At 38.9% G+C, this 72,089-nt stretch overlaps 1 long non-coding RNA gene across 1 annotated transcript; it reads right to left on the bottom strand.

Moving 5' to 3' along the window:
• Positions 1-17,238: 17,238 nt before the first annotated feature.
• On the bottom strand, positions 17,239-22,066 carry LOC132602300 (uncharacterized). The gene is made up of 2 exons (XR_009567719.1): positions 21,884-22,066; positions 17,239-18,000 (listed from the first exon to the last, which is right to left on the bottom strand). It is a non-coding gene; the product is annotated as an uncharacterized LOC132602300 (long non-coding RNA).
• Positions 22,067-72,089: the final 50,023 nt, after the last annotated feature.

Raw genomic sequence — 72,089 nt, 5'->3', positions numbered from 1 at the left:
ATTTGGCAGCTTGGAGTCTTTATCTTAAAATGGCTATAACACTTGATCCCGATACCGTATGAGGGCCCACGACCTATGGTTGGAAAGATCTTTCAATTATCTACAACTTTCATATTTGGCGTGTTTTCAAATTCCAAACTTATAATAGCGTTTTGGCCCCTCCAAGTCAAATCATCTGAAAATGTATCCTTAAATCATCCTTTTGGAGAGCTTATGCACATATTTGGCTTAAGGGTCCTTATTAAGACTTGCTCAACTTCCCATGTACTAATCATATCACTTTTCATATGTTCTTTATAAAACTCCGACATCTGGGCCCCACCTTAACTTACGGTTACGAGGGTTATTCATCAAATAACTGATTTACTCCATACGGTCTCCAAATATCATATATATATGTGTGTGTGTGTGTGTATATATATATATATATATATATTCTTATACTCAGATCATATAATCTTCATCCTTAATCCATGTATAACTTTGCTCTCCCTTGAGTTCATATTAAGCCGTCTACAGTCTTGGTAACGTAAAGTTTTTCGGGGTGTAACAGATAGAGTGAGCGGTTCTGGGAATTTGGTTAGTGTTAAGTAGTGGTGGGGTGTGGCGTGAGGCACCAATGTGCCCTTCAATTGGGGTAAATGGTATAGTGGTCATAACGGACCGGGTGAGAAAATGATCGGGTAATGGCGAATTCTGAGATGGAAAGAACAGCGGAGGCCTTCTTTCTTTAGCAGGGGCCTCTCGGGCAGCATTAGCAGCTTTGTTTCGTGCCACTTCCTCTTGAAGATGGGAGGTTTTCTCAAACATCATTTTCATGACGTCTTCAGTAGGTGACGACTCAGGCAGTTCGCGCAGAGGCGATTCTCTGAGAGCAATGTCGGTAGGGGTAGTTTCATTCTTGGAAGTACCAGTCATTTTTGCTTTTCCTTTATCTTGTTGGGATAAGGATGCTATTGTAGCTTTAGTTCTTGTGAAGTATGCCAGTATGAACACGAATCAACCTCTCTTTCTATAAGTAAAGAATAACTCAAAAGGTAAACAGAGTTAGTTCGTTAGGCACTGGAAAGATAATCCAGATATCACACATAGATGGCAGTAAATAAAACAACACTTAGCATATAAATAATCATATGTTTGATTTAAATGCTCAATTGATCTCTTGTACCGGGTCTTGGGTACTTGGGCTTTGTTGAGTGAAGGGAATATAATATTTATAATATATAGGGACCGAGTCTTACATAGACTACCTATGTATCCCTCCGCGGGAAGTCAGGCCCTTCCGTAGTTCGGTTTACATAAGATAAGACTCTCTACCTTAAAACCTGCCCGTGACTAGGCCCGATAGTGGCTTCCTGCGTATCCCTCCTTGGGACATCAGGTCGGTGCAGTTCCATTTACACAAAATAGGGGGGGGGGGGGGGACAAATCCGTATTAAGTGCAAAAATGGGATCCCCTATAACTACCCAAAAGATGACCTTTCCTTTGTGGTCAACACAAGTTGTTTGTCCGCTCAACTCCTTCTAGCCCTAAAGGCCCCAAATCCTAATACTGAGATGGGAGCACCAACCAAATGATGCCTTTGTGGACCAAATTCTCCACCGCATACTTGAATGCATCGCACTCTTCTATGTCGTGCCCAAAGCTCCAGAATGGCACAAACACATTTTGTGGCAGCCAACTCCTTCAGTTTGAGCCCTTCTGTTTCTGATAGGGCTAATTTTCCCGATGCTGACCAACTTCTGGAAGATCTGGCGTAAGAGTCCTTAAATACTGTAAAGTCATAACACCAAATATAAGTGTTCAGCGTAATCCCTTAAGTCGGGGAGATGTTGTCATGCACCAAACGTGAATGCGGGCCTCACATCTTGGTGATGCTTTTCTTATCTATCAGCTCGATGAGCCTTTTCTTAAAGGCCAACCATTCATTGATGGTGTGCCCCGCTTGATCCCTGTGAAAAGGACATCTCTTGTGCGCGAAGACCGGAGCATATGGTGGCAACCTATCGAAGCAAATGATGATTATCCCCTTGCTTCTAAACTTAATCATCATTTCCTTGATCGTAATGTGCTTAGGCGAGATGTGGTAGAGACAATCCAATGCCTTAAGTGCAGTAGACCACCATTCGGGAAAAGCTAGTCGGACATACTCTACTTATTCCTCGGACTCTCCCCTGGGACTTGATGGCACGACAGAAACTACATCCCTTCTTGGGCTTCATAGCGCAGTAGAAGTTCCCTCCCTTTCCGCGCTAAGTGGTGTAGCGGAGGCAGCTTCCTTTGAGGGCCAAGTAGGCTCCTGCGGGTCTGATTCCATTTCTTCTTCCTCAGAATCCTCCATTATCGGGACGTATTGGGAAGGATACCTTTTCCCTTGTCCAGGACGTTCTCTCCTTGAGCTTCAACAGGTTTCTCGAGCGGACTTTCTGCCGAATCCATTAACTCATCAGCCTCTTTGATCTTAGCCTTGATTGCTAGGATCTGCTTTTCGAGATCTTGAATATTTCAGCGAAGTACATTCCTAGTGTTCATCTGAGAAGGTTTCTAGACTTAGTACGGTTAGTTTTGTTCATTTTTCTTTGGGTAAGTGGGCGGTATTTGAGATCAATTAAGCATTTAAGGGAAAGATACGAAGGCAAGTAAGTCACACAAAGCAGTTTATAGGACTACACTACTCACGCTCCTAAGCATACTAATTGTATGAAACATAAATGCGCTATTTGTATCAAACCATTGCCCCATAATCATTAATAATAATATTCTTAACCCAAGGGGTACAAAAGATAAAATAAAGACAGTGCACAAAATAAATCAGCAAAAGTGTCCTCCGATGGTGGATGATGAAGCCTGATCCTGGTCAGTCTTGGCCTTCTTTGCTTTTCGGAGTGTAAATATGAAGATGGGCCGATGTCAAAGTTGCATCTGTCACACCCTAACAATGGTAAGGCATAACGGGCACCCGACTCTCATCAGAGTCGAGCGAACCCTTAGACATTCGCTCTATCAAAACCTTCAATCAAATAAGTACTTTAAACCAATTGAAATCATCTAAAATACATATTCTTTTAAAATCCACAAATGACTCAACTGACATCACTTTGTCGACATCTCAACAAACATACCACAGGACACTGTCTACAGAAGTCTCTAAGAAGTAAACTGAACATGATGAGTCAGGACAGGGCCCTGACATACCCATAATCATACATATCGATACATGACTCAGCACAACTCCAGAATGAGGTGGAACTTTCCAATCCCAGGTGATGTCCAAGCATCCTAGCTATACACTTAACCTGCCAAACAATCTGGGGCTACGGGCATGAACGCAGTGTCCCCAGGAAAAAGGACGTCAGTACGGACAATGTACTAAGTATGTAAGGTGGTAACAAGTCATAATCATAATTTGACTTAGGAGAGAAGAAATCGCAACCTAACTCAATATCTGCAGCCTTCGCTAGAAGAAACATAAATGTGCACACGAAGTCTCAAAATAATCTTTAAGTTAATAATGCAATCCAACACATATGCCGCTTCCGACATTTTAACAGAATAGTCCCTTCGGACAGCCGCTTCCGGTGATTATCCCATTAGTCCCTTCGTCCGGCCGCTTCCGGCATAATAATGATGGCCCCTTCGGCAACCGCTTCCGGCTTAATAACGATGGCCCCTTTCGGGCAGCCGCTTCCGGCTTAATATCACCATCATATCAACACAAACGCAATCCAAAAATATCAATTTCAATTTATATGATAAGTCACTAATAAATTCATCACAATCCAGTTATTAGCCTTAGTCTTTATAAGAAGTTATCAAATTTGTATCTTACTAGAATTAGGAGGACATACTTCCAGGTTTGAGGGTAGAATTGTTATGAAATTCTTACTACTTATATTCTACTCAATTTCATCTTATTGCCCTACTCAAAGTATAAATGATCATATCAATACAAAGGGATGATACTATGGAATGTAAACATCAATCATAAATGAAATGAAGTAGTAAAATCTCGCACCCCCTTCGAAGTGGTTTTGAAAATCAAACTTTATGTTTCCTTTAGTATAAAACTCATTTCCTCGAAATCATTAGTAAATCCATATACACAACTCAACTTGGCACCTTATGGGTGTTCCCTTTGGAACAGAATAGGAGTACAATATCAATAAGCCATCACAAGAAACATTTAGACCTTACTCGTCTAAGAATGGAATCACATGGAGTACATATAGAATGAATAACAGCGAGAATCATGCCAAAGGAAGAAAGGTTTGCCTTACATACCTTGTCGCTTACGTGATTAGCTTAACTTATGCTTCCAAACACTAGCCAATCCACAATCAAGGTAAAGGAAACCCCGTAGAAAACTTAAAAAAGGTTCATATACTTCTCTAAGCTCGTAATAAACTTCCGTAAATTCGGGCAGCATTTTCCCTGAAATCTTCGCTTCCCTCTAATTCCAATTCAATTTAACAACACAATCAGAAACCAACAACAACCATCTCATATAAGTCTCTTTAAACTCAAAGCATCAACTCCCAAAGATATACACCAAAACAACCCAGTATACGCTTTGTATACGATATCTTCATACACTTTATTCTCCCAAATTCAAGAACATCAACTTATCAACAACACATCAACAATATTATATATCAATATCCAGCTAATTCTATCCATTTAATCATACCAAAACAGCCCCCAAGTCATTTGATATCCAAAAATTATAACCGAACTTTCAACGTCATTTTCTCTATTCTAACCCGTCAAATCTATCAATGATCATGGTAAGAACATCTTAAACATACCTTATATGAGCAGCCACCACGAAACCAACATCCCCCAAGTTCAACTTTTAGCTTAAAACAGCAGCAACAACTTGTAAAAAACTTTATCCTTCACGGGCCTCGGGATTCGGGGCCTCGAACTTGATCGATTCTCCGCTTTCTCTCTCTAACTCTCCTCTCTCTCTATCTAAAATATTTTGGACCTTTGGTATGAAAATTAGGCAGATAAGGCTGAAAATGTCCCTTAAATAGCAAGGGAAGTGGGCCTGACCCAAGTTGGAATTGGGTTGGGCCGAGCCCATTGCCCAGCTTGACCTTTCTGCCTTAAAACGCCCATAACTTTTTATCCCTATGTCACATGCAGGCCCACGACCTATGGTTGGAAGGGTATTTCAATTATCTACAACTTTAGTTTTAGGAGATTTCCCAAATTCCCAAATAATGATAGGGTTATGGCATCCCGAAGTCAGATCACCCGAAAACGTAACTTAAAAACGTCTTTTTAGAGGGCTTACACTTGGATTTGGCTCAAGGGTCCTTCTTGAGTTGTGTTTAACTTCACATATATTATCTAGATAACTTTTCATATGTCCTTTATAAAATCTTGACATGTGGACCCGGCCTCAGCTTACGATTATGAGGGCTATATATCTTTTAACATATCATTCCAATCGTATTGTACGAATTCCAAATATCATACTCATGCTAATACATTGGAATTTCATCCTTTATACTTGGAATATTTGCTCCTCCTTGAGCTCACATTAAGCCGTCTGCAGCCTTAGTAACATGAAATATTCTGGGGCGTAACATCCTTCCCCTCTCAGAAACATTCGTCCTCGAATGTTAAATGATGACTAATACTCGTATCCAATTCCAATGCTTACTAATATCACTCAACCCTTCACAATTCCTAAAGTCCTTTTCAAAATTTATCTTTCCTTTATAAGCTTCAACTTCCCTTAACCTCATTGATGCTTTTATTTATATTGATTTCTATAAGGGACACATTACTCCATTTCCTCAAAAACATATAATCATGTTTCTTTCTCTTCCTTGTTTCATTCTTTACTCGTTTAAGCTTACTCTTTTTTTATACTAACTCACCTCTCGAATGACTCCTTGCTTATCATTGCTTCCCCTCTTAAGTCTTTTCTCATAATCTTATCACATTATTCGAATCACATTAATCTTAGTTCATCAAGCTTACTTCTAATCCCCGAGAGAACTTAACTTAACCCTCGACTCACTTCTATATCCGCGAGTTATTTCAACCTAACTCTCAAACTCATTCTGAACCCATCTCATAACCCTCCTTTCAGCTGATTTACAACTATTATTAATCTTTCATTCTTCAGTTTACACTTGTGTATCTTACTGATCATAGCATACATATATATACTAATCACAATCAATTTTAACAAAATTTTGGCAGAACCTCCTCTGTAATTTGTACTACCCACCTGTATACAGCTAACCAACAAGTCTTACAATCAAAATATATCAACATGCCTCACAGGGCCACAATCATATTACAACACCCTATACATACCTGTACAAATGCTCTTCACAATGGCATTCTCAAATCGATAAGAAGCATATCTTTCTTACTGTAATCCTTAACCTGTAGCACTTACCTTAAATAGCAATCATTAATCATCAGGGAACTTACCTTTCTTACGAGCAATTCCAATTTCGCAATCATAACAGCACTTTACAATCACTTAATCAAAATTCAAATCTTAAAGTTAGCGGCATGGATTCAAGGCCTATGACACAGCACTATACCACAATCTATGATCTGAATGAAGGGAAACCATCCTAGATGCCCTGTAGCCTCCTGTTCATAAGTGTGGTCGACAACACACCCATGAACAAGACCCTACCTGACAAGACTTTGCCGACAACCCCTAGAACGAACTGCTCTGATACCACTTTGTCACACCCTAACAATGGTAGGGCATGACGGGCACCCGACTCTCATCAGAGTCGAGCGAACCCTTAGACATTCGCTCTATCAAAACCTTCAATCAAATAAGTACTTTAAACAAATTGAAATATTGGGTTTAAAGAATATTTCCAAATAATAGAAAAAAAATGTCTTTTGGACCAAAGTTCGAGGTAAGGGTTCTGGTGATCCCCTAGGGAAGGTTTTACGCACCCCAGTATTAAAGATCCGTAGAATACGATTGGCCTATGAGCTTCAATGTGTTATTAATATTGATTTGTTTAAAAGTGTTTAGTTTTCCGCAAAAATGTCATTCCTATTCATATTATAATTTCAAGAAAAAATTTGGCAAAAAGTCCCCTTATAAAAGGGGTTTTGGTTTAGAAAATATGTGTAAGTGTTCAACTCACTTTGTTGCCGAATTAGGACACACTCGGGATTTCTCCCGAGTAGATTCGCTACTATTCTAGGCATAAACAAAATGGGTTTAGTACCTACGGGATTTATTATACGTATATATACAAAAATATGGAGTATATCTCCGCTTTATACATGTATATATATATATATATATATAAACAATACAAATTCTTTAAAATTAGGTCCATTTTAATCGTTGAAGCCCATAAGTCAATAACATTTCAAGATCCAAGTTCATTGCACTGTCACAACCCAATCCAAATAATTTCGGTCGAATTGCAGTCCAAAACAGTTTTATTTCAGTCCAAGTTCAATGTGGGCTTCCAGGCCCAAAGAAGTCCTTAGTTCAACTTTCCAGAATTTATCCAAGTCTAAAATCTGTTTTCCATCTCACAAAATTTGCCCAAGTCTTCCATCTACAAATTTACTTCAAGCCCAGAAAATAGTTCCATTGGTATATAAAAATGCCAATTTTTGAAGTCAAACCCATTTTCCAGCTTTGTTTCCATTTTAAAGTGAACCCGTCAAAAATTTCATCATTTTCATCTCGAGTTTAAAGCCCCAAAACTCATTACTTAACACTCTGAAAATCCTTTTTGCATTGATCCAGTTATAGACTTAATCAAAACTCCATTGTTTTATCACATACTTAGCCGTAGCATTTATATGAACTTTTAACTACAAATCAAACCATGTTTTGATTTTCGCGAAAAGTTGATCATTATTCGAATTTGAAAATGGTTTGACGATTTCGTAAAATACTATGTGTTTTTATTAAGTTCTACCACGTACAAGGGTTTCAATATACTACAGATTTGTTTACATATACAACACAAATATACATATAAATAAAGGGAGATAGAGGAACGAGAATTTTGTTTGGTGGGCCTACTAAAGCCCACCAGTAACCATTTTCACCGCATGTTGGGCCTTCAATATATTTGGTTCCCTTTCTTTGTCATGCGGACTTGATCAAGAATAATGATGTTGGGCCTTAGGCCCAATGAGGTTTTAATGTAAGGAGAGGGGCTCGAGTGGCCCGGGTTGAATTACATGGAACATGAAAAGATAAGGATTAGTAAATGCCTAAGATTCATGTAATTAAGCTAAGATTCATGTAATAAAGCTAAGGCATATATCTAATTTCATACTTAAACAAATCAAATATACAAATCGAGCTAATGTATAACAAAGTTGAGAGTGTAGCATTTTGAGGAGACAGTCAGGCCCAAGTAAATGAATAAGAATTTCAAGCCCAAATAGTGTCACTTAACAGAAACAAACAAAATTGGGCCAACTATGAATCATACTTAGTATATAAGAGGAGGCCTAACAGTTAATATGAAAGAAACTGACCCAAAAACCCCAAACTAGTACAACATCAATTAATGCCAACATGTATATAGGAGTGATACACATCATACATACTGAATATACTAACTTCTATACTCTTGTGAGTGTATAGAATTTGGGTATACTTTGTATATCTTGGTATATCCTTTCATACATCATTGGGAAACAAACAATCATACAAAGCAGATGGTAAGAAAACATGACAGTACTTTAAATGTTAGAGGTTTCAACTGGGCAAAGTTAATCGGAATCAAGGGAAGGAGGAATATGCAAGGCAAACAACAATAGTATACATGATATATACATGATATACACATATTTCTACTCTTTTGAATACTCAGAGGATCCCATGGGATGTAGGTTCATATGGGGGAACCCCAACAGTCTAGAGCAAAGGAGACTAGGCTGAGTTTGACTAGAAACTCAAAGCTTTATCACTCTTACTCTTGACCCTAGGTAATTCACACCCATAATTACTCAACATCAAGTGACAGCCTCTTAACAACTTAATCTTCTCAAATTCATAGTCACATACTTACTATACACTACACTTGAGCCCATTTTCTACAGACAGTTCTTAGTCACACACAGACAGAGAGAAATAGGTATGCAGAGTTATAGACAAAGGCATAGACAGGCAGGACAACATGCCTTAAAGTCATTTTAAACCAAGTAATATCTGATAGTGTTATAGCTGTTTGCAATTAAAGACATATATTATATAGGGCTGATTCATAAGATACTTTGTGAACATGTTCAATAGGATCACATATCATTCTTTCAGCACACCTGACCAACAAAGGACTCTGAACAATCATTGTAAGCCTCACAGATTATGAATACAGATCTAAAGATACTGAAATTGGGTTCAAATACTTAAAACACATTCTAGGGTCTTTAATATGGAACAAATCAATAAACCAAGTGGCTTAAGCCTTATAGCGTAAACATAGTTATCCAAAGGAAGCATGCAAAAGATCTTTGTCTCCCTTAAAACATGTAATTTTAGTCTTAAAAGATGCAGCTTTAGTTCAGCCAAAACCCTAAATAGACTCATTAACAGTTTAAATTTAAATTCTATTGAGAGTGACGTGCAAGCAATTTCAGTTCATGTAAAGCAATAGACAAGTATCATTATCAACTAAGCAAGAGACTCCCAATCTCAAACAAGGTGGAAGGATCAATTAGATTGCCTTTTTTACAGTAATTAAGCTTAAACAAGAACCAAGCATGATATTTCAAAGGATCGGATCAAATAGAGGCTGTCACAAGGTAAGGGTAACAGATTTGGACATGGTTTAACTTACAGGATCAACAATATGGCTCAAATAAGATTTCACATACTTAATATTTTTACAGTGTTACCTACCAAACATAAGACATTAGGCTATAGAACTAAACATACTTAGGCAGATGATACACAGGAACCAAGTTAACACTTAATCTTACAAACAGGTTTAAGCCAATAATATCTGACAAGATTTATGCTTAACTAAGTCAAGATAAGCTATAATAGCACATAACCTGATTAACTAATCAAAATTTTTATTAAAGTAATGCATAAACATTATTTTGCTGTATCAGAATTAACACATAAGGATCATACCTTTAATGTAAGCAGGCTGAATCAAGCTAGTACATGAGGCCTATTTGATTAGGGCTAATCATACCATTAAAACTAAGATTAACATAAATAGCATATTTTAACTATATTTAACTAAACCAAACTGATCTAAACATATTTGATTATCATGCTTAATAACCAGCTAAATTAACTCACAAAACCCTATTTACCTTAACTAAAACCAATCTAAAAAATGTAACTCACATACCTAAACAAACTAGACTAGTCTAACACATATAGACATATTAAACCACGAAATTTAAACAAACAAGATACAAATCATTAAAAAGCAATAAACTAACTAACACAAAACAACTAAAGAACAGAAAATACAGAAAAATTAAAGAAAAAGGGGAATTACCTCCTTTGTGTGCAGTCTTTGTTCGAGGTTTGAACTTTGAAGATTTGCTTCCTCAACCCCAAATTCTCAAACCACACCAACAAGAATAAAGAAAAACGTTTAAAATTTGAACTGAACTCGAAAAATTAAAGTTTCAAAGAAAAGTGTGCCAAAACTTAAGTATTTCGAGTTTTTTAGGTGAATCTCTTAATGTTCGCCTCTCTCTAAGTCTATCAACTTAGGGTCATTTATATAGAACCCCCAAAAAAAATCCTAATCCCTAGTTTTCGATGTGGGATAAATCTCAAAAATGGGATTTCCTCCTCACATATCCATGTTGTAGGGTCAAGATTAAATCAAAAATAAACATCAAAGGTCAGATTTTCATCAACAAAACCCGATCCACAAAGTTCTTCAAGAACCAATCATAGTACGGTGTTCAAAATAGAAAACAAATAAGAGCAATTAAAGAAAACACAGTGTTGACCATTTGATTTGCATAAAACAAAGAAGAGAGTTGACCTTACTGTGGTAAGGTTGCGTTTGGTGAGATTAATGCGAGTTTGGAGTGAAACATTAAATGTTTTACACTTCTCAGCCTTGCAAAGCCTGTACAAAGCTGTCCCATCTGCGAATTTGCGATTTTCAGGCATGGATGACGTAAAAGAGAGGTAGTTCGCCCCATGGCGACACTAGGGTTCGGGGTAAGTGGAAGGGAAAGACGCGGGGTGTGTTTGGTTTGGAAGAAATGAAAAAGGAAAGGGGCCTTTGCCCTTCTTATTATCGCATTGGGCCTGGTCATGCTTTTTTGGGCTAGACCTCTGTCCAATCTTTAAAACATAAGAGGGGCCTAACCGATACACACACACACACACACACACACACACATATATATATATATATATATATATATATATATATATATATATATATATATATATTATATATGTATATATGAATACACGTGATATGAATGTATATCCGTGTATATACGCCGGATTTTGACACTTTTTTTTTAATTAATAATCATAATTAAGAAAATACTAATTAATTTAGACTCTTAGTCACGATTAAAATAGGTTAATTAAGCAACTAAAGACTAACCTTGGAAACAATGGCCTTAATTGGCCTAATTTCAAGACCGGGCTATTTCAATTATGGCCTTATTTTGTTACACACCGTCAGATTCCGTGATATTTTAATTAAGACAAGAAATAATGAGTTAAGAAAGTTCAAGGAAAGTTAATCGAGTTAGTAAGAATATCGTTATATATATATGGTTGCCTTAAGTATCCCGAGGTGACATGGTAACCTAAAGGATTTGAAATCGCGTTATGAGTATGTATATGTGTGTGTATATGTATGTATAGGAGGTTACATGAGGTTGGAAGAGGATTAGAAGTTAAACGAAATGAATCAGAACAACTTCAATAAAATCTCGGACCAGATTTTTAGCCCATATTGTTGGAGGCATATCTCTTTGTATATGAGGAGTTTTAAGGTTTTTCAAAAGCCTAAAATTAAGTTCATCGAGTCTAGTTTGCAACGCAACAAACCGCTCGTCAAAATGATATCGGGATAAGGAGATATGGACGATGTAAGTTGGGCTGAGTGGGGATTAAGACTTAAATATCCACAAATTTATCACTAGTGGCCGTGTGGGCCCCACTACCACATGGCAAAATCTGATTTTTGCCCATGCTTTAGTGGGGGAAACGTTCAAGACCATCTTGGACAGCAAAATGTCCTACTTTGTTGACCAAGGTTGCATGCCACAACTCATTTTCCCAATTCCACAAATTGAACAAGAGAGAGAAGCTCTCATCTTCACCAAATAGAGAAAGAGAGCCACGACCATGGCAGCTCCACCACAAAAAACGGCCAGCCTTCTATGTTCTTTCTTGCCATTAAACCCCTAAAGTGTTCTACACCTTCACCATTATGTTTCAAGTGAAGAAGAAACCATAAACATGCCATTCATGCTCCTATAAGCTCACGGCCAGATTTGAGTTCTCCAAGTTGATTCAAAAAAAATAATCTACAACTGTTTCAACCCTTAGAAAGGTGAATAGCAACGTGAAAGTGGTCATTAGATAACAAGAACAAGTATTAGTTCAAGTCATCAAATTCTAGCCAAGTTGAGAAGTTAGATTGTTAAGGTAAGAATTGATCATCTTTTTACACACTTTTAGTAAGGATTTGGACGTGTTGTAAATGTGCAAATGTAAATTGAATCCATGCAATTAGGTGTGTTGATGTTTGAGCGTGATAGTAGCCATGGAATTATAGGTGTTGATGATGAAGTATGGTTGTAACTTGGTGAACATGAATTGCATGCATGAGATTTCGAATGTTGGTGTTGGAATGTTGTTGAGCCGTAGGGACTGTTTTAGGACGAATTTGGATGTGTTGTGAATATGTAAATGTACATTGCATGTATGAAATTATGAATGTTGGTGTTGAAATATTGTTATAGCCGTAGGGGCTGTTTTGGGGGTGATTTGGGTATGTTTTGCATGTGTAAATGTGAATTACATGTGTGAAATTGTGTGTTGATGTTGAGACATTGTGGAACCCGTAGGGGGACTGTTTGGTGTGGAATAATGGACTGATTTTATTTAATAATTATGGTTGTTGCTATCATAGATTGCATGGTAAAAAGAATGAAAAGAATTGGAAGGTTAAAGGTGAAGTTGTGTTGATATGAACTTGTTATTTGTGGAATTGTGGCCGTGTAGTGGACTGTTTTGTGTGGAAGATAGTGAACTGATTTTACTTGGTATTTTGATGGTTGTTGTCATGAATTTTATGATGAAAGTGAAGCTTAATGATTCAAGTTGAAATTGAAATGGTTTGTGGGCTGTTGTAAGAATAAATATGATGCTCAAACAGTTCCAATAATCGTATAAGTAATGTTGTAAACGTGTTGTTGTCGTTGTAGTTGAAGTTGGAAAACTGCGAATTGAAAATGGTAATGTTGTGCGTGCTGTTTGGCCGTGAATAGGGGACTGTTTTGAATGATGTACGGACTGTCCAAAGTTCCATTAAGTCATGTTTAACCAAGTTCGGATTGATACTTGAAAGTATGATTAGCAATATTAGTTTGTAGTACTAGTTGGTTTGAATACGAACAAAACGTCGTCTAAATGTTAGAAAGGCATTGTAAACGTTAAAATACATATTGAATTCCCTCATAGACTAATCGTAGATCTAGATATCTTGATATAGGATAAGTACCATTGGGCAACAAGTACAAGTTATAATACGACTAAACGCTAAAGGTATGTAACGCCTATTCCTTCTTTTTCTTGGCATGTCCTAGACGTAAGTAAGAAATGATATGAACCTTGGGGTAAATTCTACTCTCTAGTTCCAAGCATAACTTATGATTCTATTCATTCCTTAATGTTATTGTCACGAGCCAACTATATGATTGACTAATAAATGATGTATAGAAGTTCCTACTCTTAAAGAATTGCATAATTAGAGGCATACTTGGCTTTCAAAAGCTACACCATGTTGAATTGATACATGTACATGAAATCTGAAACGTTCCTTGTTATAGTTGTAGTGAATTTAGAAAGAACTTAATATGATCATTATCCTGATACTTGAGAGCTGATTATTTTACTTATCTATTGAGTCTCAAAAGATGATTTGTATGTATGTGGTTGCTTATTACTCTGCTCGTGCTTACCGTTACATCCTTCACTGAGTCCCGGGCCAGGACACGTTTTCGTGCGCATATTTATTACATTATTCACCGAGTCCCTCACTAGAGGGCCGGGACACGTTATATATATATGATGATATGATGATATGATGACATGATGATATGGGGATGGCGGCCAGGAGGGCATATGTTCATTATTCACCGAGTCCCTCACTAAAGGGCCGGGACACGTATATGTACATGTTTATAATGCCATGATTTTAATTACCGAGCCCCTCACTAGAGGGCCGGGACACGTTATGTATGTTATATACAGAATGATTATTCAGCTTTGATTACAAAACTCTATATTGATATGAGAACGATACAGATGAATTATGTTCAAAGGTAAGTTTTATGAATTTCTGTTTGTTGCATTGGGTTCTACACACCTTGTCTCAGTATGAGTCTATTACTATATTTCATGCTTTACATGCTCAGTACATATTTTGTACTGACCCCCTTTCTTCGGGGGGCTGCGTTCATGCCCGCAGGTACAGACGCTCGTTTCGGAGATCCACCAGCCTAGGATATCTATTCAGCTACTTTGGAGTGCTCCTTTGTTCTGGAGCCTAGCTTGTGGTATAACTCCCTTTTGTTATATATGTATGTGTTTATTCGGGGTACGGCGGGGCCCTGTCCCGTCATATGACACTGTCATTCCTCTTAGAGGTCTGTGGACATTTGTGTGGGTCTGTATATAGTTGTTGTTGCGTTGTATGAATACGACTTATGTTTGGGGCGTACCCATTCGTAGTGGCAGCCTTTTTGGCTTGCGTAGCTATATATATGTTGTTGTTGAAGATCGTAACTCCTCAGGAAACAGGTGCCTACGACATACGGAATTGTGACAGCTTTAAAATAACGTCCTGCCTTTTTATACAAATAAGTTCATAATATGCTGGTTATAAAAGATTAGAGTTAACAGGGGATATGAGTGTCCAACTCGGGCACTAGTCACGGCCTACGGGGTTGGGTCGTGACATATTTGGTCCAATTAGCCATCTTAGGGTAACATTTGCAAAATTGACCTTAATTAATCAGACCAATGATTTTGGCCCTTTCATATAAGGTCACAATTAAACTAGATAAAAAATAAAAAGGCTAGTTTAGCAATAATGACCTCAATTCATAGAATTGACTTTCAATTGGGTCATAATTTGGACTATTAATTGATCATTTCAATTGTAGCCATTCAATGGGCAATTTTCAGAATTTCTCACAATTAAATACTCAATTACTTATGGTAAATTTCTAATAAATTGATTAAATGAGAATTGAGGGGTAAAATGATTAATTTATTTAATTAACTAGATTCCTTGCATTAAACAGAGTAAAATACTTGTAAATTGACATTTTAGCAATTTGGACAATTAAGTAAATGATTGTGGTAAATTTATGAAATGTGTAAATTAATTTATAAATGATTTATAATATTTATAGAAATTATCTTGCCAATTACGAATGGTAAAATATTGTGTGAACAATTTTATAAAATCATTCTGGCTTCTAAAAATACATATTTCACTATGTTTGATATGCAAGGACTCTGAGTGATTAAAATAAATTACGGGAGGTCAAAAATTAGGTGTCAACACCCACTTTGAGAAATAGTAAAATATATAAACTTGATCTACAGGACTGCTGCTTTATTATAGCGGAGGGTACTATGGAGTCCATATATCTTTAGTTATGTGTAACTTTCTTTTGGTAGAAATTATGGTGAATTTGATTTTCTTTTGTATTTTAAAAGATATAGACTCATACATTTCTTTGTGGTTGTATATGTGATGGTTCACATTTTTGCGGGCGGGGTTAGTGCTCGGAAAAGCTACTTCGAAATCGTTGGTGCTCTTTCGGACTTTGTTTTAAAAAGTCGCCACCTAATTTTTAGGAAATTAGGACAACTAGTTGTGAAGGGTTTATTCATACGCTGTGAAAAATCTTTCTTAATCCAAAGTTTTAGGAAAAAGTTCTGGTGATCCCCTAGGGAAGGTGTTAGGCACCCTAGTATTAAGGATCCGTACTATACGGTTGACCTTGGAATTCCAATGTGTGAGTATTTGCATGAACTGTTTATTTGGTGTTTACTTCCCGAAAAAAAAGTTTGTTATTTTGCATATCATTTTTGAAAAGAATTGAATGTATTCCCTTTACATACAGGGTATTTAGGTTTGGATTTATAATATTCAGATAAAATTAGTTCCTTTCATATATAAGGATAGTAGTGTTTTCTATAAAGATAGAAAGCTTATTTATTTTTACAGTCTGGGATAAATGGGCTTTGTTCATGCTTGACTCATACATGGACCTGGTTAATTACTTTAATACGTTTTTAGAACGTCTTTATCTACAACTTTATAATTATGGATATATAAAATTTTGACCATTTAGTTTATAAAAGGTGTTTTCATAAATTTAGACATATTGAACTTGTTTCTTTGAAAATGAATTAAGTTTTATAGCAAAAAACAATTTTTATTTGTGAAAGGAGCGTGCCGTTTTTCTGGGTAACGCCCAGATTTATTTAAGAAAATCTAGCTTTGAGCTTCATTTGTTCTATTAAAGGTCTACATCACATGGGTTCTGGCCCAAATAATTCATCCATTTATTTTATAAAAATGTGGGCCTTGGCCCAAAATTCCTTAACCGTTAATTTATATAAAAAGGTTCAAGTGGGCTCTGGCCCAAAACAATTTAACCATTTGATTTTTAAAAGAAAGGCTATATGGCCTCTGGCCCTAGATACTTTGACCATCCATTTTTCTTTAAAACTTATGTGGACTCTGGCCAAAAATACCTTTTACATTTTTGTTAACACAAAATCTAGAAAACGTGTCTATCTTTGAAAAGGAATTTGTCTAATTTACTTTTCCTCTTTAGTTTTGAATGATATATCATGTCATTTTGACATCAAAACCACTTAATCTAGTTAATATTTAATTTATTAAAAAAAAAAAGACGTGGTTTGTTCCCATTTAAGTTAAAAAATCAGTACGTGTTTTCCAAGTTTTCAAAAAGGAATTGTTTTAAGGATCTAGAGTCAACTAAACAACTTATACACCATTTGCCTAAGAGGCCTAATTCGAAACACAAACGATTCCAATAATATTGTGGGTTTTTACAAGTATGAATACAATACAGAAAAATGTTTTAAGAAAATAGGAATGGCATAAATAATATAAGAAGGATAGACTAGGGGTGTACCAAACCCCTAGTAACCATTTTCACCCATTGTTGGGCCTTCGTGTCATTTTCACCCATGACTGGGCCTTCAATATTTATATTAGAGCTTCCCTTTTTCTTTTCTTCATATACTCAACAATTTTGAAGGAAATTTAAGGGGCCTTTGACCCAATAGGGTGGCTGGACCTCAGCCCGAATGGCCATGCAGTGGAGAAGGAAAGAAATAAAGACCCCGGTTAGTTTATATTTTACTGATCTTATCATATGTATAGCTATACACACATACATACACAGTATCCTATTCACTTACAAGTTCTATCATATGCATAAAGGTACACACATACAAACATAGTATCCTATTTATTCACAAGTACATGTAGTATGCATATGCACTTCCATGTCTTTAAACTCATCTGAAAAGACTTGGGTGGTGGGGAGGAAAAGCCATCACCATCCTTGTTCCTGATGCCGCACAAGTTCCAAGGGGTTTTATGAACCTCCGGCATGCCTGGTCCCCAGGGAAAGGTTCCGACCAAGCCCACCGCTCTTTAAACTGCCTCTCCCAACCAACACAGCCACGGAGGACATAGATTTACATATCCACATATAGGCTTGGAATAAATAGGACAGGTCTAATATACACAGTTTTAGAATAACAATAATTAGTAGGAACAAGTGAGGAATATGAAAAGAAGAGATGGATAGTCTCAGCAGACATACTATTCTAATAAATCAAGGCCACGGTAACTAAATATGACTTAGACAAAGGAGGAAGTAACATACATGGACATAATGTGGCCGAAACTAGACTGAATCAAACAATCACAACATAAACAGTCATGTAGAAGTGACATAGTCCCAAGCAGTATTGAATCAAGTAGGTATGGTAAAGCAAGTAAAGGCACATAGGCATAGGGTAAACAAGCCTCAGTACTGGTACAATACAACAGAGATGAGCAACAGATTTGCCATTCACAGAAGGCATATAGAGTTATTCATATGAAGCCTTCAACACGGATAGGTGTCCTATGCACAACCAAAACAAGTGTCCATACAACCTTTTTGGGTCATATTTTAAGTCTGGATGGTTCTCACACATGATGCTAGAAACAAACAGGAGAACAAAGTTTGTAATCCTAATATACATGATATGGACAAACTCAAGCAGGTGAATCAAAGTCCTCTTATTGAAACAATCATTTACCAATATGCATCATACAAGGCAAGCAACTAAACTCTAATTACTATAACATCAACAGAAACATAGCACAGGCATATCTGATTATGCTAAGGAAATATAGTAAGGGTCATGGCTTCGCTAGCTTTAATAAGCATAAGTGGGATGCTGCATTTCCCTCAAGATCATTCAGATAAAGGTTAAGACAAAACAACTAGAATTCTGGCAAGGTCAGCTGTAAGCAATACCAAGAGATTTTAAGTCCCAATGATTCTATGTTAAGTATGTAGTTTTGCAACTGCATTTTTGCACAGACTTTAAGCAAATAGAAACACCAAGAGTCCCAAGGATAAACAGAAGATTCAATATTTTTAAAGTTAAGAGTTTTAAAATCCCTTTTAGACCTTCTCCCCTAACCCTATTCCAATGTAGAAAGAAACAGGTTAATCCCATAAGAAGATGCACATGATTTAAACATATTCATAATTAGTGGCCTGCTCTTAACTTTCTTATTTTTGTTTAGCTAAATAGTATTCATAACTCACCAGGGATCATTTCAAAGTTCACTTGTTTGTTATTATACCTTTGGCTGCTGTTTAATGTTGCACTAAGGGGCAGTACACTTATTCAAACAGGGCCAAGTTCATTTATTATCCTCTAACTGGGTTTGGACTAGCAAGCTCATGGGTACATCTCAAAGTTTAAAGACATGATACATTATCTGGAGTACAATAAATAAAGAGTTAAGTGTATTCCCATGTCATTATGCTGCCAACCTAAATTAATAAAAGCTACTCCTCTTTTACCTGTTTAATATTCTAGTGTTTTTTAAAAGAAAAAAAAAACCATTTTTTCAAACACAGATGAAACCAAAACCAATGCACACAGAACTCCATGTAGGTTTTAACTCTAAACCAAGTCTAACTAGATATTAGAGGGTCCTCACACCTTATTATATTGTCCAAATAAAACATTTTTGACTTATTTTTCAGCAATCAGTAATCATATACCTACTTGAAGTCTTTTCCTCTCTCCAATTTTAAGTAATGCCTGCAATCCTCAAACTATTGTGTACCATCTAGTCCAGTCAACTAATTCCTAAAGCATAATTGACTAGATCAACAAGTTCATTTGAATCTAAACATGAAACATTAAGACCAGGTTTAATGATCTAAGTGAACAACCATTAGTACAAAGGAAGTTCATTCTTTAGGACCCATCTAACTCAACAAAATGGAAAAGAGGCCACCAAGTGTGCAAATATAGCAAGTTGTACCCCATAGACTTGTGGGATATGCCATGCCAATCTTTTATTTTGGAAGAAAGGTACTGTGGATCAAGTGATACGTGACCCTTTCTCAATATTCTCCTAAGATGTCTTTAAAAAGACATCCCCGTTTGTCAAGTGGTTTTAACTTACATATCTACACTCATGGTCCTCTTCTCTTATCCTTGAGTAAATTCTAAAGGGGGGTTGAACAGCTTATATTATCCAACCAATTTCCCCAAAGTTTCAACTACAGTCCTTTTTTACCCTTTTTTTTTTTACTATAACAGGACTTACAGTATCCTATATGTTTATCTTCCTTTTTAGGCCTAATCAATCAGTGTGATCAACAGTTATTATCAGACCATGTTCCTCATCCATGTACAAAGAAAAAATGGGTCTCATGTTTTAAAGGCAAACCTCAATCCCTAAGCTATTCAGGACTTCACAAAACATGACCAAACCTACTTCATTTCACCATTCTCCTACTACTTTAAATTTGTTAAATTGGACACTTAAGGTCACCTATTAAACTAAGGTTAGTTCATGAAGAAATATCAATGTAGATGCAAGAGTTTATAGCAAACAAGCTTACTTTCATAACACAAGTTGCTTCACCAATTAGATAGGACACATAATGGGGGCTGGAAAAAAAAGATCAAAGGTAACATAACATGTTTTCAAATTCTAGACAACTATTTTCTCCCATTTTTCAAATCTTTCATTCCCCAAAACAGTCTCTAATCAGGTTAAGGACTAACAACCACCTTGCTAGCCGACAAAACTAATCAAATTTATCTTAATCAACTTCAAGTAAGACCTGGTCTTAATGGTTTACCCATTTTCTTTTCTGGTTTCACCAAACCTCTTAGTACTTAGAGATAGAATAGTTTAAAGATGCAAGACTTGTGATATGAGTTACACTAGGATAGAGTTTGTAAGCACCATATGTTTAAGTCACACAAGTTCAAACAAGAGATTAAAGCACTTAATCAAACCAAAAATAAAAGATTCATATTCAGGTCTTTAATCACATTAGTTTTTGGATTTGCTAAAAAAAAAACATAAGTAGTGTGGCACACATTCTGGGTTAGACTAGGTGAAACCATGATCACAAATGTTTCAATTACTAGTTTGCCAACCCAAAACCCAAGCTGAACAAGATTCCATTTCCAATTTGTATATTAGTTGAGAAAAAGCTATTAACTAGTCCGTACTTTATCTTATTCTGTGTGAGTGAGGTCATTCAACATGGAAAAATAAAAATATGTTCAAGATACATTAACCACACTATTTTATAACTAAAATAGAAGCATTGAAGTCACATAAGTAAACAAACCACTATGAAGACCAATCAGCCTATATTAGGTAGGTTTCAACATGGTATTCAAACTGGCTACACCATTTTTCTAGAGTGAAAAATAAACTGAACACACAACTGGAGGGGACAACTCTTAATAACATGAACCACCGTTAGCCAACATTAAAACCCAAGCAGATTAACTAATACAACACCCTTAATCTAGGCAAAATCTAAGTAAAGGAAACAAAATGAATTAGGAATTACCTTTTATATGCGCATCCAAGAAAAGAAGGGATCTTGGATCCTTATCCTTCCGGTCTCGAAACTTAGCCACACGAAATAGAGAACAAGCAAGAAAATAATAAACTCCAGCTCTTAAAGTCAAAGTCTTAAAATTTTACTGAGAAGCTTTTAAATATTGAATTTTCTAGCTTCTTGAATTTGTGCAAACTTTGTTTCTCTCCTCTCTTTTTCAGTGAGGGTGGGGTTCCATTTATAGAACCCCAAAATTTATCCAAAGATTAAAATTACCGATGTGGTACAAACCTTATTTTCAGGACCAAACATTCAACATATGGAATTAACGATCTAGATCTAAAGGTAACCAACGTATAAGGTAAGTTCTAACCCATCTTGGGTCGATCTGAGCCAATATTTAAGGGCCAATAGGAAATCGCAAAAACAATAAAACAATAAAACCTTAAAGCAACATAAAATCGCAGGTTTGACTCGAAATATGAAGAAAAGAGCAAAAGGAGGATCTATTACCATGTTTGGAACATGTTTTGAGTGAAATCATGTTGAACATTAATGGTTTCACACTTTTGATCATGCAAAGACTATCAAAAGTCTGAGGAGTCTGAATTTTTGCCATATCTAGCATGAGAGAGGGAAAAACAAAAGGGCGCCTTAGGGTTTTAGAGAAAAGGGGAAAGGAGGAGAGAGAAGGAGTAAGGCTGTGTTTGTTAAAAAAATGAAAATGAAATGAGTGTGTATTACTCCCTTCCTTAATCACGCGATTTGGGCTAGGTCTGGTCCATTAGGTGGACTGGGTCTGGTCCGATTTTAAATAGGATGGATATGGCCTTTTTCCCTTATGTATATCACGTGTGTATACTTACATATACCGGGCGTATATACACGCATAGAATAAAGTAGGTTATTCAAAAAAAAAAAATTATTGATTATTGGTCAAAATTTTTTAATTATAAGCAAATTAGGAAGTAATTATCCTAGTTAAACAATTTAAAAAGGGTCAACTGTGTTAAATGGCTTAATTTTGTGAATATGGCCCTAATTGATTCTAATCCAAATGATTATTTCAATTATGGCCATATTTGGCCTAATTAGAAAATTTTGAAATTAAATTGCATTAATGACCTTAACAAATTTGAACCATTGAATCTGGTTATTTCAAATAAAGCCATTAAGAGGCTGGTTTTGCAAAAAAAAAAAAAAGGTCCTAATTTCCTTAAAACATGAATTGGTTAATTTAATTGTGGCCATAACAATAATAATTAAAAAATTAAAAATCAATTTGCAATAATGACCGCCTAGTTGATTAATTAGCCTAATTAAAACATTTATAGACAATTATACATAATTTTCACAAATTATGCAATTATACAAAATTAAAGATTAAGGGGTGACATGGTTAATTATTTAAATTACTCAAACTCCTTGAATTAAAGGGAATAAAGTATTTACTAATTTTGATTTTGGACACTTTAAACAATTAAATAAATGATTATTTTTTAAACAAAATGCCCTTTTTTTCTTTTGATTAAATCAAACAAGTATCTCATAAAAGTACCAATTAACTCTTAAATAAATTCGTGATGTCATGGAAAAACCTTTTAATCAATCTAAAGGAGTAAAATATTGATCTGAATAATATATAAAAATTATTTACTCTTTAATGTGCATAGCTCATTTTATTTATTTTCTAAGGACCCTGAGTGATTAAAAATAATTATGGGAGGTCAAAAATTAGGTATCAACAACTGCCTCTTCGGTGTTTAGGGATGGCTCTGATCAATGATATTTGACTGACCCGACTCATTTCACCCTTTATCTCTATGCAATTTTCACATACATGGTCGAACCCTGGTTTTTGGGTTTCCTACATATCTTAGGTTATATGAGAATTCTGGCCACTTGTAGTTCGACTCAACTAAGGACTTTCAAGTGATTTGGAAGGACAATCCTGAGACCCTCAGTGTTGCGACTGGGTTCTTCCGGACGACTGTTAGAATGTAACCGACTCTCTGGTCTTGAGTTTGCCTACATATCCTTGGTCTCTGGGAATCAGGTTATATGTAGCTCGACTCGCTAGAGAAGAGTATGTCCCTTATGCGGGAATAACTTCAGATATCCCGGTGTGTGTCCGACCGGTCGCGGTTTTCTAGATAAGAAAATGAAAACAAGAAAAAATATGGCCGAGTCTGATATCAGATGGCTTCCAAATCCTGGCCTTAGAGTTTGACTCTCATGGGCACCCAATCTTGACTGGATGCGTAAGGAAAAACTCCACGTTTGCTCTGCAATTTGTATGGATATGGTTCAGTAAGCCGGCTTCTTTCTAGCAGCTGTTTGACTTTCTCCTAGACTTGACAATACGCAGGTATTCTTCATGGAATTTTAGATGAATGGCCCTCTCGACTGTTTGTAGGAATGCCCCTTTTGGGCTTGTTTGAATGAATGGCCCTCTTGGAAATTTGTACGTATGGCCCTCTCGGCAGTTTGTATGATTGGCCCTGTGTCAAGACCCCACTAGGGGCCATGACGGGTAACCGGGGCTAACCACCGAGCACCACTCGTTCTACTACTCATCATACTCATTAAGCGTTCTTTTATCAAATTCATACTCAAATAATAAGAAAATCATTTTTCATTTGAGAACATAAATACTTTTATATACATAAGCCTTTCGGCTATCAAAATGATAATATATATATATATATAGTAGTAACATCTTGAGACCATATAACCCACACCTGCGTATCTACGAGCCTCTACTAGAGAGCAAGACATAGGGACGGGACAGGACCCCGTCGTGCCCAAATATACATATATGCACAAAAGAATAATCACGGCACCTCCAGAACAATGGAGTGCTCTTAAGTCACCTAATAGCTCCTACGAGTCTGGATCAAGATCACCTCCCTGTCTACCGGTGGGCATGAACACAACGTCCAAAGAAAACGGACGTCAGTATGAACATTGTACTGAGTATGAGAGGCGTAAGTAATAATAATACATCAATGAGATAAAGGAAGCATCAAATAAGGAGCAACTGTAACTGACTGTCAATTATAAAAGAAATAATGCATGCTGGCTTACTTTGTAATCATCGTCATATCATGTATGCAAAAATGTATAAGCTGCCCGTCCAAATAGGTACGGTGTGATAATCATTAGCCTGCGTCCAGGCGTACCGCGTCCGGGGTACCATCTCACGCCGCCCACTAGTGGTGATGCCTGTGCCATATAGATATGATGTAATCATCTATAAGCCGCCTGCCTTAGCGGTGCTGCCCGTGCCATATAGGCGTGATGTAATATCCATAAGCCCCCGCCTTAGCGGTGCTGCTCGTGCCATGTAGGCGCGGTGTAATTTAATCAATATGTACTCGTCATAATGTATGCACAGAAATTCAAAGATAGCTACACTTTATCGATGTGACATAAGGTCGTGAACCCCCGATTCTATTATGGAGCATTTATAAGTATTATGCCTCACCTTGAAGGAAATAGTATGTAAGGTGAATGTATACAATAAACAACATCATTAAATTTATTGGAATATCATATCATGAACTTCAGAATCCTTAGACTTAAGCTCATCATCATCATCATTATTGGGCTCATAATATATCTCTTATCTCGTATAGTCATTCATGAACATAAACTCTTAGTTTTCCGGAATGTAGAAGATTTATGGAGATGAAGGAAAAATCATGCCATAGAAAGAAAGGACTAGCCTCACATACCTTTTTTGTTTAACTAATCTATCGCTTGCTCGTTCTCCTTCGATGCCCACGTTTCTACCTTCAAGAGAATTCACATTAACATTAGCTAATCGATTACTTAAACGTGCTTACTAAGGCTAAATAAAATTGGGTAGCATTTCCTTTGTTTATACTACTTTCCCCATATTCTATATCAACTCCCAAACATTCATAACAACATTCACAATATCGCAAACAACAATCATCATTCATTTGCATTACCCACATTTCACCATTTCACTCTAATTTCTCCATAATCATGGTCATAGTTCATTATTGCATTTTCTCACACATAATACTTATTCCATGTTCTAAATGTCGATCACAACATACTTACAATCACAACATACCAATATTCATAATTCACCCCAAACTACTACTCAACAATGACACTATTCACACATTCATGACCCATTTTATATATCTTTCTACAATTCAAGTGTCTTAGCCTTCCAATACCTTAAACAATAAGGAATGATCATAAAACTCACCTTAGATGATGGGATAATAAGCCTTGAGTGGAAATTCTCTTCTTGCACAAAAACCCTAGCTCACTTCCCTTGGGATTTCTTGGTGTAGATGAACTTTTATTAGGTTTCATACACTTGATTTTGTGGGTTTGATGTAGTTGATCATAGATTTCTCTTGGTTTCTTGTAGGTTAAATGTTCTAGACAGTTCTAGAGAGAAGGGGAGTGAAAAGGGAAATGAAATGAAATGAACTTGGATCCCTTATTAATACACAAAATCTGACCCGTCAAGGATATACGGACCAACATACGGTCTGTATCTTTTATACGGGCCGTATGTCTGGCTGTATGTTTGGTCCAGTGAAGGTTTCTCGTCTTTGCTAAATATACGGCCGGTTTCGTTCTCGTCGACTTGTTTGATCTCCAATCCCTATGAAACCTTCATAACACTTGTTTATCACTTTACTAACAATCTAAGGGACGTTATAACTCTTCTCCAAAGCATCATTAAATCATCACTGATTCGTTACTCGTAAATCCTTTCCGATACATGATGTATGCCTTGCCTTCCTTAACAACTTCGTCTCCTACTTCACATGTCTTTGAAATATCATTTAGAATCATCAAATGTTATTTCTTACTTATCAAAACATCGCATATGTCTTACTCTTCGTCAGTCTATTCACTGTGCATGAACGGAAATTTTTTCGAGGTGTAACATTCTTCCCCCCTTGGGAACATTCGTCCTCGAATGTTAAACTACTCGGGAATTCTATGAAAATTTAGCCAGAGTTTCCCCTGTAATATGGCACTACCATCCTGTCACAACATCCCACAATAATATTGCCTCACAGGGCCACAACACACTAGTAATATAAATTGGCCACACGCGACCCATATGCATAAAAACAAATCATACATACCTCATAATCTTGATGTTTCGTCTCGAATGTCTTCCGGGGCTAAAACAAGTGCGGACACTTGGATTTCATATTTTCTTCTGCTTCCCGAGTCATTCTTCTCGGTTGTTATTTTGCCATACGACCTTAACTGAGGCCACTTCTTTATTTCGAAGTCTCCGTACTTGCCTATCTAATATGGCAATGGGTATCCCTTCATAAATCAACTTTCTGTCACTTGAACATTATTTACTAGCATGATCCTAGTAGGATTTCCAACATATTTACGAAGCATCGAGACATGGAAAACTGAGTGAACGGACTCCAAATAAGGAGGTAGATCTAGTTCATAAGCCACCTTTCCTATTTTGCACACAATCTCATAAGGTCTAATGCGTCGGGGACTAAGCTTCCCCTTCATCCAGTGATCTTATTGCATTTGTAAGTTGTCACACCCCAGGGCTACCATAGGAAGCGTATAGCATGTACTTATGTCATATTCAAAGTAATTGTTCTATTTATCCCTAACGATAATCCCAACTCAACATTTCAACTCAATTCACCATATATTTTCCTTCAACTGACCCGAAGTATCATGAGTACATTATCCTTGTTTTACCTCTTACTCCTCTTTTTAAGTACCCACTTGGTTTCATTGGCGACGTATAAATACTTGCAAGTTACATAATGGTTTTTACGTGATTCGTGTACATACACATCTATACATATACATGTATCCATATCCGTATCCGTATGCATAACCGTACCCATTTACCTATCGTATCCATAATCACATTCATATACATATCATTTACATAGCACACCCGACCACGAAGGTTCGGTGTTTCGCGTACCCAACCATGGCTAGGCACGGTGATTATTTATACCTAAATTGTTTTGTCTATCTGTAGTAACTCACCTCGTCATGCTCTTTTCCTTCCTTTATTTTTCCCCTTGATTATCATATCTTATGTTCTACTATAGAAAACCTTAGGTCCCTTTCTTAATTGTCACTTATAAATTGCAATATCATTAATAACGACTTTACCGCTAGTGCCTTTTCTTCTATTCTAATATAGCATTGCCATCTTTTACCATATCCCTTGAGTTTTCTGCTCTCCATGTCACGTGGTTCAAGGTTTTCACGAATGGTTTCCATTATAGTTTCAGATGCTTGTTCAATTTATGTTCGTTTATTTACTAGTCATTCGACTCATTTCTGCACGACTCTCACTCTCCGTTTTAGATTCTATATCTGTCACATCTTAGGACCCATCATTTCAATCTCTAAACTTGTATCCTCTTTATTCGTTTCCCCCCTTTAAGGGTTTTACTTGTACCACTCTCAAATTCGTTGCCTCGCCTTCAAATCTTGAGTTCATATACCCCTCACTATACTACATCTTATTCATACCGTTTCCCATAATCTATAGCTACAATAATTCATGTGTGAAGTCTTAACATACTCACCTTGCAGTCTTGTAACCAAATAATACAACCGATATAGCAATCCGAACAAGGATGTATTTTTACTTAGCTCATCTAGTAGTTATGAGTCTGTCTAAATCCGCTCCAATTAACAACTTCTGTCACATAGGGATGCTCACAATAGTAGTATACCTAGTTATCCATACCATCCATGTGATGTCACTTGCTCTCTCCTTCGGTGCTCACAGTTCACTCGTAACGGCATCTTTGTTTTTCCAGGGCCTAAGTCTCATACGCCACTAATACCCCTCATGCCTCATATTCTTTTACTCTTGTTTTGCACTCAACACTGATTTCAAAACCAATCATAATCGTATGGTATTTGTCGTTGATGATAGCTTTACTCTACTGCTTTATCGCCGTACGGTAAACTCATAACTCCTGATCATCTTTTTCTCTTCAACTCATTACTTCATATACTTTACTCGTTCTAACTTGGTATAGGATATTCGTAGGAGATGCATCTTCTTTTAATCATAACACGACTACTTCTTAAGTGCGCGTACTTTGCGGCGCATTTCCTTCTCTTCCTATTCCCGTTCTTATTCCTTTACATTCCTCCCTCCTCAATTTATCTTATTTCCTCCCGTTTTATAATCAATCCTTTATTCTTCGCATGAGGAACCCTATTCTCAATTTAATACCGCTTGCCCTTTAGAATATACTACCTTTGTACAATCCATTCTTCGATTCCAAAACTTACTCTGTTCATTCTGATCATCTCCTCTCATCCTTATTGCGTTGATCCTTTCGTTATTCATCTTTCTGTAGTCTTGGTCTTTTACATCCGGCTAAAAATATCACCCATAGTTTCGATTCTACAATCACGAACTACTACTTTGCCATATCGCTTTTCTCTAATTTCTTTTTTATTTTCCAGTTGACTTCCCCCTTTTTGCTTGCTATCATTTCTGTCATTGAGGAACCTCTATGCTGGACTCTCTCCTAACAAAGTCTTATAAGCTTCCTCATCTGAAGCCCCATAGCGCGCTTGTTGATTTCACACTTGCATTCACTCCTTATTCGTATAGAACATGTCACATCTTTAGTCGTTTCCTCGCTATACTTTATTTATAGTTCTTGTTACGTTCTCATTATACCTTGATCATAATCAACGCTATAGAGTGCCACTTCTTTACCTCGTTCGCAAACCTGCTCGTAAAATAGAATAAATCTTGCGAAGTAAGCATACTCAACCCATTATTCTTTCTAATCAGTTCTATTACACTTACCATATAAATTGTTTGACAAACGTATTCACATTCATTATAACCCTTCATATTTGTACCTCTGTCTTCGGGTACTGTTACTTTATTTGCTAGTAAACTTATCGTATCTTACTCGCACTTACCCGTTCAATCAATACTCCAGTATCACACTCTATTGGAGTTATCCTTTCTCTTCCATGTCATGTTTTAGTACTACCAAGAATATCTCTTTACCGTATCAATGTCGCTCTTATAACTACTGTTACTATCAATTCAATAATATTTAACTCATCTCGTGTAGTTGTTAATGATACTCCTAACTTAATCTCGTCCGGCCATTACCTTGTTGCACAACATCTTTTCTCGTTAGGACATGTCACAAGCTTATATCTTATCTACTTTAGATTCTAGGAAAATTTCGGCAGAGTTTCTCTTGTAAGAATAACAATCCCAAACCTGTACATAGCCCAGAAAGCACGTCCGATGTCTCAATAGGACATATACCGGGACACACATAATACGTGATTCAGCAACACAAGATCACTTACCATTTAAGGATATAGATAATAGAGCTTGTCTCATAAGTTGTGCCTGCAGACCCTATTGTTACACCTCGAAAAATCTTCCGTTGGTACGCAAGTGAATGATCTAGTGAGGAGTACGAGTATATGATATTTCCATAGGTAAGAAACAACGTTGACGACCCTAAGTAAGATTCCGAAGGCAATTGCAATAAGTGATAGGTTACGCTCCACAAAGACTAATTATAAGTTTTCGAAATGTGAAAAGTTGCAGGTTTGCATTCTGGCCAGTTGCACGTAAAATGAAATATGGACCGTAAAGTGGTATACGGCCCGTAAACTGCCATGTCGTATTTTGGCTTCCAAAACTTCAACTTTCTGCCAAATGAGCAAATGGTTAAATACGACCCTAAATACGGACCGTAAAGTGGTTTACGGCCCGTAAACTGTGTCCGTAAATCACCTCGTCTCAGCCTTAGTTTCTGGTTTTGATATGATTAAACACGACCACGAAGGACGGTCCGTAAACTGGAATACGGACCATAAACCAAGGTTATGACCACTGTGCTGTTCATTTAAGATCAGATTTTGGGTTATTAAATAAGGGACCAAGTTTATTATTTCATTTCCACATTTTATCCCTTCTCTCTAAAACAACTCTCTACATTTATTCCACAATATTTCAAGGATTATTAGTCATCAACAACACAAATCAAGTGAATCAAGTGTAAGGAAACCCATTAAGATCATTCAAGTCAAGAAAAATCTTATTGAAGGAAAACTAGGATTTTTGCTCAAGTGGTGTATTTCGACCAAGGCTCGTTCCTACAACATCTAAGGTAAGATTTATGGTATATATATGTTGTTTAAGGTATTTGAGAGTTAAAATGCTTGGCCATTAGATGAGTATAGAAAAATGGGTCATGAATGATGAATAGTGATATTTTGAGAGATAGTTTGAATTGAACCATGATTCTTGTTGTGTTGTGATATGAATTTTTTATAAATGATGTTAAGATCATGAAAATGGGCATTTTATATGAATGGACGAAGTCGGGTGATATGACCATGAATATGGGTGAATTGGGAGCGAATTGAGAAATCTAGATAATGTGGTTAACGTAAATGATTAATGGCCATTGTTATGGTGTTGTGAATGTATTGTTGACGTTTGGGAGCTGAATTACGATATGGAGGGATGTTGTATGAATAAAGGAGATGCTGTCCGATTTTCTCTAGCTTTAGTCATGTGTGCTAGTTGTCGATTCTAACGCTAGTATGACTTTAATGAAGGTATAAACGCAATCGTTGAAAAAGAACGTGCGAGAGGTAAATAGTCGAATGGAAAAGGTATGTAAGGCTAACCCTTCTTTTATAAGTCATGGTTCTTTGACCAAATATCTAGATCTTCCATAAGACTATAATATTCTTCAAATGATTGATCTTCCGAGCTAGTAAGCTCACGATTCTTGATACGCCACGATTATACAAAGTTCCTCATATGACGAGTAAGCCTATAAAGACATGTGTGACGAATGAGGATAATAGTAATGATTATATTGATGACGACTATAATGGTAATAGCAATGATGATAACGATGACGACGATGATAGTAATGATAATAGTAAAGATGCTTATGAGCTATATGTATGTATGCCCTAGTATGGCTACTATGAGACACCGAGCTTATATGGCCGGGTAGTATATGTATAGATGTATATGTATGTATGTTTACGTAACGCGCCCACACCACTGCAGTTGGGTATGGACAACACTGAGCCATGGTAGGGCCAGGTACGTGCAACACTGAGCCTTGGTTGGCCAGGTATATATGATCACCCAGCCTATATATGGTCGGGTACGTGAAACACCGAACCTACATGGTCGGGTATGTTATATAAGGATATGTATGAAACACCGATCCTACGTGGTCGGGTATGCTATGTCAATGCTATGTATATGACATGATTATGTATATGATATGATGACTATGTGTATGAATGTGAATAAGGGTGTTATGTCCCGTATTTTCATACGTCGGGACGTTTTAAAATAAGCGCGACAAGTTAAAGGCAAGACTATCTTAAGATATGAAGTAGAGATTTTAACTTCCGGTTTCGTGTCGAGTCACAATTTATCCACAATTTTCGTGTGGCATTAAACTATTAATGGAAAATTGGGATTAAACTAACCATAATTGGATTAATAAGTGGGATTGGAAAGACCAAAAATCAGTCCACTTTTGGACCATGTTTGGCCGTGCCTTTCAAGGTTGTGGTCAAGGAATCTTGACTCAATTTAGTGTGATCCACATGTCCAAGTCAAGGAGGGGGGACATATAGACACAAAATTCTGATTCACTCCACTTTAGCAATTCATTTCAACACCCAAAGTTAGAGAAAGAAGAGTGTAGAGAGAGGTGCTCTCGGCTAAGAGCTAGCCGAGAGAGTGAGGTGAAATTGTGCCCAAAAATTCCAGTTTTTCTCCATCAAATTTACTCCTCATCTAGTGTATAAGAAGGTGTGTTAGTTGTTGAAGAGAAACAAGAAAGTGAAGCACCCAAATAGATTGAAGTTTCGGCCAAGTGAAGCACAAGATTGAAATGTAAGAATGTTTTTTGTTTCTTGTGTTGCATGATGATTTGAATGTATAGTTCATGCAAGTTGTTGTTGGATTGTGGTTGTAGTTGAAGTAGGGAGTGAGCCGTGTGTGAGGTGAGTTCATGACTGATTTCATTGTGCATGTATTGTTGGTGAATTGAATATGTATCAACATATGTAAATGAACAAAGATTGTAGGAGTTTGGTTGTGATGTTGCATGTTGGATATTGGACTGTGTTTGCTCGAATTTAAAATGAATCATGTGTTGAAGATTCTAATGAAGTCATTCTTAATCTTGTTGAACATGTATTGGAAATGGATTGAATGCATTGTAGTTGGATAAACGGATGAAAATCATGAAATGGTGGAAGGGTGTTGTAGCCGTGTAGTAGGGACTGTTTTAGGGATAATTAGGGACTGTTTTGGGTCACATTTCGATTGTTGTTGTTATGGACATTGTGGTGTATTGTATGCATGTTGAATATGTGAATTGGGGTGTTAAAGAAATGAATTATATTGAGGTGTAAAGGCAGTCCAAAACCGTGGACAGTTTTTGGAAGTTAGAAGTAAAAAATTGTGTGTGTTGAATGTTGATTCTTGTTACAAACGTTTAGCGAATGTAAAATGCCATGATTCAAGTTAAAACTGAAATGATTGTGGGCTGCTGTAAGAATGAAAATGATGCTAAAACAGTTCCAAGATTCATGAAAGTAAAGTCATTAAAAGTGTTGTGTTGTTGCAAGTTAAAACTGGAAATTTGCTAAGTAAGAATGGAAATGCGATGTGTGTTGATTAGCCGTGTGTATGAAACTGTTTTGGATGGTGTATGGACTGCCCAAGTTCCCTAAGTCATGCTTAAACAAGTTTTGATCAATATATGAAAGAACGATTAGCAATGGTAGCTTGTAACGCTAGTTGGTTCGAATGCGAACGAAACGTCGTTTAATTGTTAGAAAGGAAGTGTGAATGTCACAAGACGTATTGAATGCCCTTGTAGACTAATTGTAGTTCTTCACATCTTGATATAGGATAAGTGGTTTTGGGCAGCAAGTACAAGTTAGAATACAACTAAACGCAAAAGGTATGTAAAGCCTATTCCTTCTTTCTTTTGGCATGTCCTAGACGTAAGAATGAAACGATATGAACCTTGGGGTAAATTCTATTCTCTAGTTTCATGTATGACTTATGATTCTATATTTCATTAAGGTTATTGTCATGTGCCTACAATATGATTGACGAATGAATAATGCATGAAAGTTCCTATACTTAAAGAATTGCACAACTAGAGACATACTTGACTTTCGAAAGCTATACCTTGTTAAAGTGATACATGTACATGAAATCTGAAATGTTTGTTGAATAGTTTGTTATGAGACTTAAAATGAACTGAATATGAATATTATTTTGACACTTTAGAGCTGGTTAGTTGCTTATCCATTGAGTCTCAAAAAAGATGAATTGCATATATGTGGTTGCCTATTATTCTGCTCGTGCTTACCGCTATATCCTTCACTGAGTCCCGGGCCAGGATACGTTTTCATGCGCATGTTTACTATATTATTCACCGAGTCCCTCATTAAAGGGTCGGGACACGTTATATATATATATATATATATATATATATATATATATATATATATATATATATATATATGATGGTATGATGATGATATGATGACATAATGATATGATGATGATATGACGATATGATAATATGATGATGTGGAGATGGTGGCCAGGAGGGCATATATATATTCATTATTACCGAGTCCCTCATTAAAGGGCCGGGACACATACATGTTTATGTTTATGATGCCATGATTATAAATACCGAGTCCCTCATAAAAAGGGCCGGGACACGTTATATATGTTATATACAGAATGACTATGCAGCTTTGATTACGAAACTATATAATGACATTGATATGAGAACGATACAGATGAAATATATTCAAAGGCAAATTTTATGAAAGTATGGTTGTTGCATTGAATCCTATACACCTTGTCTCAATATAAGTCTATTACTATGTTTCAAGCTTTACATATTCAGTACATATTCCGTACTGACCCCCTTTCTTCGGGGGGCTGCGTTCATGCCCTCAGGTACAGACGCTCGTTTCAGAGATCCGCCAACTTAGGTCATCATTCAGCTATTTTGGACTGCTCCTTTGTTCCGGAGCTAGCTTGTGGTATAATCTCCTTATGTTGTGCTCGTATGTGTTTGTTTGGGTACGGCGGGGCCCTGTCCCGCCACATAATACGGTCATTACTCTTAGAGGTCTGTGGACATCTGTGTGGGTCTGTTTACAGTTGTTGATGCGTTTTATGTTTTGACTTAAGTTTGGGGCGTACCCATTCGTAATGGCAGCCTTGTCGGCTTGCATATGTGTGTATGTTTGGTATTTTGTATATCGTGGAAGCCTTGTCGGCTTGCTTAGGATTATATATATATATATATATATGTTGTTGTTTGAAAAGTGCAACTCCTCGGGAGACAGGTGACTAAGACATACAAAACTTGACGAATTTAAAATAACTCCCTATCTTTTTATATACAAATGAGATCATGACATGCTAATTGTAAATGACTATAGTTAACGTATAATATGAGTGTCCAATTCGGGCACGAGTCACGGCCTACGGGGTTGGGTCGTAACAAAAGTGGTATCAGAGCGGTCAAATCCTCGGAGTGTCCACAGACTGTGTCTAGTAGAATCTTGTTTATCGATGTGTTGTGCACCACGTTTATAAACAGGAAGCTACAGGACATTTAGGATGTCATCTTTTCTTCTCATTCTAGATCGTGCGATAGAGCTGTATTATCAAGATAAATCTTTCCCTAACAGATTGTTATGTTTACAGTGATGCCTCCAAAGAAGGCAACAGCCGCCCAGAAGGGCAAAGCGGTAGTTGGTGAAGCAGGCATGAAGCAGCACAGTTATTGACTAGGTTGGTATCGGGACAGGCTCGGAGACGTGGGTTAGGAGGTGATTATGCGGATAGACACGACAGTTTGAGGGTCCGCGATTTTCTGACTTGTAACCCCCAGAGTTCTATGGGTCAAAACCCACAGAGGATCCATAGGAGTTCATTCAACAGATGCTGCGTACGTTGCGGGTGACAAAATCCTCCGAGACTGAGTCGGTCGAGTTTGCTTCATATCGGTTGCGGGATGTGGCAGTTAATTGGTATGAGTCCTGGGAGTTGTCCAGCGGTGAAGATGCTCCACCAGCAGTATGGGACGAGTTCGTAGAGGCTTTTCTGGGTCATTTTCTGCCTCCAGAGTTGACAGATTTATACACCTGAGTCAGAATGGTAGAAGTGTTCGAGACTATAGCATCGAGTTTGATTCGCTGGCTAGGTACGCGCCCGCTATGGTAGCTGACATGGCAGATAGGGTGCATCGTTATGTAATGGGGTTGGATAATTATTTGATTGATAGCTGCATGGCAATGGCTTCTCAGCCCGGTATAAATATCGCTCGAGTGCAGGCATATGCACAGGGAGTTGAGGGTCGACAGAGAGGGCGTCGATTTGATAGGGAGCAGGACAGGGGTCAACATAAGAGAGCTAGATCAGCTGGGTATCATTCTGGTGACTTTCGGGGCGGACAGCCCCAACAGCAGTATAGTCGATATCCTTCCCAGCCGGCTCGGAGTGCACCTTCACGATTTACTGGTAGGAGGTTTGATAGCACGGGGTACTCGGGAGCTGGTCAAAGCTCCATGACTTCAGGATTCCAGATGCACAGGAATTCGGGCCAGATGAGACCACCTATACCCCCGTGTCCTCGATGTGGCAGACGCCATCCGGGGGAGTGTCGTTTCATGACTGGTGCTTGTTTCACTTGCGGCCGTCAGGGCCATACTATGAGGGAATGTCGATTTGGGGGTGGTGCAGGTGGCCCAGCTCAGCCTACGGGATCAGTTGCGGGTTCTTCTTCTTCAGTTGCTATGCGCCCTATGGGGAAAGGTATTCAGACACCAGCAGGCCGTGGCAGAGGCCGTGGAGGGGCTTCTGGTTCTGGCGGTCCTTCCAACCGCTTATATGCTTTAGCCAGCAGACAGGATCAGGAAGCGTCGCCAAATGTGGTCACAGGTATATTATCGATTTTCTCCCGAGATGTATATGCATTGATAGACCCAGGATCCACATTATCATATATTTCCCCTTTTGTTGCTAGTAAAATTGGGATAAAATCTGAATCTATAGAACCATTTGAGGTAGCTACACCAGTAGGGGACTTTGTCTTAGCAGAGCTAGTATATAAAGATTGTTCGGTAGTCATATGTAATCGCTGTACCAAAGCAGATTTGATAGAGTTAACCATGACTGAGTTCGATGTTATTATGGGGATGGATTGGTTAGCTTCCTGCTATGCTAACGTTGATTGCCGAGGCAAAGTAGTTCGGTTTTAGTTCCCAGGGGAACCAATTATAGAGTGGAGAGGGAATACAGCATCGCCGAGGGGTAAGTTTATTTCATACCTCAAGGCAAGGAAGATGGTTAAAAAGGGCTATATTTATCACCTGGTTCGTGTACATGACTTGAAAGCAGAAACACCGACTCTACAATCTGTCCCGGTGGTTAATGCATTTCCAGGTGTATTCCCAGATGAACTTCCAGGCCTTCCTCCTGAACGTGAGATAGAGTTCACTATAGATGTATTGCCAGACACTCGACCTATATCTATTCCTCCTTACAGAATGACACCTGCAGAATTGAAAGAATTGAAGGAGCAACTGAGAGATTTGCTGGAAAAGGGTTTTATCAGGCCCAGTATATCACATTGGGGAGCACCAGTATTATTTGTACGAAAGAAAGATGGGTCACTGCGGATGTGCATTGACTATAGGCAGCTGAACAAAGTCACAATAAAGAACAGATATCCCCTCCCCAGGATTGATGATTTATTTGATCAGTTGCAGGGTGCTAAATGCTTCTCAAAGATATACCTGCGGTCAGGTTATCACCAGGTGCGGGTAAGGGAGACAGATATTCCGAAGACTGCATTCAGGACCCGATATGGACATTACGAGTTTAGAGTGATGTCTTTTGGGCTGACCAATGCTCCAGCAGTGTTCATGGACTTGATGAACAGGGTGTTTAAGCCATTCCTTGACTTGTTCGTGATTGTATTTATTGATGATATTCTGGTCTATTCACGATCGGAAGAAAAGCATGCAGAGCACTTGAGGACAGTACTCAGGGTACTCCAGCTCCAGAAGTTATATGCTAAGTTCTCTAAATGTGAATTCTGGTTGACTTCTGTAGCATTTCTGGGGCATATTGTTGGAGCAGATGGTATTCGGGTAGACTCGCAGAAAATCGAAGTGGTCAAAACCTGGCCTAGACCTATGACGCCTACTGAGGTACGTAGTTTTCTGGGGCTTGCAGGGTATTACAGGAGATTTGTAGAAAAGTTTGCCTCTATTTCAGCGCCTTTAACAAGGCTAACACAGAAGGCAGCTAAATTCCAGTGGACCGATGCTTGTGAATGGAGTTTTCAATTATTGAAAGATAAGTGGACTACAGCTCCTGTTATAACTCTTCCTGAAGGGCCAGAGGGCTATGTTGTCTATTGTGAGGCTTCCGGTGTTGGGTTGGGTTGCGTGTTGATGCAGCACGGCATAGTTATAGCCTATGCCTCCCGACAACTTAGGAAACATGAGAGAAATTATCCTACACATGACCTGGAGTTGGCAGCAGTGATACATGCTTTGAAGATATGGAGACATTATCTGTATGGCGTGCATGTTGATATTTATACAGATCATAAAAGTCTCCAGTATATCTTTAAGCAGAAGGAGCTGAATTTGCGACAGAGGAGATGGTTAGAGTTGCTGAAAGATTATGATGTCGATATTCTATATCACCCAGGAAAGGCTAATGTGGTAGCAGCTGCACTCAGCCGTAAATCTATGGCTTGTTTGGCAGGCGTACAACCAGAAAAGAAAGAGATAGTTCGTGGGATTCTTCAGCTAGCTAGTCTTGGAGTTCGTTTGGCTGATTCTGATAATGGTAGCATTATTGTACGAGGTGTTGCTGAGTCCTCTATTGTAGAAGAGGTAAAGAGGCGGCAATATGAGGATCCTGTTTTGGTACATTATAGAGATACAGCACTTCAGAAGGACGAGACCCCATTTAAGATGTCAGCCGATGGAGTACTACGATACAGAGACAGATTATGTGTACCTGAGGTTGCAGGGTTGCGGCAACAGGTAATGGGGGAAGCACACTGTGCTCGTTATTCTATTCACCCGGGATCGACAAAAATTTATCATGATCTTAGGTGTTTGTACTGGTGGGATGGTACGAAAAAGGACATAGCTGAATTTGTGGCCCAGTGCCCAAATTGTCAGCAGGTTAAGATAGAGCACCAGAAGCCTGGAGGGCTATTGCAGGAGATGGAAATTCCAACCTGGAAATGGGAGGTAATTAATATGGACTTCGTCACAGGTTTCCCTCGCACTCCACGGAAAAATGACTCTGTCTGGGTTATTATTGATAGACTGACAAAATCAGCCCACTTTCTTCCAGTCAGGACTTCGTACTCAGCTGAGGATTATGCCCGATTGTATCTTAAGGAGATAGTGAGACTTCATGGAGTTCCCACAGCTATTATCTCAGATAGAGGGGCCCAGTTTACAGCTAACTTCTGGAGATATTTCCAGGAGGGATTAGGGACACAGGTGAGTCTCAGCACCGCATTTCATCCTCAGACTGACGGGCAGGCTGAGCGCACCATCCAGACGCTACATTATATGTTGAGAGCCTGTGTTATTGACTTCAAAGGCAGCTGGGAGGATCACTTGCCGCTTATCGAGTTTGCTTACAATAATAGTTACCACTCTAGCATTCAGATGGCGCCGTACGAAGCCCTGTATGGCAGGAAATGCAGATCCCCTATAGGCTGGTTTGATGTTGGCGAGGCTAAGCTGATAGGCCCAGATATGGTTCAGCAGGCTGTCGATAAGGTGAAACTTATTCAGGAAAGATTACTGGCAGCTCAGAGTCGGCAGAAGGCGTATGCGGATAATCGACGTCGACACTTGGAATTTCAGGTTGGCGATTGGGTGTTCTTGAGAGTGTCACCCATGAAGGGTGTTATGAGATTCGGCAAGAAAGGGAAGTTGAGACCAAGGTACATTGGACCTTATCAGGTCATCCGTAAAGTAGGCCAAGTTGCTTACGAGTTAGACCTACCAGCAGACTTAGCAGCTGTACATCCGGTCTTCCATGTGTCAATGCTTCGGAAGTATATAGGCGATCCTTCCAGGGTGTTCCCTACAGGTGATATTCAGGTAACAGAGGAGCTATCATATGAAGAGCAACCTATTGCCATACTTGATCGACAAATTAGGAGGTTACGAACAAAAGATGTGGCGTCGGTTAAAGTGTTGTGGCAGAACAATAATAGGGAGAAGATGACTTGGGAGGCTGAAGAGGAGATGAAAAAGAAATATCCTCACTTGTTTTCCACATCTACAGGTAATTTAAACTCCTTTACTTGATTGTGTTAAATTGTCTGCTCAATTTATATGTTAGCAATAAGGAAAACCCTTCCCAAAACTCTTATAGAAACTAACGGGAAAAAAAAAATCGACATTCGAGGACGAATGTTCTAAAGGGGGGGAGGATGTTATGTCCCGTATTTTCATACGTCGGGACGTTTTAAAATAAGCGCGACAAGTTAAAGGCAAGACTATCTTAAGATATAAAGTAGAGATTTTAACTTCCGGTTTAGTGTCGAGTCACAATTTATCCACAATTTTCGTGTGGCATTAAACTATTAATGGAAAATTGGGATTAAACTAACCATAATTGTATTAATAAGTGGGATTGGAAAGACCAAAAATCAGTCCACCTTTGGACCATGTTTGGCCGTGCCTTTCAAGGTTGTGGTCAAGGAATCTTGACTCAATTTAGTGTGATCCACATGTCCAAGTCAAGGAGGGGGGACATATAGACACAAAATTCTGATTCACTCCACTTTAGCAATTCATTTCAACACCCAAAGTTAGAGAAAGAAGAGTGTAGAGAGAGGTGCTCTCGGCTAAGAGCTAGCCGAGAGAGTGAGGTGAAATTGTGCCCAAAAATTCCAGTTTTTCTCCATCAAATTTACTCCTCATCTAGTGTATAAGAAGGTGTGTTAGTTGTTGAAGAGAAACAAGAAAGTGAAGCACCCAAATAGATTGAAGTTTCGGCCAAGTGAAGCACAAGATTGAAATGTAAGAATGTTTTTTGTTTCTTGTGTTGCATGATGATTTGAATGTATAGTTCATGCAAGTTGTTGTTGGATTGTGGTTGTAGTTGAAGTAGGGAGTGAGCCGTGTGTGAGGTGAGTTCATGACTGATTTCATTGTGCATGTATTGTTGGTGAATTGAATATGTATCAACATATGTAAATGAACAAAGATTGTAGGAGTTTGGTTGTGATGTTGCATGTTGGATATTGGACTGTGTTTGCTCGAATTTAAAATGAATCATGTGTTGAAGATTCTAATGAAGTCATTCTTAATCTTGTTGAACATGTATTGGAAATGGATTGAATGCATTGTAGTTGGATAAACGGATGAAAATCATGAAATGGTGGAAGGGTGTTGTAGCCGTGTAGTAGGGACTGTTTTAGGGATAATTAGGGACTGTTTTGGGTCACATTTCGATTGTTGTTGTTATGGACATTGTGGTGTATTGTATGCATGTTGAATATGTGAATTGGGGTGTTAAAGAAATGAATTATATTGAGGTGTAAAGGCAGTCCAAAACCGTGGACAGTTTTTGGAAGTTAGAAGTAAAAAATTGTGTGTGTTGAATGTTGATTCTTGTTACAAACGTTTAGCGAATGTAAAATGCCATGATTCAAGTTAAAACTGAAATGATTGTGGGCTGCTGTAAGAATGAAAATGATGCTAAAACAGTTCCAAGATTCATGAAAGTAAAGTCATTAAAAGTGTTGTGTTGTTGCAAGTTAAAACTGGAAATTTGCTAAGTAAGAATGGAAATGCGATGTGTGTTGATTAGCCGTGTGTATGAAACTGTTTTGGATGGTGTATGGACTGCCCAAGTTCCCTAAGTCATGCTTAAACAAGTTTTGATCAATATATGAAAGAACGATTAGCAATGGTAGCTTGTAACGCTAGTTGGTTCGAATGCGAACGAAACGTCGTTTAATTGTTAGAAAGGAAGTGTGAATGTCACAAGACGTATTGAATGCCCTTGTAGACTAATTGTAGTTCTTCACATCTTGATATAGGATAAGTGGTTTTGGGCAGCAAGTACAAGTTAGAATACAACTAAACGCAAAAGGTATGTAAAGCCTATTCCTTCTTTCTTTTGGCATGTCCTAGACGTAAGAATGAAACGATATGAACCTTGGGGTAAATTCTATTCTCTAGTTTCATGTATGACTTATGATTCTATATTTCATTAAGGTTATTGTCATGTGCCTACAATATGATTGACGAATGAATAATGCATGAAAGTTCCTATACTTAAAGAATTGCACAACTAGAGACATACTTGACTTTCGAAAGCTATACCTTGTTAAAGTGATACATGTACATGAAATCTGAAATGTTTGTTGAATAGTTTGTTATGAGACTTAAAATGAACTGAATATGAATATTATTTTGACACTTTAGAGCTGGTTAGTTGCTTATCCATTGAGTCTCAAAAAAGATGAATTGCATATATGTGGTTGCCTATTATTCTGCTCGTGCTTACCGCTATATCCTTCACTGAGTCCCGGGCCAGGATACGTTTTCATGCGCATGTTTACTATATTATTCACCGAGTCCCTCATTAAAGGGTCGGGACACGTTATATATATATATATATATATATATATATATATATATATATATATATATATATATATATATATGATGGTATGATGATGATATGATGACATAATGATATGATGATGATATGACGATATGATAATATGATGATGTGGAGATGGTGGCCAGGAGGGCATATATATATTCATTATTACCGAGTCCCTCATTAAAGGGCCGGGACACATACATGTTTATGTTTATGATGCCATGATTATAAATACCGAGTCCCTCATAAAAAGGGCCGGGACACGTTATATATGTTATATACAGAATGACTATGCAGCTTTGATTACGAAACTATATAATGACATTGATATGAGAACGATACAGATGAAATATATTCAAAGGCAAATTTTATGAAAGTATGGTTGTTGCATTGAATCCTATACACCTTGTCTCAATATAAGTCTATTACTATGTTTCAAGCTTTACATATTCAGTACATATTCCGTACTGACCCCCTTTCTTCGGGGGGCTGCGTTCATGCCCTCAGGTACAGACGCTCGTTTCAGAGATCCGCCAACTTAGGTCATCATTCAGCTATTTTGGATTGCTCCTTTGTTCCGGAGCTAGCTTGTGGTATAATCTCCTTATGTTGTGCTCGTATGTGTTTGTTTGGGTACGGCGGGGCCCTGTCCCGCCACATAATACGGTCATTACTCTTAGAGGTCTATGGACATCTGTGTGGGTCTGTTTACAGTTGTTGATGCGTTTTATGTTTTGACTTAAGTTTGGGGCGTACCCATTCGTAATGGCAGCCTTGTCGGCTTGCATATGTGTGTATGTTTGGTATTTTGTATATCGTGGCAGCCTTGTCGGCTTGCTTAGGATTATATATATATATATATGTTGTTGTTTGAAAAGTGCAACTCCTCGGGAGACAGGTGACTAAGACATACAAAACTTGACGAATTTAAAATAACTCCCTATCTTTTTATATACAAATGAGATCATGACATGCTAATTGTAAATGACTATAGTTAACGTATAATATGAGTGTCCAATTCGGGCACGAGTCACGGCCTACGGGGTTGGGTCGTGACAAAGGGCATGTTTACGAATACGAGCACAAATATGGTACGGGTACCATTATGAATATGGATAATGATATATGTACACAAACACATATTAGGCATGGAAAGTTCGTAAGAAAGGCAAGCAAGTGCATATGACGATGATATTTCCATCTCCCATTCGATGCTATTCTATGACCAGTGCACCTCCACGGAAAGGCAAGCAAGTGCATATGACGATGATATTTCCATCTCCCATTCGATGCTATTCTATGACCAGTGCACCTCCACGGTTTTTAGGCTAGAGATTTGATAGATCTGCTCGTTCAGGGCCAAGTCCGAGTTTTTCAGGGTCCTAGTTTAGAGGTGATTCGGGTCAGGCAAGGCCACCCGTACCACAATGTTCCCAGTGTGGGAAGTTGCATTGGGGTCAATGCCGATTGGGTTCAAAGGGTTGTTATTCATGTGGTCGACCAGGCTATATTATGCGTGATTGCCCTTCGATTCATGGTAGAGGTAGGACCCAGCCTTCAGGGTCAGTAGCCGGATCTTCATCTTCCATGCGCCCTATGGGGCCAGGTTCACATGGGCCAGTCGGCCATAGTAGAGGCAGAGGGAGAGTTCCCAGTTTTAACGGTCCTCAGCACCGTGTTTACGCTTTGGCTGGACGCCAAGAACTCGAGTCTTCTCCTGACGTGGTCACAGGTATATTATCGGTATTCTCTCATGATGTATATGCTTTGATTGATCCGGGCTCCACATTGTCATATGTTACTCCATATATTGCGAGTCGATTTAGGGTCGAACCAGAGTCAATCAAACCTTTTGAGATGTCTACACCTGTTGGTGAATCGGTAATAGCTAGCCGAGTATATAAAAATTGCATAGTTTTGATTTGTGACCGCCGTACTATAGTTGACTTGCATGAGCTAAAGATGGTAGACTTTGATGTCATTATGGGAATGGATTGGTTGGCCTCTTGCTATGCCAATGTTGATTGTAGAATGAAGGTGGTTCGTTTCCAATTTCCGGGAGAACCAGTTTTAGAATGGAAGGGGAATATGGCATCACCAAAAGGTAGGTTTATTTCCTATCTAAAGGCAAGGAAAATGATCACAAAGGGATGTATCTATCACTTAGCTCGGGTTCAAGATGTGGAAGCTGAATCGCCAACTCTTCAGTCAGTCCCCTAGTACATGAGTTTCCGGATGTGTTCCCGGAAGAGCTTCCTGGCCTTCCTCCCGAGCGGGAGATCGATTTTGCTATTGATGTGTTACCAGACACTAAGCCTATATCTATGTTACACCTTGGAAAATTTTCCGTTGGTACGCAAGTGAATGAACTAGTGATGAGTATGAGTGTATGATGTCCATAAGCAAGAAACGACGTATGATGACCTTAGGTGAGATTTCAAAGGTATCCGATGTGAGATGAGAAAGTTGGCTAAGTTAAGACGAGATATAAGATGAGAAATGCATGCAAATGGGTGTGGGTGATTAGAATGAAAAGTCTAAGAAATATGAGAAGTTGCAGATTTGCAACTGCCCAGTGGTCGTAAAGTGCTAGGACGGACCGTAAATTGGTATACGGTCCGTAAACTGGCAGTCGTAAAATGGCATGCAGGACTTCAACATTCTTCCAGTCGACGAAATGGTATAATACGACCTAGAATACGGACCGTAAAGTGATTTACGGCCCGTAAACCATGGTCGTAAATCACCATGGTTGCAGTCTAAGCTTCTGGTTATGGAAATGGCTAAATACGCTCATGATGGACGGTCCGTAAACTGTAGGACGGGTTGTAAACTCAATTTACGACCATTGTTCACTTCAACACAGATTTTTCAATTCATTAAATAAGGGAACCAAGACTTGTTTTATTTCATTTCCACATTACACACCTTCTCTCTAAAACATCTCTCTACATTTATTATCCAAGCTTTCAAGGATCATAAGTCATCAACAACATAAAACAAAGTGAATCAAGAGTAAGAACATCATCAAAGGTCATCCAAGTCAAGAAATCCAAATGGAGAAAAACTAAGGTTTTGCTCAAAGTGGAGTATTATTAACCAAAGCTTGTTCCTACAACTTCTAAGGTAAGATTCATGATATTTATATGATGTTTAAGATATTGGAGAGTTGATATGCATGGATTGTAGAAAATATGGTCAACTAGGTCATGAATGATGAATAGTGAAATTTTGAGGAATAGTTTGAATTGAATCATGAATGTTGTTGTGTTGTGTTACGAATGTGTTGTAAATGGTATTAAGATCATGATGAATTAGAAGCAAGTTGAGAAATCTAGATAATGTCGATAATGTGAATGACTAATGGCCATTGTTATGATATTAATGAAGGTAGAAACGCTAACATTGGAAGGGGATGTGCAAGTGTAGAATAGTACGACAAAAAGGTATGTAAGGCTAACCCTTCTTTCATAAGGCATGGTTCTTTGGCCAAATTCCTAAATCCTCTATACGAGTATGTTGTCTCCAAATGATAGATCTCCGAGCTCATAAGCTCACAATCCTCGATATGTACTACGTTTGTACTGCGCTCCTCATATAACGAGTAAGCCTATGATATAGATGTAACGATAATGATGATGATAGTCATGATAATGATAATATTAATGATGCTAAAGGTGCCTACGGGCTATTAGATGTATGTGTGCCTATAAAGGGCTATAATGAAACCCTGAGCCTATGGTGCCGGGTAGAGTATATGTTTATATATATTTATGTATATGATTACGTAACGCGCGCACACATCTGCAGATGGTACGGATAACCCTGAAGCCTTGGTAGGGCCAGGTAGATATAACATTGAGCCTTGGTTGGCCAAGTATGTATGAAACACCGAACCTTATGGTCGGGTACACTACGTATGTATGTATATAAGTGTATGGCTATGTATATAATATGAATATGAATGTGAAAAGACTATGTATATGAATGCGAACAGAGGCATGTATACTAATACGAGCACTATTATTAAATACGCATGAGAAATGGGAATTTCCTATGAAAGGTAGGTAAGTGCCATGATGATGACATTATTGTCTTCCCCTCCTATGATACTTCACATGTTGTTTACTATGCTTATATATCGATGTTGATCATGCTTTACATACTCAGTACATTCTTCGTACTGACGTACTTTTGTTTGTGGACGCTGCGTCATGCCCGCAGGTGCACAGGGAGATAGACTTGATCCATAGCTGCTTATTCAGAGATTGCATAGCAGAGCTGCTTTCCTTCCGGAGGCATAGCTTTTGGGTGCTTATTCTTTTGTGTATATAATTATAGGCATAGCAGGGTTTTGAGGCTCCCCTTTGATCCTCGAAAGTGGGCGAAGTATGGGAAAACCGAGGTGGTGCCTTATTCTGGGGTTCACCCTCCTCCATATCTATAGAAAACTCTAGTTCAAGCCCTTCTTCAACCACTATCTTGCCCTTCTGGGCTGCCGCAGCTTTTCCTTTCATCAGCTTTGCTGAAATTATAACGCACAATTAGGGAGGGAATAATCTTATAATACAGCTCTATCGCACGATCTCTTAAGATGAAAGATGGTCATTTTTCCTAAATGCCCTGTAGCCTCCTATTTATTAGTATGGCGCACAACACACCATACACAAGACTCTACTAGACACGGCTCGTAGACACTTCCTAGGACTGAACTGCTCTGATACCACTTTTGTCACGACTCGACTAGGGGTCGTGACGGGTATCCGGGGCAAACCACCGAGCACCACTCGTTCTACTACTCATCATACTCATTAAGCGTTCTTTTATCAAATCCATACTCAAATCATAAGAAAATCATTTTTCATTTGAGAACATAAATACTTTTATATACATAAGCCTTTCGGCTATCAAAATGATAATATATATATATATATATATATATATATATATATATATATATATATATATCGTGATACCATATAACCCACACCTGCGTATCTACTAGCCTCTACTAGAGTGCTAGACATAGGGACGTGACAGGACCCCGTCGTGTCCAAATATACATATATGCAAAAAAGAATAATCACGGCACCTTCGGAACAATGGAGTGCTCTCAAGTCAACTAATAGCTCCTACGAGTCTGGAGCAAGATCACCTCCCTGTCTACCTGTGGGCATGAACATAGCGTCCAAAGAAAACGGACGTCAGTACGAATATTGTACTGAGTATGAGAGGCGTAAGTAATAATAATACATCAATGAGATAAAGGAAGCATCAAATAACGAGCAACTATAACTGACTGTCAATTATAAAAGAAATAATGCATGATGGCTTACTTCGTAATCATCGTCATATCATGTATACATAAATGTATAAGCTGCCCGTCCATATAGGTACGGTGTGATAATCATTAGCCTGCATCTAGGCCTCCCGCGTCCGGGGTACCATCTCACGCCTCCCACTAGTGGTGCTGCCCGTGCCATATAGACACGATGTAATCCTCTATAAGCTGCCCGCCTTAGCGGTGCTGCCCGTGCCATATAGGCGCGGTGTAATATCCATAAGCCGCCCGCCTTAGCGGTGCTACCCATGCCATGTAGGCGCGGTGTAATATCATTAATTTGTACTCGTCATAATGTATGCACAAAAATTCAAAGATAGCTACACTTTATCGAGGTGACATAAGGTCGTGAACCCCCCCTTCCATTATGGAGCATTTATAAGTATTCTGCCTCACCTTGAAGGAAATAGTATGTAAGGTGAATGTATACAATAAACAACATCATTAACTTTATTGGAATATCATATCATGAACTTTAGAATCCTTAGACTTAAGCTCATCATCATCCTCATTATTGGGCTCATAATATATCTCTTATCTCGTATGGCTATTCATGAACATAGACTCTTAGTTTTCCGGAATGTAGAAGATTTATGGAGAAGAAGGAAAAATCATGCCATAGAAAGAAAGGACTAGCCTCACATACCTTTTTCGTTTAACTAATCTATCGCTTGCTCGTTCTCCTTCGATGCCCATGTTTCTACCTTCAAGAGAATTCACATTAACATTAGCTAATCGATTACCTAAACATGCTTACTAAGGCTAAATAAAATTGGGTAGCATTTCCTTTGTTTATACTACTTTCCCCATATTCTATATCAACTCCCAAACATTCATAACAACATTCACAATATCGCAAACAACAATCATCATTCATTTGCATTACCCACATTTCACCATTTCACTCCAATTTCTCCATAATCATGGTCATAGTTCATTATTGCATTTTCTCACACATAATACTTATTCCATGTTCTAAATGTCGATCACAACATACTTACAATCACAACATACCAATATTCATAATTCACCCCAAACTACTACTCAACAATGACACTATTCACACATTCGTGACCCATTTTATATATCTTTCTACAATTCAAGTGTCTTAGCCTTCCAATACCTTAAACAACAAGGAATGATCATAAAACTCACCTTAGATGATGGGAGAATAAGCCCGTTGCACCTTGAAAAATCTTTCGTTGGTACGCAAGTGAATGATCTAGTGAGGAGTATGAGCATACGATATTTCTATAGGTAAGAAACAACGTTTGACAACCCTAAGTAAGATTCCGAAGGCAATTGCACTAAGAGATAGGTTACGCTCCACAAAGACTAATTATAGGTTTTGGAAATGTGAAAAGTTGCAGGTTTGCATTCTGGCCAGGTGCACGTAAAATGAAATACGGACCGTAAAGTGGTATACGGCCCGTAAACTTCCATGTCGTATTTTGGCTTCCAAAATTTCAACTTTCTGCCAAATGAGCCAATGGTTAAATACGACCCAAAATACGAACCGTAAAGTGGTTTACGGCCCGTAAACTGTGTCCGTAAATCACCACGTCTCAGCCTGAGTTTCTGGTTCTGATATGATTAAACACGACCATGAAGGACGGACCGTAAACTGGAATACGGACCGTGAACCAAGGTTACGACCACTGTGCTGTTCATTTAAGATCAGATTTTGGGTTATTAAATAAGGGACCAAGTTTATTATTTCATTTCCACATTTCATCCCTTCTCTCTAAAACATCTCTCTACATTTATTCCATAAGATTTCAAGGATTATTAGTCATCAACAACACAAATCAAGTGAATCTAGTGTAAGGAAACCCATTAAGATCATTCAAGTCAAGAAAATCTTATTGAAGGAAAACTAGGGTTTTTGCTCAAGTGGAGTATTTCGACCAAGGCTCGTTCTCACACCATCTAAGGTACGTTTTATGACATTTCCTTGTTGTTTAAGGTATTTGAAATTTAAAACACTTGGCTTATATGAGGAAATAAGAAAATGGGTCATGAATGATGAATAGTTACATTTTGAGAAATAGTTTGAATTGAGTTGTGATTCTTGATACATTATGATTATAATCATGTTATCAATGGCATTTAGAGCATGGAATAGACCTTATATTTGAATGAACGAAATTGTGTAATATGACCTTGAACATGGATGATTGGATGTGAATTGAGAAATGTGGGTAATGTGGATGATTAATGGCTATTGTGAATGTATTGTTGACGTTTGGGAGTTGAATTACGATATAGAGGAATGTTTTATAAATAAAGGAGATGTTGTACAATTTTCTCTAGTTTTAGTCACATATTCTAGCTATCGATTCTAATGATAGTATGACTTTAATTAAGGTAGAAACGCTAGCATTGGAGGAGAAAGCGCAAGTGTAGAATAGTTGAACGGAAAGGTATGTAAGGCTAACCCTTCTTTCATAAGGCATGGTTCTTTGGCCAAAAATCTAAAGCTTCCATAAGCCTATGATGTCTCATAAATGATTCGATCTTCCGAGCCATTAATCTCACGATTCTTGATATGCTACGATTGTACTAAGTTCCTCGAATGACGAGTAAGCCTATAAAGATAAGTGTAATGAATGATGATAATAGTGATAATGATATTGATGACGACTATAATGGTAATAGCGATGATAATAACGATGCCGATGATGATAGTAATGATAATAGTAAAGATGCTTATGAGTTATATGTATGTATGCCCTTGTATGACTACTATGAAACACCGAGCTTATATGGCCGGGTAGTATATGTATAGATGTATATGTATGTATGTTTACGTAACGCGCGCACACCACTGCAGCTAGGTATGGATGACACCGAGCCTTGGTAGGGCCAGGTACGTGTAACACTGAGCCTTGGTTAGCTAGGTATGTATGAACACCGAGCCTAGCTATGGTCGGGTACGTGAAACACCGAACCTTTGGGGTCGGGTATGTTATGTAAATGCTATGTATATGATATGATTATGTATATGATATGGGTAAGTATAAAAACGAATATGATATGCTATGAATACGAGTATAGGTATGTATACGATTATGAGTACAAATATGGAACGGATACGGATATGGATGTATGAATGTAAACACATATTAGAAATGGAAAGTTCCTAAGAAAGGCAAGCAAGTGCATATGATGATGATATTGCCATCTCCCATTCGATGCTATTTCTCATGCTGCTATCTATGCTTCTATATTGATATTGATCATTCATTACATACTCAGTACATTCTTCGTACTAACGTCCTTTTGTTTGTGGACGCTGCGTCATGCCCGCAGGTGCACAGGGAGACAGGCTTGATCCATAACTGCTTACTCAGAGATTACATAGCAGAGCTCCATTTCATTTGAAGCCATAGCTTTTGGGTACTTATTCTTTTGTGTACATAATTATGGGCATAGCGGGGTCCTGTCCCGCTCATGTGATATGTTATAATCTTCTTAGAGGCTCGTAGTCACGTGTATATGGTTAGACATGTCCGGTCTTGTCGGCCTATATTTTGTATATCTTTTGGTAGCCTTGTCGGCTTATGTACATTTGTTGTGGCCTAGATGCCAATTATGATATAAAGGCATTGTCGTCCAATGGGACTTGTATGATGAAAGAATCAATTCATATGTTTAATTGTATGGCTCACCTAGATGTAAGCTTAAGTATGAGTTAAGGGGGTGCTGGGTGGGCTAGCACCGGGCGCTCATCGCGGCCCCCCTAGACGGGTCGTGACAAAAGTGGTATCAGAGCAGTTCAGTCCTAGGGTGTGTCTACGAGCCATGTCTAGTAGATTCTTGGTTATGGGTGTGTTGTGCGCCACACTTATATACAAGAAGCTGCGGACATTTTAGGAATAAATGACCTTCTTTCTTCATAAGAATCGTGCGATAGAGCTACGATATAAGAAATTCATGTTCCTTAATCGTGTGCTGGTATGTCAGAAATGCCTATAAAAAGAAAGGCTAGAGCAGCCCAAAAGGGCAAGACGGTGGCAGAAAAGAGGGTTGAAAAAACACCACCACCAGTAGTAGAGGAAAGTGAGTCCCAGAGTGCGGCTCAATCTCAGTCCTCCTGTTCAGTGCCTGTATTAGAGGAGCGTGTGGGAGCCTCAGCCCCAGCTCCAGCTCCTCCACCGGATGCTTCGGGCCAAGATGTGAAAGAGGCCATTAATTTGCTGACTCAATTGGTTGCGGCCCAGACCCAGAGGCAAAGTTCAGGGCAAGGTGATAGGGCTGTTAGTGCAAGGGCCCACGACTTCATTACTTTGAACCCTCCAGAATTCTTTGGGTCAAAGCCGGAGGAGGACCCTCAGGATTTTATCGATGGTATGTTGAGGACGCTATGATTGATACATGCTTCGGACACTAAGTCGGTAGAGTTAGCATTGTATAGATTGAGAGATGTCTCGATCCAATGGCATACGGTTTGGATGGCTTCACGGGGAGCTAATGCACCTTCCCCGGTATGGCAGGAGTTCGTTGATGCTTTCCTCCGACATTATATGCCTCCAGAGGTTCGGCGAGCTAGGGCCGATAAATTCTTGAATTTGAGGCAAGGTAGCATGAGTGCTTTAGAGTACAGTCTCCGCTTCAATTCCTTGGCTAGGTATGCCTCGGCCATGGTAGCAGATATGGGTGACAGAGTGTACCGCTTTGTAAAGGGCCTAGGGCTGCATTTGATGGATAGGTGCTTGACTGTGTCCCTTCAGGATAATATGGATATTGCACGCATTCAGGCCCATGCTCAGAACTTAGAAGAAAGCCTGCAACAGCAAAGAAGTGAACGCGAGCAAGATAGGAGCCATAGCAAGAGGTCCAGATCTTCGGGTCCGACGAGTGAGTTTAGAGGTGGGCACAGGCAGCAGTTTCCCAGGCATTCAGGCTATTCTATGACCACTGCACCTGCACGGTTTTCGAGCGAGAGATTTGATAGATCTGCTCGTTCAGGGCCGAGTCCGAGTTTTTCAGGGTCCCAGTTTAGAGGTGATTCAGGTCAGGCAATGCCACCCGTACCACGATGTTCCTAGTGTGGGAAGTTGCATTGGGGTCAATGCCGATTGGGTTCAGAGGGTTGTTATTCATGTGGTCCACCAGGCCATATTATGCGTGATTGCCCTTCGATTCATGGTAGAGGTAGGACCCAGCCTTCAGGGTCAGTAGCCGGATCTTCATCTTCCATGCGCCCTATGGGGCCAGGTTCACATGGGTCAGTCGGCCATGTTAGAGGCAGAGGGAGAGTTCCCAGTTCTAGCGGTCCTCATCACCGTGTTTATGCTTTGGCTGGACACCAAGATCTCGAGTCTTCCCTGACGTGGTCACAGGTATATTATCGGTATTCTCTCATGATGTATATGCTTTGATAGATCCAGGCTCCATATTGTCATATGTTACTCCATATATTGCGGGTTGATTTGGGGTAGAACTAGAGTCGATCAAACCTTTTGAGGTGTCTACACCCGTTGGTGAATCGGTAATAGCTAGCCGAGTATATAGAAATTGCATAGTTTTTATTTGTGACCGCTGTACTATAGTTGACTTGCATGAGCTAAAGATGGTAGACTTTGATGTCATTATGGGCATAGATTGGTTGGCCTATTGCTATGCCAATGTTGATTGTTGAATGAAGATGGTTTGTTTCCAATTTCCGAGAGAACTAGTTCTAGAATGGAAGGGGAATACGGCGTCATCAAAAGGTAGGTTTATTTCCTATCTAAAGGCAAGGAAAATGATCACAAAGGGATGTATCTATCACTTAGTTCAGGTTCAAGATGTGGAAGCTGAATCGCCAACTCTTCAGTTAGTCCCCGTAGTACATGAGTTTCCAGATGTGTTCCCGGAAGAGCTTCCAGGCCTTCCTCCCGGGCGGGAGATCAATTTTGCTATTGATGTGTTACCAGACACTAAGCCTATATCTGTTCCTCCCTACAGAATGGCACCCGCAGAATTGAAAGAGTTGAAGGAGCAATTGAAGGATTTGCTTGATAAAGGCTTCATTAGGCCTAGTTCATCCCCGTGGGGAGCACCCGTATTGTTCTTCCGAAAGAAATATGGCTCTTTGAGAATGTGCATTGATTACTGGCAATTGAATAAGGTCACAATTAAGAACAAGTATCCTCTTCCGAGGATTGATGACTTATTTGATCAAGTGCAAGGTGTCAGGTGGTTTTCAAAGATTGATTTGAGTTTCGGGTATCATCAAGTGAGAGTTAGGAGAAAGATATCCCTAAGACAGCCTTTAGAACAAGATATGGTCATTTTGAATTCCGGGTGATGTCATTTGGGCTAACTAATGCGCCGACGGCTTTCATGGATCTGATGAATAATGTGTTCAGGCCTTTTCTGGATTTATTTGTGATCGTATTTATCGACGACATCTTGGTATATTATAGATCTGAGGCAAAACATGCTAATCATTTGCGTACTGTCCTCGGAGTCCTTCGAACCCGAGAGTTGTTTGCAAAGTTTTGCAAATATGAGTTTTGGTTGAACTCAATGGCATTTCTGGGGCATGTTTTAGCAGCCGATGGTATTCGAGTGGATAGTCAAAAGATTGAGGTCGTGAAAACCTGGCCAAGGCCCACAACTCCGACGGAGGTTCGTAGCTTTCTGGGCTTAGCAAGTTATTACAGGAGATTCGTTGAAGGTTTTTCTTCTATTTCTGCACCACTCACAAAGTTGACCCAGAAATCAGCAAAGTTTCAATGGACAGATGCTTGTGAACGTAGCTTCCAAGAGTTGAAAAGTAGGTTGACTTCCGCCCCAGTCTTGACACTTCCAGAAGGATTGGAAGGATATGTTGTTTATTGCGATGCTTCTGGTGTTGGGTTAGGCTGTGTATTGATGGAACATGGTAAAGTGATTGCGTATGCTTCAAGGCAATTGCGGGAACATGAGCGGAATTATCCGACCCACGATCTAGAATTGACCGCAGTGGTTCATGCGTTAAAGATATGGAGACTTTCTTTATATTGTGTCCATGTGGATATTTACACAGATCATAAGAGCCTTCATTATATCTTCAAGCAGAAAGAGTTGAATTTACGGCAACGACGATGGTTGGAATTGCTAAAAGATTATGATGTTGATATCTTGTATCACCCCGGAAAGGCAGATGTTGTGGCTGATGCTCTTAGCCGCAGATCGATGGGAAGTTTATGTGATGTACGACCAGAGAAGAGAGAAATTGCCCGTGAGCTCCAGCAGTTAGCTAGCCTAGGAGTCCGAGTAGTGGACTCAGGTAGCAGACGAGCTACTATTCAGAACTCTGCAGTCTCGTCGCTAGTAGCAGAAGTGAAGAAGTGACAATATGAGGATCCCATGCTAATGTAGTTCAGAGATACACTCCCTCAGAAGGAGGAGTCACCATTTGATATTTCAGGAGACGGAGATCTCCGATGCCGAGGCAGATTATGTGTTCCCAATGTGGCAGGTCTACGCCACCAAATATTGAGGGAAGCTCATTGTTCCCGTTATTCTGTTCACCCTGGTGCGATGAAAATGTATCATGATCTTAAGTCTATATATTGGTGGAATGGAATGAAGAAAGACATAGCGAAATTCGTAGCTCAATGTCCCAACTGTAAACAAGTGAAGATCGAGCACCAAAAGCCGGGTGGATTGTTGCAAGCTTGTTATAGCCCGTATCTTGTGTGTTTGGAAACTCCAAAGTCGTCGTGGAAAGTTAAGGGCGAGACCATTTTCAAAAATTATTTTAATGTACAAGTTGGTTATGGATATTATTTATGAATATTATTGTATGGAAAAATTGAGAAAGGTTAAGGGTAAAAAGAGAAACTCACAAAATGGTAATTTCACAAGTATTCAAGAAAATGGAAGAATTCCCTAGGAAATAAAAAAAAAAAAAAAAAGAGCATGTGACCATTTTATAAGTGAAGGGGGCAAAGTGTAATTATGGATGGACTAAAGTGTAAAAGGGAAGACACTTGGTCTTCTTTGACCAAGTGAGAAAAGTCAAGCAAAGAAAAGAAAAATCAAGAAAAAAGAAGAAAATTCTAGAGAGGGACCTAAGTGCAAATATAAAGGTGGTGGAGGATATATATATATATATATATATATATATATATTGAGAGTTCATCTTTTAGATGAAGAAAGCAAGAACAAAAAACAAAAGAAAGGAGGGGGAGCAACTTAAGGCCATTCGGCCAAGAGGGTGCCAAACCCACCCCATGAAATCTTGTCCAAAAAAATTGTTTCTTCATGTATTCCTACTAAAATTATGGTCCTCTTTAACATGGTACAAGTATTGGAGCAAGAAACCCCCTCTTTGTTGCAAGCTCATGATCATAATTAAAGGAGAAGTTGAAGGAAAAAGGTAAGAATCCAATCTTCTTATATGTATTCTGGATGGTTATGCATGTTTTGATGTATAGGAATGAATGAAAAGTATGGAAATGTTATGTGTTGTGTTGGCCGAATGATGTGTTGTTATGTAGAAAAGATGAAATGATTCTATTTACTAGTTTGATGGTTGTGTTGTGAATTCCATGATGTAAACTGGATGAGGAACATGAGATCATGCATGTTGAAGTGTGGCTATGTGTGTGGTATGTTGGCCGAAAATGGACTGTTTTGCATGTCAACGAATGGACTAATTTTATTTAGTATGTTTGGGTTGTTGCGTTGTGGATTATGTGATGTAAATGAGAGCTTAGTGAGCCAAGATGGTGTCGTAATTGTTGCGGGCTGTTTTTGGAAGCCAATTTGAATCAAATGTAGTTTCTTGTAATTATGATAATAATGTTGTTAAAATGTGGTTTGTGGGTGTACTTTGTGAATTTTGAAGAAAGAAATGTGTTGTGATGGTTCCTATGGAAGTTGGGAGATTTCGGGTTCCATGGTACATTGTTGGATTGTTCAAATGTTTTGTGGTTTGTCCGAAGCGTTCTCGAATCTTATTTAAATGGTTTGGATTAGTACTTGAATGTATGAAGGTGGATGTTGGTTTGATTGCATGCGGTTGGTTTGATTGCATGCGGTTGATTTGAATGAAAATGGAATATCGTCGAATTGTATAGAAAAGAGTCACTAATGATTAGAATGTGTTTTGAACCTCTTATTGATGTTGTAGCTTGGTTGTTGGTTGGGTTGTTGTTGAATTGGGCCGAGCCATATTCTCGGGGTTGGTACATTTACAGAGGAAATGCTGCCGAAATTTCGGCAGACGAAGTGTTACTTCAAGGAATCAACTTCTAAAGGCTCTAATCAAGTTTTGGTAAACATGACCAATTTGTAGATTTTGGCGGATTTGGAACGTGAATTTGGAGTCGCATAAGAAGCAGAAAAGGTATGTAAGGCTTCACCCTTCCTTCTTTGGCATGTCTTAGACACAATAGGTCGAATACGAGCCTCGGGGACAACTCTATTCTCCGGAATCCGCGCCTAAAGTTTTCTCTTTTTCAATCAGTAGAATTGAATTAAAAAGTGTGCAAAATGTTGGAAGAATTTCCTAAACCTCTAGAACTCGCATAAATAGGACCCGACTACCCTAAAACCCTCACAAGTAACGCCATGACATGTAACATATGTAAATTTGGTACGCCGCCTCATTTCATCCGAGGTGGGCCCACTGTTTCCCGAATTTACCTTATTATTCCGCTTTACTTACGTTAAAGCTGAATCCAAAAGAAACTTTCGATCCTTATTCCATTACCAAATGACAAGTACTGTACCTATCCCAACGAGAATACTTCCATGACGATAATGATAACGATGACGTCAGAAAAGAGAATATGCCTATGATAAGTACGACAAGAATGATTCCATGAATAAGAGTCTTGGGCTAAGAATCCAATGTGAATATGAAAGTTTTGTACTAGTTTCTAAAAGACTTCAAAGCATATGGATTGACGGTTATAATGCCAATGATCTTATTCTGTGTCTCCTCTTAAAGCTATTTTCCATTGATAGTCTCGCCTTATAATTATCGTTCCTTCAAGGTGAGACAAGTGACCCGATTATTCCATAATGTAATCGGAGGGTTTCGACCTTACGTCACTCCGATGGACACATGACTCTCTTTGGGCTCTCATGCATGCCAATTGTATGACATATGAATATGAATGTGAATGTGTATATGTATATGTATATGGGGAAGGGGAAGGGCCACTGTTATATCACCACCTGATTCAGCTGGATTTCATCCCGGACGCGGGATAGGGGAGAGCCGGATACGGCGTCTGTATTTGTGACATACATATAATATGTTGGGACACTGTTGGGGAGGGGGGTGGGAGAGCCGATGTACTCGGCGTCTGTGAATGTAAATGAAGGACACCGTTTTCTGAAATGTTCTGTTTTCTGTATATGTAAATAAGAAAGATCGTTTTTCTGAAAAAGAAACTAAGCATGCATGACATCTGCAGAAAGGCAATCATATGTACAGGTTACATCTGTCCCAGGATAAACTCCATATGTCTATTCTGTCATTATTCATTCTGCATATTCCTTTATTATGTTACTATCCATGCTTTACATACTCAGTACATTGCTCGTACTGACCGCTCTTCTTCGGGGGCTGCGTTCATGCTACGCAGGTACTCCCAAATGATTAGAAGATTTTACTGAAGATGTTCCAGCAGAGATGGCGAACTCCCTTTGTCCCGGAGAATTGCCAAGTCCAAGTATATACTATGATGTTTTGTTCTACATTAGAGACTTTGCAGACAGAGTCATGGGTACTGGGTGGTCAGTCCGTAAGCAGCCGATATGTTATTACGCTTCATGTCACGAGTCTTACATGATGTCGGAGTTTACTTATGGAAAAAAAAAATATTGGAGAGCTTACTATGTATTTCTTTCTTTACTGATTCCGGAGTTTATATATGTAACAAGAGTCAGCGGGTTCGCTCGGCTCCGGATATGGGGTCGGGTGCCCATCACACCCTAGTAAAGTTGGGGTGTGACAAAGTGGTATCAGAGCAGGTCGGTCTAAGGGGTTGTCTGCAAAGTCGTGTCCAGTAGAGTCCTGTTTATGGGTGTGAAGCCGGCCACATTTATAAACAGGAGGTTGCGGGGCATCTAGGAAATGTTGACCTTCTTTCTGTCTCAGATCGTGCGAGAGAGCCAAGTCCTAGGAAATAAGATTCCTTATACTAACCATCGATTTTCGCAGACCCTTAGTGGTGACGAAAGAAGACAAGTGACGAGATGGCAAGTTACAAAGGTAAGCCTGGATAATTGTTCTGTTACTTGGGACAGGAAGTCCTGAATGGCTGGAATATGTCGTACAGCCGTATGTTCTGTAAAGTATCATCGATAATTGTTACGTACAGACTGTGAAGAGTATGAATGGTAAAGGAGACTCTGTAAGAATGGATACGCCTAACAGGAAGGCTTGTGGAAAGGAAATATTGCAAACCGGCAATAGGTGAGATGCGTTGTTCCAGAAAGGTCGTGGATTTGGTATGGCAACGGAGGTGTGAACGTTACTATCGAGAATCTGGAAGTCCAGGATAGGGGGTAGCCATATACACAGGCGGAAGGTGAACATTGGAAATGAAGGAGGGCAAAACGGTAATTATAAAAGAAAGGACGTGTTACGAAAATGTTTCGGAGCCTGTAAGACTTCGACTTGCCCCGGGACAGGTAATAAAGGTCAGGTGAGGAAGCTGGCGCGAAAATATCAGCATTAAGACACCGAACTCCAATGAAGTTTTTGGGTTAAGCGTGCTCAGGTGGGAGCAATTCCATGATGGGTGACCCTCTGGGAAGTTGGTGAGAAATTCTATAAATTGAATCATAAGAGCCAAATTAAAAGCTAGGGTATTTCAAGGAAAACTAGAGTGTATGGGATGGCTGGGAACCTTAAGAGGATGCGTAAGACGAGGCGGATTAGCTCAGTAAGAAGACAGGGAGTACATTACAGCCTTAGAATTAGGATAGGCTTGAACAACATTTGTACGTACTTTGTGGGTTAGCTGATAGTAATCATATACATATATATGTGAGTATGTAGGATATTTCAAAATGATTGTATATATGAATCTCGGAGTTCCAGTAACCGGCACTATGGCAAGGAGGGCATTAATCGAACGAGGGAATCGAAGCCCGAGTGATAGCGAAAGTAAATGGTACTGGTGCTACAAGGAAAGTTGTCAGTGCCCCTGCGACTGATGAAGACTGGAGAATCTAATACAGTAATAGTTGTAAAGGAAGAGGAGTGAGCTAATGGAAAATAAGGAGACCAGAGGGCACGGAAGGGTCAACAACAAGAAATCACAATGGAAGAAAAGTAAGTAAAAGGTAACGAGGGAAAACCCGAGAGAAACTATCGACAAGACACGAGACTACTTGGGCCAAGAATTTAAAAAGATAGGTGTGAGAAGGGATAGAGTGTGGCAATATAGATCAAAAGGGAAAAATGAGGAGTTTAAGGATCAATTCCAATAAGTAGGGCCAAAGGAATAGTTCCTAAGTTTAGAACCCATATGAAGACATAGTAAGAGAAGGAAGATGCTCGCAGGCGGTCAGCGTGTAAGGAGTCCCCTAAAGGGGGGGAGACCATAGCAGACCAAAAAAAAAAAGAATTGCAACACTATGAAGTGTCAGAGAAAGGAAATCTATTAGTTTGAAAACAGAGCTCAAAATATGTCGGCGTGTCGCAAGAAAACTTGGGAAAAGAGTAGAAGCGAAATAACTATGAGTATACTAAGAGATAGACCTAAGGATAAGGAAATAGCCTCCCGCTACATTGAATCATTAAGTAAGGATTGCGTACTAAGACATGACTACCGTTAAGGTGCGGTGACGAGACAATAATAGAAAATAAAGGACCCGGAAGGAACAAGGATAATGAGGTGACACAGTAAGTTAGTAAAACCTATGACATGGAGCAATGACTCATGAAAGGTCAAGGAGTTCGATTATAAGAAAAATAAGGTAATGGATAAGGAACGAGCATGATGGAGAGAGCAGCTATAAAAGAAACCCATGACACGGAATGAGGACTCATGTAAAGATCCAGAAGTTTGGTAGCAAGGAAAATAGGATAACAGATATAGAATGGACATGGAGAAAAGGGCAATTATAAAGGAACCCCCTTCCGAAGTGCTACAAGACCCCACAAGGTCAGTTGAACATTCGAGGACGAATGTTCTAAAGGGGGGGAGGATGTTATAGCCCGTATCTTGTGTGTTTGGAAATTCCAAAGTCGTCGTGGAAAGTTAAGGGCGAGACCATTTTCAAAAATTATTTTAATGTACAAGTTGGTTATGGATATTATTTATGAATATTATTGTATGGAAAAATTGAGAAAGGTTAAGGGTAAAAAGAGAAACTCACAAAATGGTAATTTCACAAGTATTCAAGAAAATGGAAGAATTCCCTAGGAAATAAAAAAAAAAAAGCATGTGACCATTTTATAAGTGAAGGGGGCAAAGTGTAAATATGGATGGACTAAAGTGTAAAAGGGAAGACACTTGGTCTTCTTTGACCAAGTGAGAAAAGTCAGGCCATTCGGCCAAGAGGGTGCCAAACCCACCCCATGAAATCTTGTCCAAAAAAATTGTTTCTTCATGTATTCCTACTAAAATTATGGTCCTCTTTAACATGGTACAAGTATTGGAGGAAGAAACCCCCTCTTTGTTGCAAGCTCATGATCATAATTAAAGGAGAAGTTGAAGGAAAAAGGTAAGAATCCAATCTTCTTATATGTATTATGGATGGTTATGCATGTTTTGATGTATAGGAATGAATGAAAAGTATGGAAATGTTATGTGTTGTGTTGGCCGAATGATGTGTTGTTATGTAGAAAAGATGAAATGATTCTATTTACTAGTTTGATGGTTGTGTTGTGAATTCCATGATGTAAAATGGACGAGGAACATGAGATCATGCATGTTGAAGTGTGGCTATGTGTGTGGTATGTTGGCCGAAAATGGACTGTTTTGCATGTCAACGAATGGACTAATTTTATTTAGTATGTTTGGGTTGTTGCGTTGTGGATTATGTGATGTAAATGAGAGCTTAGTGAGCCAAGATGGTGTCGTAATTGTTGCGGGCTGTTTTTGGAAGCCAATTTGAATCAAATGTAGTTTCTTGTAATTATGATAATAATGTTGTTAAACTGTGGTTTGTGGGTGTAGTTTGTGAATTTTGAAGAAAGAAAAGTGTTGTGATGGTTCCTATGGAAGTTGGGAGATTTCGGGTTCCATGGTACATAGTTGGATTGTTCGAATGTTTTGTGGTTTGTCCGAAGCGTTCTCGAATCTTATTTAAATGGTTTGGATTAGTACTTGAATGTATGAAGGTGGATGTTGGTTTGATTGCATGCGGTTGATTTGAATGAAAATGGAATATCGTCGAATTGTATAGAAAAGAGTCACTAATGATTAGAATGTGTTTTGAACCTCTTATTGATGTTGTAGCTTGGTTGTTGGTTGGGTTGTTGTTGAATTGGGCTGAGCCATATTCTCGGGGTTGGTACATTTACAGAGGAAATGCTGCCGAAATTTCGGCAGACGAAGTGTTACTTCAAGGAATCAACTTCTAAAGGCTCTAATCAAGTTTTGGTAAACATGACCAATTTGTAGATTTTGGCGGATTTGGAACGTGAATTTGGAGTCGCATAAGAAGCAGAAAAGGTATGTAAGGCTTCACCCTACCTTCTTTGGCATGTCTTAGACACAATAGGTCGAATACGAGCCTCGGGGACAACTCTATTCTCCGGAATCCGCGCCTAAAGTTTTCTCTTTTTCAATCAGTAGAATTGAATTAAAAAGTGTGCAAAATGTTGGAAGAATTTCCTAAACCTCTAGAACTCGCATAAATAGGACCCGACTACCCTAAAACCCTCACAAGTAACGCCATGACATGTAACATATGTAAATTTGGTACGCCGCCTCATTTCATCCGAGGTGGGCCCACTGTTTCCCGAATTTACCTTATTATTCCGCTTGACTTACGTTGAAGCTGAATCCAAAAGAAACTTTCGATCCTTATTCCATTACCAAATGACAAGTACTGTACCTATCCCAATGAGAATACTTCCATGACGATAATGATAACGATGACGTCAGAAAAGAGAATATGCCTATGATAAGTACGACAAGAATGATTCTACGAATAAGAGTCTTGGGCTAAGAATCCAATGTGAATATGAAAGTTTTGTACTAGTTTCTAAAAGACGTCAAAGCATATGAATTGACGGTTATAATGCCAATGATCTTATTCTGTGTCTCCTCTTAAAGCTATTTTCCGTTGATAGTCTCGCCTTATAATTATCGTTCCTTCAAGGTGAGACAAGTGACCCGATTATTCCATAATGTAATCGGAGGGTTTCGACCTTACGTCATTCCGATGGACACATGACTCTCTTTGGGCTCTCATGCATGCCAATTGTATGACATATGAATATGAATGTGCATGTGTATATGTATATGTATATGGGGAAGGGGAAGGGCCACTGTTATATCACCACCTGATTCAGCTGGATTTCATCCCGGACGCGGGATAGGGGAGAGCCGGATACGGCGTCTGTATTTGTGACATACATATAATATGTTGGGACACTGTTGGGGAGGGGGGTGGGAGAGCCGATGTACTCGGCGTCTGTGAATGTAAATGAAGGACACCGTTTTCTGAAATGTTCTGTTTTCTGTATATGTAAATAAGAAACACCGTTTTTCTGAAAAAGAAACTAAGCATGCATGGCATCTGCAGAAAGGCAATCATATGTACAGGTTACATCTGTCCCAGGATAAGCTCCATATGTCTATTCTGTCATTATTCATTCTGCATATTCCTTTATTATGTTACTATCCATGCTTTACATACTCAGTACATTGCTCGTACTGACCGCTCTTCTTCGGGGGCTGCGTTCATGCCGCGCAGGTACTCCCAGATGATTAGAAGATTTTACTGAAGATGTTCCAGTGGAGATGGCGAACTCCCTTTGTCCCGGAGAATTGCCAAGTCCAAGTATACACTATGATGTTGTGTTCTACGTTAGAGACTTTACAGACAGAGTCATGGGTACTGGGTGGTCAGTCCGTAAGCAGCCGATATGTTATTACGCTTCATGTCACGAGTCTTACATGATGTCGGAGTTTACTTATGGAAAAAAAAAATTGGAGAGCTTACTATGTATTTATTTCTTTACTGATTCCGGAGTTTATATATGTAACAAGAGTCAGCGGGTTCGTTCGGCTCCGGATATGGGGTCGGGTGCCCATCACCCTAGTAAAGTCGGGTGTGACAAAGTGGTATCAGAGCAGGTCGGTCTAAGGGGTTGTCTGCAAAGTCGTGTCCAGTAGAGTCCTGTTTATGGGTGTGAAGCCGGCCACATTTATAAACAGGAGGCTGCGGGGCATCTAGGAAATGTTGACCTTCTTTCTGTCTCAGATCGTGCGAGAGAGCCAAGTCCTAGGAAATAAGATTCCTTATACTAACCATCGATTTTCGCAGAAACTTAGTGGTGACGAAAGAAGACAAGTGACGAGATGGCAAGTTACAAAGGTAAGCCTGGATAATTGTTCTGTTACTTGGGACAGGAAGTCCTGAATGGCTGGAATATGTCGTACAGCCGTATGTTCTGTAAAGTATCGTCGATAATTGTTACGTACAGACTGTGAAGAGTATGAATGGTAAAGGAGACTCTGTAAGAATGGATACGCCTAACAGGAAGGCGTGTGGAAAGGAAATATTGCAAACCGGCAATATGTGAGATGCGTTGTTCCAGAAAGGTCGTGGATTTGGTATGGCAACGGAGGTGTGAACGTTACTATCGAGAATCTGGAAGTCCAGGATAGGGGGTAGCCATATACACAGGCGGAAGGTGAACATTGGAAATGAAGGAGGGCAAAACGGTAATTATAAAAGAAAGGACGTGTTACGAAAATGTTTCGGAGCCTGTAAGACTTCGACTTGCCCCGGGACAGGTAATAAAGGTCAGGTGAGGAAGCTGGCGCGAAAATATCAGCATTAAGACATCGAACTCCAATGAAGTTTTTGGGTTAAGCGTGCTCAGGTGGGAGCAATTCCTTGATGGGTGACCCCCTGGGAAGTTGGTGAGAAATTCTATAAATTGAAACATAAGAGCCAAATTAAAAGCTAGGGTATTTCAAGGAAAACTAGAGTGTATGGGATGGCTGGGAACCTTAAGAGGACGCGTAAGACGAGGTGGATTAGCTCAGTAAGATGACAGGGAGTACATTACAGCCTTAGAATTAGGATAGGCTTGAACAACATTTGTACGTACTTTGTGGGTTAGCTGATAGTAATCATATACATATATATGTGAGTATGTAGGATATTTCAAAATGATTGTATATATGAATCTCGGAGTTCCAGTAACCGGCACTATGGCAAGGAGGGCATTAATCGAACGAGGGAATCGAAGCCCGAGTGATAGCGAAAGTAAATGGTACTGGTGCTACAAGGAAAGCTGTCAGTGCCCCTGCGACTGATGAAGACTGGAGAATCTAATACAGTAATAGTTGTAAAGGAAGAGGAGTGAGCTAATGGAAAATAAGGAGACCATAGGGCACGGAAGGGTCAACAACAAGAAATCACAATGGAAGAAAAGTAAGAAAAGGTAACGAGGGAAAACCCGAGAGAAACTATCGACAAGACATGAGACTACTTGGGCCAAGAATTTAAAAAGATAGGTGTGAGAAGGGATAGAGTGTGGCAATATAGATCAAAAGGGAAAAATGAGGAGTTTCAGGATCAATTCCAATAAGTAGGGCCAAAGGAATAGTTCCTAAGTTTAGAACCCATATGAAGAGATAGTAAGAGAAGGAAGATGCTCGCAGGCGGTTAGCGTGCTAGGAGTCCCCTAAAGGGGGGGAGACCATAGCAGACCAAAAAAAAAAAAGAATTGCAACACTATGAAGTGTCAGAGAAAGGAAATCTATCAGTTTGAAAACAGAGCTCAAAATATGTCGGCGTGTCGCAAGAATACTTGGGAGAAGAGTAGAAGCGAAATAACTATGAGTATACTAAGAGATAGACCTAAGGATAAGGAAATAGCCTCCCGCTACATTGAATCATTAAGTAAGGATTGCGTACTAAGACATGACTACCGTTAAGGTGCGGTGACGAGACAATAATAGAAAATAAAGGACCCGGAAGGAACAAGGATAATGAGGTGACACAGTTAAGTTAGTAAAACCTATGACATGGAGCAATGACTCATGAAAGGTCAAGGAGTTCGATTATAAGAAAAATAAGGTAAAGGATAAGGAACGAGCATGATGGAGAGAGCAGTTATAAAAGAAACCCATGACATGGAATGAGGACTCATGTAAAGATCCAGAAGTTTGGTAGCAAGGAAAATATGATAAGAGATATAGAATGGACATGGAGAAAAGGGAAATTATAAAGGAACCCCCTTCCGAAGTGCTACAAGACCCCACAAGGTCAGTTGAACATTCGAGGAAGAATGTTCTAAAGGAGGGGAGGATGTTATAGCCCGTATCTTGTGTGTTTGGAAATTCCAAAGTCGTCGTGGAAAGTTAAGGGCGAGACCATTTTCAAAAATTATTTTAATGTACAAGTTGGTTATGGATATTATTTATGAATATTATTGTATGGAAAAATTGAGAAAGGTTAAGGGTAAAAAGAGAAACTCACAAAATGGTAATTTCACAAGTATTCAAGAAAATGGAAGAATTCCCTAGGAAATAAAAAAAAAAAAAGAGCATGTGACCATTTTATAAGTGAAGGGGGCAAAGTGTAAATATGGATGGACTAAAGTGTAAAAGGGAAGACACTTGGTCTTCTTTGACCAAGTGAGAAAAGTCAAGCAAAGAAAAGAAAAATCAAGAAAAAAGAAGAAAATTCTAGAGAGGGACCTAAGTGCAAATATAAAGGTGGTGGTGGATATATATATATATATATATATATATATATATTTATATATATTGAGAGTTCATCTTTTAGATGAAGAAAGCAAGAACAAAAGACAAAAGAAAGGAGGGGGAGCAACTTAAGGCCATTCGGCCAAGAGGGTGCCAAACCCACCCCATGAAATCTTGTCCAAAAAAATTGTTTCTTCATGTATTCCTACTAAAATTATGGTCCTCTTTAACATGGTACAAGTATTGGAGCAAGAAACCCCCTCTTTGTTGCAAGCTCATGATCATAATTAAAGGAGAAGTTGAAGGAAAAAGGTAAGAATCCAATCTTCTTATATGTATTATGGATGGTTATGCATGTTTTGATGTATAGGAATGAATGAAAAGTATGGAAATGTTATGTGTTGTGTTGGCCGAATGATGTGTTGTTATGTAGAAAATATGAAATGATTCTATTTACTAGTTTGATGGTTGTGTTGTGAATTCCATGATGTAAAATGGACGAGGAACATGAGATCATGCATGTTGAAGTGTGGCTATGTGTGTGGTATGTTGGCCGAAAATGGACTGTTTTGCATGTCAATGAATGGACTAATTTTATTTAGTATGTTTGGGTTGTTGCGTTGTGGATTATGTGATGTAAATGAGAGCTTAGTAAGCCAAGATGGTGTCGTAATTGTTGCGGGCTGTTTTTGGAAGCCAATTTGAATCAAATGTAGTTTCTTGTAATTATGATAATAATGTTGTTAAACTGTGGTTTGTGGGTGTAGTTTGTGAATTTTGAAGAAAGAAATGTGTTGTGATGGTTCCTATGGAAGTTGGGAGATTTCGGGTTCCATGGTACATTGTTGGATTGTTCGAATGTTTTGTGGTTTGTCCGAAGCGTTCTCGAATCTTATTTAAATGGTTTGGATTAGTACTTGAATGTATGAAGGTGGATGTTGGTTTGATTGCATGCGGTTGATTTGAATGAAAATGGAATATCGTCGAATTGTACAGAAAAGAGTCACTAATGATTAGAATGTATTTTGAACCTCTTATTGATGTTGTAGCTTGGTTGTTGGTTGGGTTGTTGTTGAATTGGGCCGAGCCATATTCTCGGGGTTGGTACATTTACAGAGGAAATGCTGCCGAAATTTCGGCAGACGAAGTGTTACTTCAAGGAATCAACTTCTAAAGGCTCTAATCAAGTTTTGGTAAACATGACCAATTTGTAGATTTTGGCGGATTTGGAACGTGAATTTGGAGTCGCATAAGAAGCAGAAAAGGTATGTAAGGCTTCACCCTTCCTTCTTTGGCATGTCTTAGACACAATAGGTCGAATACGAGCCTCGGGGACAACTCTATTCTCCGGAATCCGCGCCTAAAGTTTTCTCTTTTTCAATCAGTAGAATTGAATTAAAAAGTGTGCAAAATGTTGGAAGAATTTCCTAAACCTCTAGAACTCGCATAAATAGGACCCGACTACCCTAAAACCTTCACAAGTAACGCCATGACATGTAACATATGTAAATTTGGTACGGCGCCTTATTTCATCCGAGGTGGGCCCACTGTTTCCCGGATTTACCTTATTATTCCGCTTGACTTACGTTGAAGCTGAATCCAAAAGAAACTTTCGATCCTTATTCCATTACCAAATGACAAGTACTGTACCTATCCCAACGAGAATACTTCCATGACGATAATGATAACGATGACGTCAGAAAAGAGAATATGCCTATGATAAGTACGACAAGAATGATTCCACGAATAAGAGTCTTGGGCTAAGAATCCAATGTGAATATGAAAGTGTTGTACTAGTTTCTAAAAGACTTCAAAGCATATGAATTGACGGTTATAATGCCAATGATCTTATTTTGTGTCTCCTCTTAAAGTTATTTTCCGTTGATAGTCTCGCCTTATAATTATCGTTCCTTCAAGGTGAGACAAGTGACCCGATTATTCCATAATGTAATCGGAGGGTTTCGACCTTACGTCACTCCGATGGACACATGACTCTCTTTGGGCTCTCATGCATGCCAATTGTATGACATATGAATATGAATGTGAATGTGTATATGTATATGTATATGGGGAAGGGGAAGGGCCACTGTTATATCACCACCTGATTCAGCTGGATTTCGTCCCGGACGCGGGATGCCCGGACGCGGGATAGGGGAGAGCCGGATACGGCGTCTGTATTTGTGACATACATATAATATGTTGGGACACTGTTGGGGAGGGGGCTGGGAGAGCCGATGTACTCGGCGTCTGTGAATGTAAATGAAGGACACCGTTTTCTGAAATGTTTTGTTTTCTGTATATGTAAATAAGAAACACCGTTTTTCTGAAAAAGAAACTAAGCATGCATGACATCTGCAGAAAGGCAATCATATGTACAGGTTACATCTGTCCCAGGATAAGCTCCATATGTCTATTCTGTCATTATTCATTCTGCATATTCCTTTATTATGTTACTATCCATGCTTTACATACTCAGTACATTGCTCGTACTGACCGCTCTTCTTCGGGGGCTGCGTTCATGCCACGCAGGTACTCCCAGATGATTAGAAGATTTTACTGAAGATGTTCCAGCGGAGATGGAGAACTCCCTTTGTCCCGGAGAATTTCCAAGTCCAAGTATATACTATGATGTTTTGTTCTACGTTAGATACTTTGCAGACAGAGTCATGGGTACTGGGTGGTCAGTCCGTAAGCAGCCGATATGTTATTACGCTTCATGTCACGAGTCTTATATGATGTCGGAGTTTACTTATGGAAAAACAAATATTGGAGAGCTTACTATGTATTTCTTTCTTTACTGATTCCGGAGTTTATATATGTAACAAGAGTCAGTGGGTTCGCTCGGCTCCGGATATGGGGTCGGGTGCCCATCACACCCTAGTAAAGTCGGGGTGTGACAAAGCTATAGAAATCCCAACTTGGAAATGGGAAGTGATTAACATATACTTCATATCAGGCTTACCCCGTTCCCGACATAAGTATGATTCCATATGGGTAATTGTGGATAGACACACAAAGACAGCTCATTTCTTACCGGTCAGGACGACCAATGTGGCAGAGGATTATGCAAAGCTTTACCTTAAAGAGATAGTGAGACTCCATGGTGTTCCAGTATCTATTATATCCGATTGAGGGACTCAGTTTACAGCTAACTTTTGGAAGTCTTTCCAAGAGGGTCTAGGGACCCAAGTAGGCCTTAGCACGGCATTTCACCCACAGACCGATGGGCAAGATGAACGCACCATCCTGACTCTTGAAGATATGTTGCGAGCATGTATACTAATTTTGGAGGAAATTGGGATGTTCATTTTCCACTCATCAAATTTGCCTACAATAACAGTTACCATTCCAGCATTCAAATGGCACCGTATGAAGCTTTATATGGGCGAAAGTGTAGATCCCCAATTGGGTGGTTTGAAACAGGAGAGACTAAATTGATAGGACCAGACTTGGTCCAGCAAGCCATATAGAAAGTCAAGCTCATACAATATCTGTTATTAGCAGCCCAAAGTCGTCAGAAGTCCTATGCGGATAATCGCCGAAGAGACTTAGAGTTCCAAGTGAAAGATTGGGTATTCTTGAAAGTGTCACCGATGAAAGGTGTAATGAGATTTGGCAATAAGGGGAAGCTTAGTCCCCGGTACATTGGACCTTATGAGATTGTGCGCAAAGTGGGCAAGGTGGCCTACGAGTTAGATCTACCTCCGGATTTGAAGTCAGTTCACCCAGTTTTCCATACCTCAATGCTTCGAAAATGTGTTGGAGATCCTAATAGGATCGTCCCAATAAATGATGTGCTAGTGACAGAGAAATTGACTTACGAAGAGGTACCCATTGCCATACTAGATAGGCAAGTACGGAGGCTTAGAAACAAAGAAGTGGCCTCAGTTAAGGTTTTATGGAGAAGCAGTAAACGAGAAAAAATGACATGGGAAGTGGAAGGAAGTATCCGATCCAGATACCCTCATTTATTTCAGCCCTTGGGAGAGATTCAAGATGAAACATCAGCGGTATGAGGTATGTGTGATTTCCTTTTCATGCTTTTGGGTCGTGTGTGGCCAAATGCTATTACTGTTATGTTGTAGCCCTATGAGTCATTGTTATTGTGGGCTGTTGTGATAGGCTGGTAGTGCCATATTACAGGGGAAACTCTGGCGAAATGTTTATAGAATCCCCGAAGACTTTAACATTCGAGGACGAATGTTCTTAAGGGGGGGGGGGGGGGGAGAATGTCGTACCTCGGAAAATATTCCATTGGTACGCAAGTGAATGATCTAGTGAGGAGTACGAGTATACGATATTTCCATAGGTAAGAAACAACGTTTGACGACCCTAAGTAAGATTCCGAAGGCAATTGCCCTAAGAGATAGGTTACGCTCCACAAAGACTAATTATAGGTTTTGGAAATGTGAAAAGTTGCAGGTTTGCATTCTGGCTAGTTGCACGTAAAATGAAATACGGACCTTAAATTGGTATATGGCCCGTAAACTGCCATGTCGTATTTTGGCTTCCAAAACTTCAACTTTCTACCAAAATTAGCAAATGGTTAAATACGACCCAAAATACGGACCGTAAAGTGGTTTACAGCCCGTAAACTGTGTCCGTAAATCACCACGTCTCAGCCTGAGTTTCTTGTTCTGATATGATTAAACACGACTGTGAAGGGCGGTCCGTAAACTGGAATACGGGCCGCAAACCAAGTTTACGGCCACTGTGCTGTTAATTTAAGATCAGATTTTGGGTTATTAAATAAGGGACAAAGTTTATTATTTCATTTCCACATTTCATCCCTTCTCTCTAAAACATCTCTCTACATTTATTCCACAAGATTTCAAGGATTATTAGTCATCAACAACACAAATCAAGTGAATCAAGTGTAAGGAAACCCATTAAGATCATTCAAGTCAAGAAAATCTTATTGAAGGAAAACTAGGGTTTTTGGTCAAGTGGATTATTTCAACCAACGCTCGTTCCTACACCATCTAAGGTAAGTTTTATGACATTTCCTTGTTGTTTAAGGTATTTTAAAGTTAAAACACTTGGGTTATATGAGGAAATAAGAAAATGGGTCATGAATGATGAATAGTGACATTTTGAGAAATAGTTTGAATTGAGTTGTGATTCTTGATACATTATGATTATAATCATGTTGTCAATGGAATTGAGAGCATGCAATAGACCTTATATTTGAATGAATGAAATTGTGTGATATGACCTTGAACATGGATGATTGGAAGTGAATTGAGAAATATGGGTAATGTGGATGATTAATGGCTATTGTTATGATATTCTGAAAGTATTGTTGACGTTTTGGAGTTGAATTACGATATGGAGGAATGTTGTATAAATAAAGGAGATGCTATCCGATTTTATCTAGTTTTAGTCACATATGCTAGCTATCGATTCTAATGAAAGTGTGACTTTAATGAAGGTAGAAACGCTAGCATTGGAGGAGAAAGCGCAAGTGTAGAATAGTTGAATGGAAAGGTATGTAAGGCTAACCCTTCTTTCATAAGGCATGGTTCTTTGGCCAAACATCTAAATCTTCCATAAGCCTATGATGTCTCATAAATGATTCGATCTTCCGAGCCATTAAGCTCAAGATTCTTGATATGCTACGATTGTACTAAGTTCCTCGTATGACGAGTAAGCCTATAAAGATAAGTGTAATGAATGATGATAATAGTGATAATGATATTGATGGCGACTATAATGGTAATAGCGATGATGATAACGATGACGATGATGATAGTAATGATAATAGTA

Source organism: Lycium barbarum, chromosome 7, assembly GCF_019175385.1.
Source record: "Lycium barbarum isolate Lr01 chromosome 7, ASM1917538v2, whole genome shotgun sequence".
In the NCBI taxonomy this organism is placed as follows: Eukaryota; Viridiplantae; Streptophyta; class Magnoliopsida; order Solanales; family Solanaceae; genus Lycium; species Lycium barbarum.
Note: the sequence above shows the minus strand (reverse complement) of the source record. Positions and strands in the feature narration are given on the sequence as shown.